This window comes from Echiichthys vipera, assembly GCF_963691815.1.
Source record: "Echiichthys vipera genome assembly, chromosome: 3".
NCBI classification, from domain to species: domain Eukaryota; kingdom Metazoa; phylum Chordata; class Actinopteri; order Perciformes; family Trachinidae; genus Echiichthys; species Echiichthys vipera.
In genome coordinates this window covers 12,616,145-12,687,860 of record NC_139828.1, presented here as the reverse complement: position 1 = coordinate 12,687,860, position 71,716 = coordinate 12,616,145, and the positions used below count along the sequence as shown (strand labels likewise).

General features: G+C 39.9%; 6 protein-coding genes across 8 annotated transcripts in view; 1 reads left to right on the top strand and 5 right to left on the bottom strand.

The window, feature by feature from the left end:
• The window catches only part of slc1a6 (solute carrier family 1 member 6), a gene marked incomplete at its 3' end in the record, with an annotated part of 5,948 nt that extends 2,831 nt beyond the window's left edge, over positions 1–3,117 (bottom strand). Inside the window, exons 1-5 of the mRNA XM_083940463.1 lie at positions 2,880–3,117; positions 2,628–2,765; positions 2,329–2,536; positions 534–576; positions 65–193 (exon numbers count right to left, since the gene is read on the bottom strand). Of these exons, the coding sequence (XP_083796589.1) occupies positions 65–193; positions 534–576; positions 2,329–2,536; positions 2,628–2,765; positions 2,880–3,102 (741 nt within the window). The 5' untranslated portion in view covers positions 3,103–3,117. The remainder of the gene's footprint in view (positions 1–64; positions 194–533; positions 577–2,328; positions 2,537–2,627; positions 2,766–2,879) is intronic.
• Positions 3,118–12,433: 9,316 nt separating this feature from the next.
• On the bottom strand, positions 12,434–20,761 carry tax1bp3 (Tax1 (human T-cell leukemia virus type I) binding protein 3). The gene is made up of 4 exons (XM_083940654.1): positions 20,623–20,761; positions 18,565–18,684; positions 16,421–16,498; positions 12,434–15,727 (listed from the first exon to the last, which is right to left on the bottom strand). The coding sequence occupies exons 1-4, from the start codon at positions 20,662–20,664 to the stop codon at positions 15,578–15,580; spliced, it is 390 nt and encodes a 129-aa protein (XP_083796780.1). The 5' UTR covers positions 20,665–20,761; the 3' UTR covers positions 12,434–15,577.
• Positions 20,762–25,091: 4,330 nt separating this feature from the next.
• hsh2d (hematopoietic SH2 domain containing) lies at positions 25,092–27,979 on the bottom strand (the record flags this gene model as incomplete). The annotated part of the gene is made up of 5 exons (XM_083911571.1): positions 25,092–25,567; positions 26,030–26,278; positions 26,499–26,664; positions 26,769–26,858; positions 27,852–27,979. 5 exons carry the CDS (start codon positions 27,977–27,979, stop codon positions 25,106–25,108), a joined length of 1,095 nt encoding a protein of 364 aa, XP_083767697.1. The 3' UTR covers positions 25,092–25,105.
• Positions 27,980–32,452: 4,473 nt separating this feature from the next.
• On the bottom strand, positions 32,453–38,757 carry LOC310966688 (ras-related protein Rab-8A). The gene is made up of 8 exons (XM_083940509.1): positions 38,607–38,757; positions 38,081–38,141; positions 36,518–36,578; positions 35,956–36,033; positions 35,650–35,739; positions 35,442–35,507; positions 34,957–35,007; positions 32,453–34,834 (listed from the first exon to the last, which is right to left on the bottom strand). Exons 1-8 carry the CDS (start codon positions 38,728–38,730, stop codon positions 34,745–34,747), a joined length of 621 nt encoding a protein of 206 aa, XP_083796635.1. The 5' UTR covers positions 38,731–38,757; the 3' UTR covers positions 32,453–34,744.
• A 3,568-nt stretch (positions 38,758–42,325) lies between these two features.
• On the top strand, positions 42,326–43,745 carry LOC310945327 (small ribosomal subunit protein eS27-like). Of its 2 annotated transcripts, none has more exons than XM_083911384.1 (4): positions 42,326–42,431; positions 42,797–42,905; positions 42,977–43,087; positions 43,269–43,745. In XM_083911384.1, exons 1-4 carry the CDS (start codon positions 42,426–42,428, stop codon positions 43,295–43,297), a joined length of 255 nt encoding a protein of 84 aa, XP_083767510.1. In that variant the 5' UTR covers positions 42,326–42,425; the 3' UTR covers positions 43,298–43,745. The 2 variants fall into 2 exon arrangements, with proteins under 2 accessions (XP_083767510.1, XP_083767511.1); XM_083911385.1 differs by having other exon boundaries at positions 42,363–42,431; positions 42,800–42,905.
• Positions 43,328–68,659, bottom strand: tpm4a (tropomyosin 4a). 2 transcript variants are annotated; one of them, XM_083911382.1, is made up of 9 exons: positions 68,367–68,659; positions 66,013–66,138; positions 49,764–49,897; positions 48,954–49,071; positions 48,750–48,820; positions 48,569–48,644; positions 47,426–47,488; positions 46,667–46,736; positions 43,328–45,004 (listed from the first exon to the last, which is right to left on the bottom strand). In XM_083911382.1, exons 1-9 carry the CDS (start codon positions 68,478–68,480, stop codon positions 44,922–44,924), a joined length of 855 nt encoding a protein of 284 aa, XP_083767508.1. In that variant the 5' UTR covers positions 68,481–68,659; the 3' UTR covers positions 43,328–44,921. The 2 variants fall into 2 exon arrangements, with proteins under 2 accessions (XP_083767508.1, XP_083767509.1); XM_083911383.1 differs by lacking the exons at positions 66,013–66,138; positions 68,367–68,659 and adding an exon at positions 60,345–60,901.
• Between the last annotated feature and the right edge of the window lie 3,057 nt (positions 68,660–71,716).

Below are 71,716 nucleotides of genomic sequence, written 5' to 3'. Positions count from 1 at the left end.
TAAGGACATGTTTTAACGATAGAACTGTCTTTCCTCTGGGGAGACGTCTGTCACCACCACTCACCTGTATGGTGTGCAGCACCCTGCTGAGGTTCACGCTCAGGTTAGATTCTGTCACATTGAGCGAGTCGGTGAGATTCAGGGTCACAGTCACGTTCCTTGTGTGCACAGTCTTCTTGTACACTGTTTTATACTGCAAGAGAGTGCATGGAAATAAAATAAAAGAAATGCATTATTTATGTTTGGATAATTTGTTTCTGTAATGTAATTACAGTAATGTAGCACTTGATGCCGTTTTTCCTATTTGACAATTTATATGTACTCACAGGATTTTTACACTTTTTGGGTGGTGTCTTCATTACACTTATTATAAGTCACTTTGGATAAAAGCGTCAGCTAAATTAATGTAATGTAATGTAATCTTTGTGGTTGGTGGAGATGGGTGATGGGAGTTATGTTGTTAATATGAAGTGTATGTGTTTGCTGTTTCTAAAAATGAATGAAATAATATTAATATTATATGACAATCTCACCTGCTTGAAACAAGCCTCTACCAGATTGGGGGGAAACATGTTCCTGAGATAAAAAACAAAAGATGTCAACAACAGGTTGTACATTTTGTAATACTACAAGATGTTCAATCAATAACAATGAGATCATCGTGGGTGGATAGATGTGTGCATTGCATGTCCATATTTCAATATGTTTGGAAAAACACTTGTTAATTTTTTTTTTAGAGTTAGATGAGAAGATTAATATCACTCTCACATCTGTCCATTAAATATGAAGCTACAGCAAGCAGCCAGTTAGCTTAGCTTAGCATAAAGACGCGTAAGACCCAGAAATGCTGACCAATCAGAGCAGAGTGGGCTTTTTGGGGAGGGGGGCTTAAAGAGACAGGTGCTGAAACGGAGGGTGAATACAGGTATTTTCAGACAGACAGTAAGAGAAAAAATAATGTGTTTTTTCGAACACGTAAACATGTTCTAATAGAAATCCAAAATCGCAATCTCTATATCCAGATTCTGCGTAGGAATGTAGAATTGGGGCAAGGGAAATGGGAAAATATTTTTTAAAGATTTTACAGGGTAAAACAAGGGGAAAAACTGTTGCATTAGATAAACGTAATAAAATAAAGAATACAGCAGACAGTCAAGGACAAGCCTGCGGATGTGAGAAAAAACAAATGTACAAAACACAAAGCAAAGACAGAGATACCTCCAAGCGAGGAAGAAGAGTAAAAGAAAGAAAGCCAAAACAAAACAGTACAAATAAAAAATAATAAGTTTGAGCATACTTTGCATGCAGGTAAATGTCCATGTGGAAAGCTCTCACTGAACCCACTGGTTATCGTCTGACAAGACCTAGCTTTTCATTAGCTTTCTGTTATAATTTATCTGCATTCATATGCAGCTATCTATTTATAGACACGCCATCTCTTAACTCCAACTCCATTCTCAAGTTGCTAATCTGACCATAAACAAAAACTGCTGCCCAGAAGAGGAAGTCTTGGCCCGGAGTACACCGGAAAGCCCAAAATATTAGCCATTGCCCCCTGAGGCTGGAAAATGCATAATATTGGTTATTTAAGGGTATATATGAGGGTGATATTTATTCATTTTATTTAGAAGATTTTTGAGCAGGAAAAATACATTGTACATGGTTTCATATAAAATTGATGCCATGCTTGCAGGTTTCTAGCATAGACTAGTCGAGACTAATTTGCAAAAACTGTCCCTTGTTAGGCCTTTACTAAAAGTTACACAAGCAAAGTTAAAAAACAATACACCCGTTAGAATATAGAACATCAATTACATCACACATAATGAATCAAGGACAACAAGTACATGCACACGTGTGTTTTGCCCTGTGTTACAGGGTCAATGTTCACAGGTGTTTTTCAGTTTCAACCATTGTTTTACTAGTGTGTTAAAAACCTTGAGCTCTGTCAATGTTTTGATGTCTGGTGGTAATGTACTCCACAGTTTGGTGCCTAACACTGTGAAGGGTGATTGTCCGAATGTTGTTCTGTATTCCACTTGTTGCACCCCTAGTTCTGATGCTACTGTTTTGTTTGTATACCAGTTGGTATTGGGAGTATTTCTGGAGCAAGGTTATTCACACACTTGAGGATTTGGCAATGGTGCCATCTAACAGGTGTCTAATCCATTATTTTATTATTATTATTATATTGATCTTCTCATCTGACTCTCAGCAATTCCCAAAATGTCAAACTATTACTTAGTGTGAAAGATGTAGAATTGTGACTCATACAGTAACAACATCAGTGTGTAACTTCACAAGTAAGTAGAGTTTCTCAGCTGTTACCTGATGAGATCCAGGAAAGCATCAGCAGCCTGAACTGGCTCTATGTTTCCACTGTTGGCCACCGGACTGTCCCTGCTGCCTTTCCCCGGCCGGATGATTACCACAATGACGATGCCGATGAACACGGCAATCAGGGTGGTCACCATGTAATAGACCACTGCACGCATACCCATCTTACCTGACGCTTTGCTGTCCAAGGAGGAAATACCTAAGACAGCGGAAGTTCGTTTGTAAATATAAATAGTTTGATGCAAGTTCATATTTTGTTATCAATGTGTTGTTGCTTGTTAAAATCCAACCTGTGACCAGACTGGAGACAATAAGAGGCAGCACCAGCATCTGTAGCATCCTCATTAGTAGCTCCCCCGGAAAGGCAAAGTACTTGATCTCCCTCAGGGACAGATTGTGGGGGCGTAGAGCAAAGCCCAGGATTACTCCTGGATACATTTGCACATACACACAAAAACACAAATGTACATGAAGTCAAATGAAGTCAAGTGACTGCAGAGAAAACAGGGTCAAACCTCCACGTGATCTCCCTCCTCACTCACCCATAGCCACAGCGGCGACAGTGAACAAAACAAACAGGTTCCTCTTGAGGAAGCCTTTGACGCTGCCCCGACTGATGGAGCTCATCCTCTCCTTCATGCTGCTGGCTTTCCTCTCCATGGCCCTGCGTAGACGTCTCCTCAAGTCTCCTCTCTCTGGAAGGGGGGGTTTGTCCGCGTCCTCGTTCAGGAAAAGACTAGCACTGGTAGGGGGCTTCTCGCTCATAATCAGCTCCAGCACCTGGTCCAGGAGGCAGGTCTCGTGGGAAACTGGGAGGGGAGAGAACGACGTAGGGAGAAAAAATCAGTCACATATTAGGTTTTTGTCATGCGCATATACATTATCTATTTTATATATTTTCTTTATATAATTTCTATTGGAATGTCAAAAAAACACAGTAACCGAACTGTTACAGCAACATTGACACCATTTGGAAGAAGCTTTACATCCTGATCATTGCACGTTATGTTCATTTTACACTAAAGATGTTCATGAAATCATTGTTCTCCAAGTATTTAATTCACACAGGAGTATGTGAAAATAGGTTATGTCATATAGACTATTTATTCATTGAACTACCAGAGAACATGCTGCATCGTGATGTATATCGTTATCCAGATATGAAATGACATATTTCAGGATAGAAGTTTTTGACCACATCCCCCCAGCCCTACTTCTTATATACCCAGAGAGGAGTTGTTTCTTTTTTATCATTTTATATTTAACATATAGGATTTGGACCAGATACTTTTCACAACTTATTTGATATGTTTGATCAATTAACTGAAACTCAGAAACGACTGCCATAAATGGAGAGAACATTATGAGTAACAACATAAACAGCACTTGATATAAGTAAAGTGAAAGTACTTATTCATGACGTCAATTGTATAATACTTTTGGCAATTTTGTCTCAGTTGTAAAGATTATGAATAAACACTTGATAAGACCATACACAATGAAAAAAACTAATCTCAAAACAGAATATACAGAGAGATTTGTTTTCTTGTTGGTCTTCTCCAACTGACAACGCTTGTGTAAACAGAGCACATGTTAAACTTTACGTTACACTGCATGACCTTGAATACAAGCAAGCTACACATGTATTTCTGGCTCCCTGATTACGCATTATTAACTGCCTTTTTGTACTACAGAGAGACAGTAAATAACAGGTATGTTTTTATATCTTTACTCATTTTCAGTTTTAATAGATATGAGCTGTAACAACACTAGGAAAGTTTAAAACGAGCGTCTGCAGTCTTACCGCGTTTCCCTCTGCTGAGCAACACAAAGCAGTCTGTGAGTAGCACGTGGCTGTTGGTCGAACTTCTCCTTATCTATCTAGGGTATTTATCTACGTTTCCTCAGAGTCACCCTCTGAAAACACTCCCGCACTCAAAGAACAATTTAGTATACAGCCAGCCTCTTCATCGGCTTCTCCTTCACAATAAAATCACTCCATCAGCTCCAACACCTTTGTATTTGTATTCTTCCCTGGGGAATAAACACTTACCATACGCTCTCCAAAGACTTCATCTATTCTGTTTGGTTATTGATTTTCTTTTGTTCATTGTTGTGAGGTTTATCTCAAAGACCCATTGTTGAGCAGGTTGTAGGATGACCCTGGATAATCCAGGCCCCTTATTTAGCTCAGTGTCAGAAACAGAATAATTAGCTCTCACACAGCACTGCCTCTTTGTGTGTGTGTGTGTGTGTGTGTGTGTGTGTGTGTGTGTGTGTTTGTGTGTGTGTGTGTGTGTGTGTAGCACACGAGGAAACATCTGGCAAAATGTGAAATGCAGCCAAAGTGTTTTACAACAAGTGTGAAGGACTCGAGAGAGTGCTGTTTCGCCATTTCAACAGAGTGCTGAATGGATGAAAAGGTGGATTCTCCATTAATGGTTTCTACAGTTCTACATTAGCACATTAGCACTGAAATGGACTACCACAAAATGTAATGTCATCCCCTGCGTATGTTCAGTGCTAGAAACTTAACACAGCTTTGAAATCATTCATTTAATCTACAGATTTGTTACATAAACATATTAGTGAATATCCAAGTGTCATCGACCCAAGGTCTAAGGGTTAAGGTAGCGACCATGAACTGCCACCAGGCCAACACCTGTGAGCTACATGTCATGTTAAAAAAGAGTTAAAGGTCCCATATTGAAAAAATGTCCATGTGTTTTTTTCTTTTATATTTTTTATCAGAAAGCAGGTCGATGTGCTATATAAATACTAGGGATGCACGATTTGATCCAGATTTCTATTAAAACTTTTTTTTTCAGCACTGAATGCTTTGCCACAATATGAAGTGCACCTGAATGCACCACGAAGTTCCATGGAAGCTCATTCACTTTATCATTTCTTTACATAAATCACAGGGAAGAAATAATTATTTCTATCTCTCTCTCTCTCTCTCTCTCTCTCTCTCTCTCTCTCTCTCTCTCTCTCTCTCTCTCTCTCTCTCTCTCTCTCTCTCTCTCTCTCTCTCTCTCTCTCTCTCTCTCTCTCTCTCTCTCTCTCTCTCTCCCCCGCCCATCGGACAAAGCAGATGGCGGCCCACCACAGAGCTGGATCTCGTTCCAGCCTGTTGATTTCGATTGTTGAAATTGAAAGCAAATTTCAGTCGATTTTTGATTTAAAATTGAAATTTTGATGCTGATCAATACTGAAATAAATGCACACAGTTCATATTCAGAAATTGTGCCTTTAAACGAGCCATCAAGACATAGGTACGATTGTGATTTCACAAATATACAAAGCTAGAAAGTGTCGCTACAGTGGGAAATGTTGACCAGAATATGACGTGTATACAGGTATATTCAAACAGACAGTATGAGAATGTAATAATGTGTTTTTTGAACATTAAAGCATGTAAACATGTTATAGTGTAAACCCAAAATACAAGTATGAACCTGAACATTTTGCATCTTATGGGACCTTTAATAACTTTTTAAAGTGCTCCTACTTTAAATGCTATATATTGAATTCACAGCCTGAGTAAACGGCCGGAGTTTTACCTGTCTACTAAAAGTACGACACTGTTTTATCATGTATGTCACTGAGTTTCACTTGAGCATTTGTGTCACCAGTGCCGTGCCAGAGCAGTAACCTGACTTCCAGTCTAAAGCCACCAACTCTGGCTGAAACTGCTCAGTTCAGGTCAGGCTACAGGCAACTGTAACCCAAACATCCACCAATAGACGAGGACGGACCAGTGATAAACATTAAGCTAACAGCAAAGAAACGAGGGTCTATAAATGTAATGGCAAGCGTTAATAATCCTCAGATGGTTATACGGATAACAACAACACATCTTAGCCGCTAAATCTATAAACTCTAAACATTTTAAAATTGAATTCAGTGTTATCAGTATTGTTGGTAGAGAGGCATTCAGCTTGTAAGGCAGCAAACATTTCACACCTCAACAGAAAGCCACTTCAGACTGCCATGTTAAAACATACCAAGGGACTTCATCTCAAGCGGTTACATACACATTTCTGATACCGTATTGTATTGTTCTTTAACTGCACTGCTTATTGTTCTGAGGAAAATCTCAGACCTAAATTAGAATTTGATTAATTTTATGCACAAAGCGTTTTGTCCCTGATTTCATAAAACAAGAAGTGTTCTTTCAAAACCAGAGACATAATATGCTGCCATAAAGGTATTACAATCTCAAAAAAGTTGAACATTTTCGTTTTTCACACAATCACACCAAATATAGAGGTAGAACAAGCGTCTCAGCTTAACAAACTTCAACGAACTGCCCACTGGCTACTCACCACTCATGGTGTTGAACAGTCCGAACAAAGTCAGGTAATAAAACACTCCGATTCTAAACTGTAGACAGAGTCAGGACGGTGCGTGAGCGTGTCCGGAGCTCAGCGGCACAGTGACAGGGAGTCCCACTGCTCTGCTCTCATAAGCAGACAGACATGAAAAGGCCTCTCACATGGCCTGACCTTATCACACCTCCACACACACACACACACACACACACACACACACACACACACACACACACACACACACACACACACACACACACACACACACACACACACACACACACACACACACACACACACACACACACACACACACACTGAACAGCCAACCTTTTGCAGTCCATGGTAAGTCCATCAAAGTCAAATCCAGCCATCTAGTTTCCATCGCCCTGATCCAACTCTGAACCCTCAACAAAGTTTCTTCACACTTTGTTTGTTTAACACATAAACAAACCAAAACAACCACAACAATACACTTACGCATACAATAAAAACACAAAATGAAAATAAATAGAGTGGTTTGACATGTGCCTCCTCAAAGAAAATGAACTACGCGTTGGGGCTATTGTGGCTACAGCAATACCACGCGACGACCACAACAACGGTGATTGGCTACTTGTGTTTTCCGATGATGATGGAGATTGTTGAGGATGAAGAAAGCTTTAAGGAAAAAGTCACAGAGTGGCATGACCATAGATTGCATATAAAGATAGAGGGATTGACACCACCCGATAAAGTTAAGCCAAAGTATCTTGATCGTCCCCTGGTGGCTGGCTGCATTAGGTTATAAATCCCGCCCCCTCCATGTGGGAAATTAAAGGTTGAATATGGAGAATGAGCAGAACAGCGCCATCTAGTGTCTCAAGATCATAGTCGCAACAACAAACTATAATTCCAGCAGTCGGGTTGCCAGGTTCGTTGCCGAGTGTGTCAAGCAATCAGCCATGTCAAGGGATGAATCATACAGGGTAACGACTAATTTTGACTAAAGTTACAGTTAGCTGTTACCGTTAGCCGTTACAGCTAAGTAAACATGAAAGTTAGCTTACCGATCAAGGAGCAAAGTAGGCATTTCGGCGTGTGTTTTAATACCGTTGAACTCCTTTATCTCAGACCATCAAGTGAATGCTTGGGCTATATTTACTCTCATTTTTGCCCGTCTCCGGTCACTCAGCTGCTGGGACAAATAAGCAGCTGCAGGATTGGCAAACTCCATTTCACCCAATGCCAGCCTACAGTAGCTGCACCCAACAACATACAAGCCTGGCAACCCGCAATGCCGGCTGCTATTGGCTGGTACAATGTAAACAGAACGTGACAGAAAGCCGTTGTCAAACCCCTCAAAAAAAAAAAAATATGAATTAAACACCCCTCAAAATGCCCCGTGGGTGAATTATTTATTTTTTTAAATATAGCTTTTAATACAGATTCTACATATTCAAACTTGAAGGTAGACCATTGCAGTAGAGTAGTTGTCCAATCAGACCTGAGTATGTAAATTACACCAATGTTAAACATACTCTCTGCTGCATTCATTTGGACCATTCATTTTTTAAAATCTCCATCTCACATTTGAAGTCCAACAACTTTATGGAAGTGCAATACTAAAATGGTGGGATGTCCCTAATTTGTAGTTAGTCACGCTGTAACCCAGTAAACATCAAAATGATCATACTTTCATGACATAAATAGATAGATAGATAGATAGATAGATAGATAGATAGATAGATAGATAGATAGATAGATATGCATGATTAGTTTGACAGCAAATGCAACAGCTACAATGAACTTGCTGCAAAAGAAAGCAAAGATAAAGTCAGTCACCCTGTTTTCTTCCTTTAGTTCTGTCCAGCCGTCATGAGGATCCTCCCGTCTTCACCTGGCTCTCCTCTCTGAAGACGCTGCAAAAACACGAATTCAAACTTTCAAATCCCCCACACAACTTTCACTCAAACCTTGTAAGACTGATTAAGAAAGTGATCTTTCAACACTGGGCTGCATAACATTTTAAAATTTTTTAACACTCAATCACAAATCAAATCTTAACACACCTCTTGTCTGTCCAAGACGCTCCTCACACAGTCACGCGGATGCCTCTCTCTGTATCTCTCCGTCTCCACGCAGGCGATAATGAACCAGTGTTGCCCACACACTGAATCTCCTCTCATCAATTTCACTGTTACAGTATCTCCCGATTTACTATCAAGCGGCTTGTGTTCATCCATGAAGCCTCCGGCGGTGAGGAGCGCCTGGGAGGTCTGCGTGGGAGGAGGAGAGGTTAAGGATCCTTCAGGAGGGAGAAAAATAAAGACAGATAAACCACCTGCTGCCCGACCACAACAACAAAGCCCTGCGTGAAATGCATATGATAAACTGCACCCTTAATGGGTTTCATAATTAGATAAATGTGAGGAAAGAAATAGCCACTTCATGATAACGCGGTTAATTGGCTACACATAGATAGCCCATCACCATTTTGCCCATCACCATTTTGCTTAAACGCTGACATGTGGGTCCTGAAGGAGCCTGCAGTATGCACACACAGTACTCACTGCTACGAAGCACTCCGGGGAACTTGTGTATTTGTAACCCTTTGGCACCTATCTGCCCAGCTCTCCACTCTTAACACCCACTCATGTTCACGTTCACAAATGTTGCATTGATATTCATGAAGCCTACAACAAACTGAAAAAAAGCTGCACCATATATGTGCTTTCTATCTTATTTCTTAACACACATTCAAGCGTCTATTATGAAGAGGAAATGAGACATGTGCAGGTACAGAAACTAGAGTAAATGTCCTTGTGCAGGGACACAGGGATAGGGGTTGCTGAAGGGGCAGCACTAAATTCAGTCATGATATAAAACATCAGTTGATAGAAGAATTTATGTTTTACCGTTTCTCACTGGGATATATGTGCAATACAGAATTATCCATTGCTTGGATTTGTTTGTTTATAAATAAATCAAATCAAATTAAAGCTTAAACATGAATATCACCAAACATTTAGTATTGCATCATTATCTAGAGTTTCTCTCAGCACCTCCAACTGGGACGGACTTCCAGCGTCTCTGTTGCAGATGTCCTCAAGAATTTTAACAGTTTGACATTTTGGAAATAAACAGTTACTGAATGAGTATAATTGTCCTACATTTGTATACATTGGGACAAAAATAACTTGTTAATATTGTGCATTTTCTTGTTCCAGAGCTTCGTTGGGATTTAGAAGCTGTTCCTGAGCTTTCCATCAAATCACAAGATCTTCCTCAGCACCGGAAGCTGCAGCAGTTGTCAGGAAGCTGCAGATGTTTCTGTTTCTTTTTGAGCACTAAGGACTTCTTATCCATACTGTCTTAAAAGAGAACTTGTTCAATTCCGGTGGCAGATGAAGACCACACGATAAGATCGAAAGCTCCAGGACAGCTACTCAACTCCAGATGCTGTGCTGACATTATAAACCACAATCTACAAGATAATCCTTAAATACTTCAGAAAGTTTTTTGTTTAAAAATCACCAATACCAGAGAAAACACTGTGTGCTGAAGAAGATAGTGTGATAGAAAGCTCCAGTGTTGCAGCCTGGTATCAACTAATGGCATATGATAATACACACAACACTTTTCACACCATTTAGTCAATACTGGCTGTGACAGTTTGTTTGAATTCACTTTAACCACATATTTAAAACTGACAAGTTGGGAATGAGAATGGGGGGCGTTAAATGACACGCGAAAAGCTGGAAATGTGTTGACGCGAACCAACAAAATGTCCATCAAAGTGAAGTGTTATTCATACGCTTTCCCACGAGATCACGTTGTGTTGGGATTGTTTAGTCGACTTCATTGCAGCTGATTGACTTTCAACACAATGTTTTGAGGGTTTTAGCAGCTAGATGACATGGAAACATTTTGCCATTGCAGCTGATTGACTTTCAACACAATGTTTTGAGGGTTTTAGCAGCTAGATGACATGGAAACATTTTGCCAAACATATTTGGTATCTTTGGACATGAACAGTTCTATGGGTGCTTGATCAATGAGAAGTAAGAGCATCACACTTCTCTGCCCTTTATTATACATTTTATATATATTAAAAAACACACAGATAACCTCTGCATGCTCATACATTCAGTGCAAACATTCAGCAAGCTGTTTATTGCACCTAACATGCCGACGAATCTGAGGCTGTGGACTTCCCTCTTGTTCCAATCTGGTGTACTACCAAAGTGATAGGAGCAGATTGCATCGCCATGGCAACACAATTACACTGCCATAATGTGGGAGGCAAGGATCATGTATGATCCCCGGTTAGATAGTGTAATTATTCACTCGCCTGCAGGAAGGAACATTTATATCTGCGTTGTCTTATAGCGTGCAGAAATTGCATTCTCCTGATAAAACATATCAACTATTTTCTTTTAGTTTGATGTGATTTTTGCAGTTGTAAGTTTATAAAAGTGTAAATTGAAAAACAAACGTGAAATGTATTTAAAGAGATTCAAGTCAAACAAATCATGAAGACTAACAATTATTGTGCTATGATTAAATCATAGCGCACAGTTCCCTCTGTAATGAAGTTGGGCGGCCATTGTTCCCACTTCTAGTTGTCCATTAGTTACCTAGCAACATGCAATATGCTAATGTGGTGTTGGCGTGCACCGGCTGAGATGTTTGTGCAACCACTTTATTGTCTCATAACATGGTATACCAGTATTATGAAGTCAGTGCAAGTGAAATGGAGCATGCTTCCCTCTGTCCCTGGAACAAAAATAACACACACACACGCACACACACACACACACGCGCACACACACACACACACACACACACACACACACACACACACACACACACACACACACACACACACACACACACACACACACACACACACACACACACACACACACACACACACACACACACACACACACACACACACACACACACACACACACACACACACACACACACAGTTTGCTCATCAATTATTTCTCAAAGGGGGATATTAGCTCAGCGTTTCTCTAAATCGACCCTCTCCCATGATGCGACACAGACCGGGTGTTATTTTAAGACTTAAAAAAACTCTCACAATTCCTCAGTAGTTTCTTACATTACACACCCCCTGCCATCACAAAGCTAATAACCAACTTCAGAACCAGTATCAGTACAATCACAAACTGCAGTAGCCTTTATTAAAGGTGGTGAAAAATGCAGGGTAACTTGTGAAACAACTTGAAATTTATTTAATTTGTTTGTTCTTTCAACCGCAGCTGCTTAGGAGAGAAAAAGGAGGAATACGTGCTTCTAAAAGGCAAATCAAAAAGAAATGGTACAGCCCATTAAGATCAAACTTTCTCACAAGCTTTTTAAAAATAAAAAGTGAGTCATTTTCTGGGAATTGTTTTTCTAATAATGCGGCATCAGAGTTTGTTACCCAGTCCTCAAAGGTGATTGGTTCCAGGCTCACATACTTAAGAGATGAAAGTAGAGAAAGCTCTCTGTGTCAAAATGCCTTGGTAAACACAGAAAGGTCAGGGAAACGATTCTTTGCTTTAAAATGTCAGGTGATTACTTTATAACAGGCCGCATGAAGCTATTTGAAGAGCTGTAAGATAAAAAAAGGAAAAAGAAAAAGGCTTTGCAGTGCAGAGAGGGTGGGTAAAAAACAGACTTACTTCAGATTGTAGTATGTCGGCGCTTTATCAATAAAAGGTAGAGGCATGTTTAGTTTTCAGTCTTTTTATATCTGAAACATTCATATAATAAACTGTGTACAATCAATGCAAAACGTTTGTGCTCTGCTGACAGTTTACATGTAAAAAATCTGACTTTATTCAATTAGAAAATACCGCTACTCTCATGAACACTCTGAATTTACATTTCTGAATGTACCACTGTGACAAGATTCTGTGAAGCGGCAGTTCCCAACATCGGGGTCAGAACTACCAAGGCCAAGGGGTCCTATAAGATGTCCGAAGGATACAAATATGTATTTCTAAAAATCATTTTACTGTCTTTTCCCAACAACACATTAGATACTTTCACTTTGTTAGGCCTCTAGAGACAATTTAAAGGGAACATATTATGCTAATTTTCAGATTTGAATATTAAGTTTCTTCTAGCATGTTTGATGTTAAAAACATATTATTTTCTCTCATATTGTCTGTCTGAAGATACCTGTATTCGCCCTCTGTGTCTCTTTAAGACCCCCTCCTGAAACAGCCCAGTCGGCCCTGATTGGCTTGCAAGAAAAACATAGTCCACCAAAAACAGACTGGGTTGTCTTATGTCACAGTTTGTGGGTTGGTATCATAGACGCCTCGCCTCCTCTTCCTCCCACTATGTAAAAGGAAATCCAAAATATCCTGTACATGGGTGCTGCCATGCTGTAATTTTCAATTCAATTCAATTTTATTTATAGTGCCAAATCATAACAAAAGTTATCTCAGGAAACTTTACAGACTAGGTAAAGACCACACTCAATGACTTATTTATGATTTACATAGACCCAACAATTCCTCCGTTGAGTACGGTGTCAATTTTGCAACCAGAGTCTGCGCAGTAGGTATCGGGTAATGGAGCCAGGGCATTTTTATTGCATCAAATAACTGATTCAAACCAAACGTATCAGAAAAATGAACACTTTAACAAACATCAGTATAATAAAAAACGATCTAACTAAATAATTTGACTTTTGAGTTTGGCTCATCCGCTAACACGGAGGCCAGCTATGATACCTTATATTATTATTTGCACATTATAACTGTTTGATTGGGATCAAAGCAGTTGTAGACAAATATAAACTGGGGGATACAGCTGTAACAGGCTGTGAACACTCCTGCAGATGATGTATCAAAGCTAAATAAGAAGTGAGCCAGCCACCAGGGGGCTACATACACTCTATGGTTGGTAAGCAGTCCAGATGCACAAATGTGCACTCGGAGCGAAAAAGTGAGTTTTTCATAATGTGTCCCCTTTAAATTAAATGATCTGAGGATAGAAAAAATTATTTAACGGTTCATCATATAAGTGGATACTGAGGTAAGAAGATATGGATTCATTTAAAGAACGCCAAAACGTTGGGAACCAGCGCTGTTCAGTGTCAGAAGGTTTCATTCCAAAATGGTTTATTGTAAAATTTCAATACTAACTTCATACGTTATGAAACATCTTTTAGACAGACTGTACCTTTAACATTGGTTTATTGCCAGCAGCATAATACTGCATTATAACTGTTTTTTAACAGTTCATTCATTTTGGAATGAAGACTTACATTACACACTTCATTATTAGGTAAGAATATTATTAGATTTATTACACAAATTAAATGGTTGAATTAAACTTATACAAAATATATCATATAAACCACTAGCATAAGGAAATAAAGAGCCAATAAGATCACCCAAGGATATAAGATAAGCATTGTAATTTTCTCTTTTTTTTCAGTACTGTAACATTTCAAAGCCAAACTTGTTTATTAGTAGTACTAAATCACTCATCTGCGATATCAATTCAGTACGTACTTCAGTATATCAGAGGCAGTAAATCATTGTTGTGTTGCAGAAGAAAAGAAAAGGCATCATTAAAGTTAGTGGTATTGAGTATTCATTTAAGGCTGCTGTGCATATCAATCAACATTCACTCCTGCTTGGTTCTGATTTACACTTTTGACTTTTTTAACACTGACAATAAACAACTTTGAAACATTTTGAGACAGTTTTCTGAATGTAGCTGATTCCAGTGTGAAACTAGTGGCTTTGCAAAACAGCAAATTACCAACTTTTCTTCGCTGAACCTGATGAGGGAGATATTTGAGAGTTCATTTTTTGAAAAATGATATAGCAGGTGTTTTCCGAGACTGGGTCCAGCTTGTGGAATGTTGTTTGTATGAGAGTTGATTAGTGTAAACTGGAAGAAAAACACGGATTTTAAGCTGTGTTGTTACTTACAGACGCAAACACGCAAAGAGAGAAGATGTTACTTTGTGATAGACATAAAAAAGAAAAAGAAAATCAAGATTAAGAGAAGAGAAAGAACAGTTACTGTAGTGAAAAGAGTATGCATTAAAACACTGTGCGCACATGTATATCATTTGTCGTACAGACTTTGTACAGAAAGCTGTACCATTATAATGAAAAGAAAAGAAAATGATTCCAAACACTGTTTTACATATTTTGATAACTCTACATTGCCTTGGCTTTTACTTTGGCTTTTGATGCTGTAATCTTTTCAATTGAAATGAGATGATTATCAATGACACAATAAACACAGATGAACATCCTTGATGTATCCAAAACATCAGGGCCAACTTTGGTCAGCTGTAGGCAAAAAGGATCAAATACTACGATTGCTCCCAAAGAATGTGTATCAAGCGTGGACTCAGGACATTTGGTAAATATCTGGGAATGAATCGAGAACGTTGTGCTATAATCACATTAAAATTGATGTGTAATAGAAAGATATGGAAGTGTTATTTTATAAATGGTCTTCAAAAAACTCACTCTGTTATTCAAAAATCAAAACAAGCCAACAGTAATCATTATTATGCCAAAAGTGGATCTAAAGACTCATTGCTGAAAATCAAATGTAATGATCATATTCTCACAGTGAATTGTTCATTAGATTCAAGAACAGATCTGGATTAAATGTATTTGAGTCAAGAAGTTAACTTTGAGTTGAGTGAGAAAGGAAGAGCACCATCTCTTTGTACAGAATTAGTTGACTTGTGCAGATTGTACAAGTCACCTCGATATAAAACAATCTGATGTGGTCTGCTTAACATTTTTGCATTGACGTAGTTATAAAGGCCACAGTGACACCATCATCTGAATTTGTGGGGTCTCAGTATAGTGTTGGGTCCTTGGCTATTGCATCAGTCTGTGGTTGTAGGTAGTGTCACTACATTACTGTCTGGGGTAACCGCCCATAGATTGTTTGACAGCCTCCTCCAACGACTTCCTGGTTACCAGTAGCCGCACCACATCCTCATTCTTCTTTGTTAGTCTTTTACGAGCCTGGTCGTGGGTCACCATGGTCATATCCCAGCCGTTCACCTAGGAGACAGAAAATTATTTTGCTTGACATTTTTTCTAACTTAAGTTGAACAGTGATTACTGCTCCTGATGCACAGCTCATATCTGACTCGAGTGTACACTTGGTGCCATCTTGTGGATCTAGATCAGGGCTTGTCAATTAGTTTGGAATTGGGGCCGGTTGATGAAATGATCCAAAATGAAGGGCCGGAAAATATGAGCATCACATGAATGGATATTGTAAAACAATGCAGCGACATAGAGTACATATAGTCTTTATTTTATCAATGTAAATATTAGTCATAGGCCTCAAAGTGCAACAAGCTTGTCAAAAAACAATCCTTGTTAAATGAACAAACCTGTGAACCAGAGGTTTAAGCTTAATTATTAGACTAAAGGACAAGTTTGAGGCTCTTGTCCTTTACTTAAGTATTTTATTGACATGCTCCTTTATACTTCTGCTCCAATACAAATCAGTGGAAATATTCTACTTTTTACTCCACTACATTTATCGGATTACTTCAGTTACCAGTATATATGAAACATTAGTTTATTCATCAAAAATGGACTGACAAAATTAACATTTCATAAACAGAAAGTAGCATGATTTTGGCTTCTACTCAAAGGGCCAGGAAATATTCCCTTGCGGGCCGGATCCCTGGGCCGCCAATTGAATAACCTTGATCTAGACCAAAGCTCTGTTTCACTACACACCTGCATTATTTTGTCTCCCATCCTCAGGCCTGCCTCGTCTGCTGGTCCTCCGGCTGATATCCTGGTCACGTAGATGCCCTATGGACAGCACAAATGCATTCACTATTTCATGTGATCACATGTGAAGTACAGACAGATTAAAATCTAAAACCCTTAAACACAATAAGAACATACTGTAGTTTATTACACGGCTTCGTTGAATACCTGATTCTGATTGGCCAATCACGGCATTCTCCAGTCTGTTATTTCTAAAAAAGTAGATTGCCAGTATGAATAATACAATGATCATAGACTCTTTTAAATCAACATTTTGTATAAAATATTTGATTTATTTACAAAGCGGCAAAATGCGAGTGAGGGGGCCATTACTGCAAATTAAATCCTACTTTTTGGGGTTCTAATTCGCAATATGACCCGCTCGCTCTACATTATCCCTCACATAATGTAGACTCTCTGGTTTGATAATAATTGTTGGACTCTTACTTCACTGTTAAGAATATTACTGATTAATTCTGTTTAATTCGATTGAGAGGACAAGCAAGGTGAGTTTATTGGCAAAACCTTCAAAATTCTGGGGAAATCATCAATATTATAAACATTTTGAAAGTCACTTAATTATCTTTATTTAAATACCTTTTTTCTGATACAAATACAAAACAAATAAGCAAATTGTGACGATAATAAGAAGGTTGACAGTTTAAGCTGCAACGACTCAATGTGTTGAGCAAATACAAGAGTCTAACGCTGATTAATATTCATGATAATAATACAAGGGGCTTATAATATCCACCACATAAACAAATAATAACTCCATAACTATTGCTGCAACTAACCGTTATTTCAATCAATCTGCCATAATTCTTGATCAATCATTTTGTCTAGAAAATGTCAGAAAATACTGAACAGGGCCCAGTGGTTAGAGCCGGCGTCCCACATAGAGAGGCTGAAAGTCATCGCCGCAGCGGCCCGGGTTCGACTGATCCTCTCTCTCATTTCCTGTCAACCTCAAACTGTACTATCATTAAAAATGGCATGAAAAAGCCAAAAACAATCTTTACAAAATAGTTAATAGTGTCTGTGACAAATTGCTGGTTTTGCTCAACAAACAGTCCAAAGTCAACTCTGAGCCGGGCGTCTTGGCTCACACTGTATACGCAGTCGTCAGGTAAGACACAACTTTGTATAAACCTGCAGTATTTCTTTCTATGACATCAGTGAGGTGAGTCTGATATGTTCCCACCTCAGGCTGCATGTAATGTGTTCAGGCCTGTCTGTCCCTCATTTATAGCTCACTGGAGTACTGCTCTAGTACCACTCAACAGGTCAGGGACAGGATCAGGAACAGAAGAAAAGTCAGGTAGAGAGTTATACCACATTATAAGTCAATCCATTGCTTTGTGTTTCAAAAAAAGACCCTGCAATCTAGGAAAATGACAGAGTCTCCTTAACTGTTGTCTCTGCCAGGTGACAGGTGTCATGGTTTGCTGTACTTTGGGCATCATGTCACCATTACCATTTATCATCTTTGTCAATGTCCTGATGAATAAATAAATAGTAGTTTTGTTGCTATCAGCCAGATCTAATTGGACCCTTCAATGCATACAATTGCAGTACAATCTTTCAAGTACTTTCACATATTTTAAAGATTATAAGTTTCGCCTGTATGTTCCTTCCAGCTGAATCAATTGGATGGTGAAACATAACAGACATGTGTGTTGTTTATTTATGTTTTACGCTTGGCTACTTCTTGACTTTTCAAGGAATGATTATGGATATTTACAGTACGCTGTTTATAAAGTAGACAGTAGACAAGTAGTATAGAGAGACAGTGAGAAAAATCTATTTTGACGCATCAAGATGGTAATCGTTTTATAACACACACACACACACACACACACACACACACACACACACACACACACACACACACACACACACACACACACACACACACACACACACACACACACACACACACACACACACACACACACACACACACACACACACACACACACACACACACACACACACACACACACACACACACACACACACACACACACACACACACACACACACACACACACACACACACACACACACACACACACACACACACACACACACACACACACACTTACTTTGTCAGTCTTGTCATCAGAGAAGGGGTTCTGTCCAGGGTCTTGGTCTATTCCTCCTCCGATGCTGAAGCCCAGGATCAGATTTTCTCCATGCCGCAACTTCTGGATCTCAATTCGTTGCTATTCCACAGAAAAAAAATACCATTACCGTTAAACCTTAACACAAAAACATTGCATTCAGTAGTTTATAACTAATGTTATATACTGATAAGTCCCTGATCAAGAAAACAGTGGGCATTGGATACTGGCTTACTAGCATTAAACCATCACACCAAACTGAAATGATTTGTCTCAAAATAAATAAAATGATAATCTGGTAACTGTCATTACCCAAAACTGCAGCATTCATTTAACTGTTTGTGATAAATGAACATGTTCATGTGTGCTCATTTGTAGAACAGATTGTGTTTGGAGTGCATTAGTTTTAAACTGTGCAAATGCAAAAGAAGTGGAGGAAAATGTCTTCATACAGCCACGTTACAATCCAGCGAGGCACTAATTCATCCACCACAGACAAATTTCAACACATGACAAATGGTGGATTTCAGAAGCCGTTCCCTAGTGATTGAAGTCCACACACAGAGCAGAGACTTCATTAGTGCAGCCCGGCCCTTGACACTGACAAGCAGCTGCAGGCTCGCCAACCAGATGGATGGATGACTCTGACAGTAGCACTCCTCACTACACTCCTCAACACAAAGACTGCCTGTGTGCGTGGTGATGAATAACCAGACATTCACTGAGTGGCTGATAAAATAGGGTCTGAGGATGTCTGGAACTTTGTTAATAATACTCAGTCAGACAGTCAGTGCTTGCCAGCACTACAACACACTCTTCTCTCACAGTGAAATGAGCTTTTTAAGACTGACTGGTAGACCAAAACTTAGTCAATCTATAAATAGGACACTAACTTGTATACCAAAAGGCGAATTCCTATATGTGGGCCAAGAACGGAGAGTATTTAATTAAATCCTTAATAGGTAGAAATGTACATTTTACCTTTAAAATGGGCAGGTCCTTATTTTGGGTGATATATCACCCTATTGCAGATATATCACTATTTTTGCACGTCCGCACACAAGTCACAAAAATATGTAGTAAGTAGTGAAGTAATTTAGAGAGTCCCCAGTGTCAACCAGTGTTTGTTTCAATTGTAAAGTGTCCCACTCGGTGGACATCTTGGTCACACAACACTTTATTAACTAAATATAAGATATCCGTATTGTAATAAGATGGCTGATATAGCTCTTAAATATCTGCTTCAAAAATACAGCATTAGTCAGGCTATAATAAAAAAAGCATTGTTTTCACAGTAAAGTGTCTTTGAATGGAGGTATTACTGATTTTTTTACCAAAATTTAACAAAGTGTTTATCCACTTGCCAACTATAAAGTTAAACATCCATGATAAACAAACTTAATGGTGCTTGCATTGAGATTGAGCGCCACACCATGACAAACAATGAGGGAGTTAACCTGCATGTTTACCTGCTACCCACTCATCACATGACATCTTTGCAACTCTGACTTGCCTAAATGCCTCCCTACCCCAGTCATATCTACCGCCTTTTTATCTTAATAATAAAGATCTATTTAGGATTGTCACAATCCGTAATTTAATTGAATCAAAGTGCACTTCATATTCTTGTAACTTTGCATGAAAGCCAACCAGGAAGCCGGAGACACAGAGGCGGTGACGCCCATCTGTAAGAATGCAGTTACCGTAAAGGTCAGAATACGGGTGCACCCCGGCAGAATTAAAAAATAAATTCAGCTAGCTCGCTTGCAATGCAGTTACCGTAAAGGTCAGAAAACGGGTGCACCGCAACTTTAAGGGGTGGTTAGTTTGACCCACCACGAAGATGCGAGTGACGGCTAGCTTTGTTGTTTTGGTAACAAGGAAAGTAATATTACAGTTGATACAGCTAAACGTTAATGAGCGCATTAGTCAGTCAATTCCCAGTTTTGTACTAACACTCTCACGTTAACGTCGGACCAGAAGCCGAACAATAGGGACCCGTTGAATGGACACAGCCCTTATTTTACTCCCAAAACTTACCACAACGGCAGTCAACGGCTGTCCCGGGATGAAATTAGACATAGTGTCGCTACGATGTTTTAAAAAAAATGTAGAAACTTGCAACAACTGTTGTTGAAGTGACAGAAAAAAGAGAGTGTCGACAGTGGGGGCAACTTCCCAGATCACTACATGAGTAACAGCAGGCTGATCCCTGGCTGCGGACCAACGGCTTCCCAGATGACGTCACCACCCCTCCAGTGCGCGCGTTTTGCTGCACGGGGCAGTCAGGGAGGGCGGTGTTTAACGGGTGGCCGTCGCCCCCCGTTGACTCTGTAAAAACACGCGTTACAAATCAAACTCTCCCACCAACACCATCCGCCTCGCCCCAAGAACCGAGACAAGGCGTGTTTTCCTTAAAAGGAAGTGGTTTATTGTGACCTCCTTTGTGATCCTGCACAGTCCATCCATCTAATTTACTAAATATTATCAAATTTACTAAATATTATCAAAGATAAACAGCCACAACAGCCTTGAAGCAGAAGAAGAATTACTTTATTTATCCCGCACGGGGAAATTGAAAATTTTCACTCTTATTATTATACATGTTACAAACACAAAGGCCCGAAATACACACACGCACAACCAGGACCTGTAAATGCATAGTATTAGAGCGAGCGCGCCCCTTGCACAAGGGTACCTCAGCAGTGCCGAGTAGATGAACTGGCATTTCTCCAGCCACCAGTCCACGCGCCTGACCCAGGGACTTGAGCCAGCGACTCAACGGTTCCCAGCCGAGTCTCCTATGGACTGAACTACAACCACTTCAAAGAGTGCGCCGCCCGGGAATCGAACCCGGGTCGCAAGAATGGGAATCTTGCATGATACCATTACACCAGCGGCACTTTTTCACCATGCCGACATAGGTTATTTCATCTCAATATATATAATAGTATATATCATGATATAGCATGCTTTTGTTATAGCATTTTTTGGGTAAATAAATAAATAAATGGTCTATAATTGGTTCTCAAACTTTGTACATGACGCACCACCTCAGTAAATATCAGACTTTCTCAAGTACCATCACTAAGACCATTGTTAAAATACAGCAGCGTAGGCCGACACTATTCAGCTACAGCCAGAAAGGTTTATTCCTAATCAGAAGATTATTTTTTTGTTGACAGCCACGCTGCAGGAAGAACATCATAACTGACATGTCAGTGTTTTCAAACCAATCATTTTACCTCTGCTCACAACAAACAATAACAACAATAATGGAAATGCTAAACATATTTTAAATTCCATTTCACAGATCTTAAAAGTGTTTTCTTGGTATTATATTAATTTAGTTATTAATGTTTCCTTTCTAAGTACCACTAGAGAGAGCTTACCACAGTTTTAGAACCAGTGCTCTTTATCAAATGACCACATGGTAAAGAATAATTTGTACGCCTGTGTGAATGAAATGCCGTAGGCCTACTGTGTATTTTCTCATTTAATGAAGATCTTTAGTGCAAAATGAACATAATGTGCAAAGATAGGATCGTAAAGCGTTGTTCAAATGGCCATGAATGGATTACTGAACAAGCCTACCGGGCACAGGCCCAAGGGCCCATAAAGTCAGGGGCCCACAAAATGATCACAAAGAGATGCTAAATGACCACTATAAACAAAATGACCACAAACGACCCAAAATGACTACAAAGAGACAAAAAAAAATACCATAGGGTTGCAAAACATCCCCAAATAGATGCAAAATGACTGGAGATTAATATGAATATATATATATATATATATATATATATATATAAAATATGATTAAGACACACAAAATTATTAAAAATGGATGTAAACTTACCACAGCGAGAAACAAAACGACGACATAAAACACAAAAACAGATGCAAAACCACCACAAAAAGATGCAAAACAATCACAGAGATGCAAAACAATTACAAAGACAGACAAAGCAACTAAAAACTGATGTAAAATGACCACAAAGAAAACAGTCTAAGTGCACAATGACCCCAAAATTACTACAAAACAACTAAAAGTAGTTTGGGTGTCTTGTTCTTACGAGTGGGGGGCATCTTATGTCTGTGTCCAGGGGCCCATTGTCTCATAATATAATACAAAATTTTGCTGTAACACAGTTGAGACACTGTTTGTTCAACATAGTGATATAAACTCTATGTAAAATATATACAATAGACATTTTTGTTTTTTTGTCTCAATATATTATTTAATCTCATAACTATTCCATTAAAAGACGATCATTTGTGAATTATCGCCCTCCCCTACTTGAAGCCTGTCTTCACTTTATGAGTCAAAAACAATTAATCAAACAAACAAAATAGTTAAATAATAATAAAAAATAAACATTCATAATTATGACACAATATTGAGTTAGTAACTCATTATACTGATTCTGATTTCCCAAACACAGTGAGAGATTCATGGAAAGTGATTTATTTTTACAATTCTTTTTTGTGTACTTCTAAAATATCAGATGAATTTCTTCTAGTGTAGTGTACAGTAGTAGGACGCAACTAAGGATATTTACCACATTTAACTAATTTGGGGTACTCTACTTGAGTCCTTTTAGTCTTAATATTGAAGCAAATGTTGGATTTTTATCTCCACTTCCATTGTTAACATTACAATAATATGCATATCAAACATTTTATGTATTCAGAATATGGTATTTTCTCAAAAGCAGACTTTAAATTGTATATGTTTACACTGTTTTATTTCATAAAGCATCTGAATGCCACCACTATCCTCTCTGAGCATCTGATGTGGTTTGCTGCCACTAGATGGAAGTCTACAATGAGACAACGGAGGGCTCTGAACTGTTTTGACTACCATAACCATTGACAACCTTTAATATGGTCAAAAATAATCAAAGCTACACTAAATAATTCATCTAATTATTGAAAACAACAAGTGAGTGACAACGGCAAGTCATTAAATATACAACATTTACAGAAAACTCAGATAGAAATGAGTCTGGGATAGAAAGGGGCTGCCATGTTAGACGCGTCCCTGGCCAAATTAGTTAATTTCACCACCACAGCACGCTTCATCACAGCAGCCATAACATTCAAAGACCAATGGAAAAAGTGTGAGATAGACATCAGGTTAACACAAGAATAAGTGCTAAAAATCATTATGTAATGGCAAAAGTAAAAACCTTTCATTTTCACAACTGTCAAATGATTGAATTCATTACAATAACTCATTCAATGGCATCAGGATTTTCGACTGTATAGATTGTGAATGTTATCAGCACACTTTTGTATTGTAAGTAGTTTGAATATTATTTCTGTATGCAGGCACATGTGGATGAATATGTGTGTATATATGCAGTATATGTGCAAATATTGTATGCACATATGTATGTATGTATGTTTGTATGTTTGTATGTTTGTATATGATATGTGGGAATAATTTTAAGTTGATTTGTTTAGCAGATGTCGTTCATATGTTTTTAATGTGTCTCTTGGAAGAGAAGCCAATGGGCTGAAAGAGATCCACATTCTGAAAAATGCAAATAAAGCAGTGAAACAATGGAAAGGGGGGAGGGGGGAGGAGACAGGAGGAACCGCAAAGCATAAATAGAAATTATGCAAAAGTACAGTATGGGTGAATATAATGATGTGTCCATGATGTCACAGTCTAAATCACAGACGTCTCTTGTTTTACACTGCAGACAGAAACAAAGGACAGCCGAACACATGTAACAGACATTTTTCAAAGGTGATTTATTGGCTCAATCAGGCTACAATATTCAATGTTTTGTACAGATATATTAACTTATTGTAGACAGAAATGTAAAATATTGAGATTACATGGATGCTTCATTATTATAATAACATGTGACACAGGCATTTCCAGTAAAAATTAAATGTTTCTCCTTTCCATGTCCATGTACATGTGAATGTGACTTACCTGTATGTTGCTACCTGTAAAACTAGTTTGACCCTTTTCCTCCAGCTTCCCGGTCGTGTTGCCGATAACAGATCTGCATCTGATGTTACAGTATGTCTTTATTCAAAGCAACTTACATAAACCATGTAATTTCTTATTTACATACGCTGCATCAAACTTCCTCCTGCTGCCCTTACATACAACACATTATCAAAAAGGCATACACAAGCATCAAACCTGAATATAAAATCCAGGGAAGAGGGTAACTTCTGTGAGATGCCTGTATAGATTACATTGTTGCATTACTTCTCCTTATGTAACAAGGTCTATCTGTATTGTCTTTGTTGAATAAACTAGCAAATAAATAAAAGATGAAGAACTCAAAAGTCAGTGGCACTAATTACAGTCACATGTGACCGTAGTTTAAGCTCCTTTATTATTTCATACCTACTTGAAGGTTGAAATGATGCATTATTAAGCTTTTGTATTGTTTCATTAATCAATGTGCAAACTAACGCTACTTTTTTATTTGTATGTTGCTTTTGTCCTACACCTGCACCCACTTCGGGTTTGATCCGTCTGTACATTATTTCGTCAGTAGCCTGGAGCAAAAGGTGGAGGTGGAAGGTACTCGTGAGGTATCCTTCCATCAGTCAGTCTCAAATCAGTGGAGGAAAACGGCGGAGCATTGAAGGTCTGCTGCTCTGTGATCTCCTGGTACTCATTCTCATCGCTTCCTCTCCTTTCAGTCGTCTCCAAATTAATCTCTGCATTAGCAAACTCCTGTGAAAGGCTTCTCTTCTTGTGGAATTTCTTTTTGAGGTTCTTCAGGTTGGAGACGGCTGAGGGTTTTGCCTCCTGGTTCTTTGCAAACTGGATGTTGACGCTGTGGGGTCGTTCAGCGGCTGGGGGTGCGGGGGGATTCTCAGGTGCAGAGACGGTTCTGACGCAAGCCTGGTTCTGCTTTAGTGGAGGGAGACAGGTCCGGGCAGGGACCTCAGGAGGCTGGTTGGGAGGAGGGTTGTCAGCTGTGTATCTCGTCTTGGCCACAGGAGGCTGGAGATCATAAACATGAAGCGTACAGAAATGTAGAAATGTGTTAGAAAACTAAAGCCTAACATTTAAATGTTAAAGTCAGTGAAAACTTGCCTTTAATTCTTAAGTATATCTCTAAAATACTGAGTAATCATGACTAAATAAGCAACATACAAAGATGAAGTTTGGAGTTCAACATTCAGAAACTCAGCTAATCTGCTTCATCAGGACTGTGTGTGTGTTTTGATCAGATTTGATTGATAATGCCCTGGTTATGTAAGCAAAAAGCCCCTACAATTGCCGTCAGATTGAAAGTTTGATTTGTATTGTTATTTTCCCACTGAGCTCAATTCAAACAAGTGAAAGAAGCAACAACAGGAACACAGAAATTTCTCATGGGGAACAACCAAAAGAAAAAAAATCATCTGTTTATATAGAACTGATCAGAAAACATTTGGATATCTTTTATTTTAAGAACATTACCGTGGCTGGGAGAGGGGTGGCGACTCGTAGAAACTCTTCTTCCAAACTAGGGTAAAGTCTGTTTGGAGACAGGACTGTGGAGTTCTTCAGGTTATTTGGTCGATAAGGAAGAGCAGGTGGGATATCTTCTTGTGGTGTTGGGTGACTTATGCTGGGATGCAGGGAGTTGCTTGGTAACCAACTTGTGTTAGGATTCAGATGTCTTTGGGGGAACAGCAGCTCTGCATAGTCAGTCTTGTCATTCGAGGTCTACGGTGAGATCAGAGAGAGAGAGAGACAAACCGAACAAGTTGTGTGTCTTTTTGCATGGTGCAGAGAGCAAATAAACAAATACAGCACCATTAGATTTTGTTCATTTCACATCATACACTCGTGCTCACAATGAAAAGGCTAAAATAACCTACAAACCATACAAATCTGTAATGTCGAGGCACCTGTATTCATGTAGGATAACAAAACAATCCCTTACCTGTCCACAAGCGACAGTCAGCACCTCACTGAAAGGCATGATGGGAGTCCTACGGTGAAAGTCCACCAAGCCCTGCAGACACCTGTGACACCTGCTCTCCCCGACTATGATGTAATGGCCGTCCTCTAACGCATTGATCATGAAATGTCTGCAGCGGTCGGCTGCACTGAGGGTCACAGAAACAGAGAGGAAATGAATAAGAGGAGCAAACGGCAGAGTGTGTGAGTGTAAACTGTAAAATAAAACTCATTTAACCCTTCAAACACTCACCGGTATGAGAGTGTGTAGCCAATCCGGCTTTCACTGACTCTGATAAGGAAGTAGCCAGGAGGCTTGGACATCAGGAGTTCTTCTGTTTTCCTGCACAAGTGATTAAAACCCAAATTACCGGAGCATTACCGAACAAAAGCCCCTTTCACACATGCACTTTAATCTATAAATAATCATTATAGATCTTATAATTTTCTGAGGTGGCATTGCATGTCAACTGGAGCTGGAATCAGTCCCCCTGGGAATATACAGGAAACAGCTTAGCTTTCAACACGTAAAATGTTCTTACCATGCATGGACTCAATTAAAAACACAGGTCTAATAAATACAGGGTATTATGGTCATTTCAGTGAATATATAATCTACTATAAATATATCATCCATTGTACAAAGTTGTGAATGTGTACACTGGGCGTGGAGGAAGCAAAAAGTCAAAAGTAGAATTCTGTAGTTTTACAAGGGTAAAGTCTACCATTGAACTGTGACCAAAAACACATACAACCAATGTTTTGTCCTCTGTACCTAATGGAGCAAACCTGTACATAAAAGATGCAGTGGTCTAGTTTGGGAGGATAGTAAGATACATCTGTTGACACACAAAATGCTTTTTACTCCAGTTAAGTGTTTGAGGTTTGTGCATGTGATGGCTGAGAATCATTCTGACCATTGTGTTTATGTGGTTGCAGAGAACTTCCTGAAAAATTTGTATTACTTCCTTAAAATTTGAGATTTTGGACATTCAAGATTTTTCTATTTAGATGTATTCTTTACTCATTACTTTTATATTGTCGCTGTATTTTATGTCTTGCTTTTGTTATGCTGAACACTTGCTCTAGAAAGATAGTACACAAATAAAGTATTACTTTAACAATTTAGCTTTTTAACCTGACATTAATAACCCCTAAACATACAGCAGAGTGAAAAAAACATGATGTGCAATTCACTAAAAACAATCACTGCATGCTGGAACACAACACTGACATCTTTATCGTGTACAATGTTTAAAACATGGCTCTCCACATTCCTCCCTGCCGGCCGTCCACTTCTACAGATGGCGCACAGTGATAGACTTTTAGAACTTACTTCCTGGAAATGATGCCATGAAACCACTCTGGGACGATACCCTCTCTGATCACAGTTCGGACCTGGGTCTCTGTGAACCAGATGAAAGCATCACGCTGTCCTTGTGATGACTGACTCCGCTCCATCATCCTGGGAAGCAGCTCATTTAATCCTCTGTTGGGTCTGTTGGAGAATTCACTGATGTGGTGGAAACCTGAGCAAATAAAGATAATAAAGAGAGAACGTTGTCTTTTGTCTGGTTTATTAAAGCTTTTGCAAAAGGGACAAACAAATACAGAGCCTCGTAGATTCTGCATTGGTCTGACAATAGAGACAGAGTTAACAGAGAACAGTCACTTAAATAGGCAACGCATGTGAAGAGTATTTGTCTACTCATAGCAATAATGAAAGTGTCTTGCCCATAGCGACCCCAGAAAAACCCTGTACTTCCCATTAACATTTCAACCGTTGAGTAGAAATCAGTTTACATCTGTAGTGACCTCATCTGTAATGAAATGATGGTACTGTATGCATCTACGGTGAATTGGTTATATTGTATACATCCTGTGTCCCCATACAACAGATCAACAGATCCGTAAAAATCCTCCTCTTAATTCGTCTAAATCATCAAAGCAACATATTGGCACATTCATGGGCAGCACAGTTACACTGAGGTCAGACAGAGTTTCATTTAGTCAGCTGCAGTTCTCTGCTTCTTGCCTTCTTCAATTATAAACGTAGAGTACATACATACAAACCACAGACAGATATATGAGCTGTCAGTAAACAAAGATTACTGCATTTAGGCCAATGCGCCATAGCTACCTACCTATGTTCATTGTTCCTCTTTCAATAAAACATAATCTCACTAAATCCACGGTGTGATAAACTGTGAACATTAGTTAAACTTTTCCATCAAGAGAAACCCCATAATGTATTTAATCATCTTTTTAAAGATGATTTCCAGCGCAAAATGTAGCTTAGACAAAATATTGTAGGCTACTACTATCACAATTTTTTACCAGTTTAACTTCTTATGCCGTTTAATTATTTAAGAAACCAGACCTGCCTGATTTTGGTCTATTCCATAAATTTTAAACATGTCATGTGAAACTCAGATTATTAAAAATGACGCTGCTCTTGTGAAAAAAGCTCAGGGATTTCTAAATTAAACATCGCACACAGCAGTGGTTACTTACCTCCTCTGGCAGCTCCGTGATAAAAATGACACAGCAGATCTCACTCACCTGACTACACCTGTCAGGGGGCGGAGGAGGAGCTCCCATCACTGTGAGGAGCTGTTTAACAATCCCATTTAGAGCATAACAAAAGAACAAACACATCGTCTTAAAACAAATTATCCAACGGTCCTTTAAGTGTTCAGACAGAAGGTAAACGATACCTGTAACTGTGACTTTGGGCATTTGGATTTTATGCCCAATCTATCAGAATGTAACCATCAGCGTTACGCAACTCTCTGTTTACACTGTATTTGTCCCTATTAAATAAACATTCAATGGAATGAGAGGCTTCAGTCCTGCTCTCTTCAGCCGTTGCATAACGTTACGTTTGCTCAAGTATCAGTTTATAGTGGTGGGACGCCACATGACGGATTAGGATTCAATAAGATCAGTTAACTTTATTATTGTTGTGCAGCTTTATTCCAGTGCCAGGGGTATATTATAATGTAGACGTTACACGTATAAAGAGAAATGATCTCAACCTCTGAAAACAGAGAACAAAGAACTCATTCTTGAGTTATTCTGTTATTCATTGTTCAGTTTTCAGAATTTGATAGAATATCGGCTGTGGCTATAACACTGCTGTATTAGCATATATATATATATATATATATATATATATATACATCTTTTTTTTTAAATGACCTAGGCACTTCAACAAAAACCTTGCAACAAATATGCCTTCTTTGTGAAGTTTACTTTGTATCATTTGAGGGGCATTTTGTGACTGTGTTGATTTCTTAAAACCTTTGTTTAATCGGGGAAGTTTCACTGAGGCTCCCTTTTAAAGAAAATAAGAGAGCGGCTGCTCGTCTGGTGATTTAATAACATGCTAATGATGGACACGTGTGCATGTGCAAAAACGTCTCTGACTTCCATCTGCTGTTCAAGCCAGAGAGGAAGCTCGAACAGGAACTACGTTGACAATAAAGTTCATGGTCTTTTGTGTTTTGTTGGCGACATGTTAACTGTTTAATGAAAATGAAAAATCCCGTGAAGGCTGGAGAGCTGCTGTAGGGAAAGTAAAAGAACCAATTTGGGAAATTTTCCTCCCACACAACGATTGTCTAAATGAAAAAGAACTCAACTAAAGGTTAAAAATAATGCCTTTATTTTGCTGTGCAGCGTTGTGCAAAGCAGAAATAATCAGTTCCAGTGTAAATGTTTTGGAGAGGCCCTTCTCCATCTAGCCGAGGCACTAAACCACCTTCTCCATCATATGAAAAAATGTTAAAAAAAATTGTAAGCAAGTTCCTGTTGAGATGCAAACAGTTTCATGAGTACATTAACACTTTTTGCTCATATTCCATCTCCTCAAGCATAAAAAGGAGAATACAGCAGGCCTACCATGTAGCTTCTTAGTTAATTTGTTTATCAAATTATATACACAGAACCAGAATTACTGCCTTGTGGTTGTATACCTCTGCCAACCAGTCAAGTTACAGTTTACATTAAATCTGTCCACACTTACATGTCTCTCTGAAGGGATTTAATACAAAGTATTAAGTGTATTTTTTGATGCTTTACACACATTCAGTTTTCAATTTTCAATTCAATTTTATTTATAGTGTCGAATCATAACAAAAGTTATCTCAGGACACTTTACAGAGTAGGTAAAGACCACACTCAATGACTTATTTATGATTTACATAGACCCAACAATTCCTCTGTAGAGTACAGTGGCAACGAAAACCTTCACTATAACAGGCAGGAATGTCAGATAGACCCAGCTCTGTGCAGGACGGCCATCTGTCTGCACCGGTTGGGGAGGAAGAAAAGGAGAGAGAAAAGAACAAAGAGAAAAGACAGACAGATGGACAGAGAGAGACAGACAGACACACTTCCAGAGATGCAAGCAAAGCCTAACAGTAACTATAATATTTATAGTAATGTGAATATAACGTATATGTTAAGGCAGTTAATACAACAGAATAGTAGAAACAAGCACAGCTAAGGTGACAGAATATGAAAATGATAATGACACACATCTTCAACCCAGCAGCACAGAAGAGCTATACATTCACTAATTTCAAGATTAGTGTCACCAATTCAGTATCTGACCAAATGTCTCCATTTCTGTTCCTGAGTCATGGTGTTGAATAATGGACAGAAATGCATTTTTGCAGAACACCATGATATTACAATGAAGTTGACCTTTTGGATATAAAATGTTATTACTTCATCATTTTATCCTATTAGAAATTTTGTGAAATGTTAGAATTAGCGTAGGAATTCTGGAGTCATAAGCCTTTTAGCGTTAGGGTTAGGACATTTGTGCTAAATTTGAAGGATATTCTTCTCCTTATATATCGCATTCACAAGAATGGGACAGACGGACAACCCGAAAACAACGCCTCCAGTCAGTGATGCTGACGCGGAGGAATAAAAACCAAAGTTGCAATGGCAGTGCTTCCCTAAAATAACCCTACTGCAGGTTCAGGAAGCAGTGGAAAATGGGCTTATTGACAGTGTTCTGAAGCTGGCTGGTTAGGTCTTTACTCCAGCTGTAACACTGTAGAGGGAGGCGTGTCAGGAACCTTTATTAAGTGAGATGACATGACTTTACCTGAGCAGTCATCACCATGTGAGGCGACTGTGGCTCAGTGACAAAGTGGGTCATCCTCCATTCGAAAGATTGGCGGTTCGATCCCCACCTCATCCACTGCCATCAGTGTGAATGGGTGAATATGACAAACACTGTGAAAGCGCCTTGAGTAGTCAGAAGACTAGAAAGGCGCCATATAAGTACAAGTCCATTTACCATGCCCACTGCTCCAGCGTGCTGAACGCTTGCATATTACAGAGCACTGCTCTGCACAGAGTAGCAGATTCATTTGTAAAAGAAGACTTCAGACATGTAGAACCAAACATGACTCCTTAGGTATCAATTCATTTGTAGAAATCGGTCTTGTGAAATGAAATATAAATGTCCTAAACATAAACAATTCCCCTTATAGGGACAGCCTTTCAGTGCTCTCAGTGGTCACAGAATCATGACCAATCCGTCATCGCATCCAGTTTGATTGCTGATGTTCAGAGCTTTTATATTAGATAAAAAAATTCCCAAATAAAAGTAAAACGTTTGAATAATGTAGATTAATTTCTTACATAAAACTGTAATGTTCTGCTTTATTTATGTGAACATTTCATAACTTCCATTGTTCACATTCAATAATTATTTTATCAACTTCACAAGAAACTTCAAATAAGATTTTTTTTCAGGTGCTCATTAAACACAAGATGAAGTGTCAATTACATTTGCTGTTTAGAAGTTCAATAACATTTCAAATTATTATCATTTTACATATTTAACCATCTAAATACATTTCCAAACAAAATGGAAAAAAGGTGCAAATAAGTCGATGAAACATGTTTTTTAAGAATCTCATTTTTAATAAATCATCAAAACACATATCTACAAAATGTGTAGATCAATAAGATTTATGAACCTTCAGTACAATCATTGCAGATCTTATTTACAATTGCTGAATTATTTAACCGATTCCCCATGAAATCCAATAATCAGCGATGAAATCTAGATTCAGTGAAGGAATGCTGAAGATATGTTAACAAAGACCTGGCAAATTTATAGTTGGCGAGAATTACAAATGACTCCAATCAAGAGAACTGAGCTCCTTTTACAGATGAAATTTAGCCAAACTCAAGTCAAAAAACTGCATTTTTATCAAGCCATCGCTTGACTTAATCTGTAGGAGCCAGTTCAACCAAAACTGTGCCAAAAGTCCAAACCACGTTAACAATGATTCAAATCCACAGGTTAACACCTACGCAGTTACCTCAGCACTGCTAGAAAAGATTTGCTCTGAAAACATCAGCGGTGATGTTCACTTAATTTCAATTAATTTCCTATTCTTACGCCTGAACAGCCCAACAGGGCAAATGCAATAGAATTTGGAGACAGCAGAAAATAAAATAGCTAGGGTCCTTTGCACATTTCTAATCTCAAATAAAGCTTGTCAAGTCAAATGTGCAAAGCTTTTTGAAGATTTCTACTCACCCAGAATGCATAGTTCAGACGGCCAAGACACTGAGCCAAAACAAGACACAGAGAGAGGAGGAAGAGGGGGGGAAAGACGAGGGAGACTAGGAGGGTGAGCGGTGAGAGGTGAGGGGTGAGGAGCGAGTGCATCTGGGGTTCCCAAAAACAAAAACAGGGATGGGATTGCATAAAAAGCTGGAAAAAGTGAAATATCAGCCATATAATAATAGGAATGTTGTAATGTAATGGGGAAATTGCTCTAAATCAAAGTCTGCATATTTTCATAACTAACCAAAAGATGAGGTGTCAGTGCTCAGATGGTTTTAGGAAGCCCAGATAGGGTGCGTGGAAAAACATTGTGCAGGAATATTCTTTGCTTCAGTTAAGACTTTCAACAAACACAGTCAACAAATGTTAAGAACTCTTTTTTTGTTGTTTTTACAGAAAGAACAAAAGGAAAAGTGCATAATAATCAATAAGAACATAAAAGGGCACTTTGTCATTTTGGTGCTATGTTTTGTTTCACTCCATAAATACTGCTACAGCACGGCCCCTATCCTCGGCCCAGAGAGCAATCTGTGTACATGTTCCCCCATCGGAACTGACAACAGGAAGAAGTATGAATACATTAAACAATGATGTCATCATAACCGTGATTCCTTCTGTGCCACTGTATTGCCTCCAGGTGTCAGAGTTAGGTATTGCTGGTCCACAGGCTGAAGTGCATCAAATAAACGTCTCCCTCCCACCAATCACATCTTTATCTCATCCGTAGAAATTGCAATACCTAAAATGATGAGGCAAGCGACTACAAAAGGAATCTGTGCGCCCTTACAACAAGCATACTTTGTCAAGAACCCAGTCTTACCGCGACCATGTGAATACTTAAGATAGGATTCATCTGGGCCCCACATACACGTTACATTGCACATTAAAGTGTTCAAAAGAGGAATGTTTCAGGCTAAGAAACCAATGAAAAGACACAAGTAAAAGAGGTGAACGTAGAGGACGTGTAAACCCTCATGTTGATATGAGTTAAATGCGCTGGTATAACTGTTTCATATGGTGCGTCATTATTAATTATATATATTTACATGTTGCGTTTACCTAATGTGGATATATAAAAGTCTAGGCCACCCAGTCAGTACACAAATGTGCTATAAGAGTTTGGATTGTACTCCTGGATACATCGCATTATTCGACAGATGGAGTAAATTCAAAATTAGGGAGGTCATTGGACTAGTGAGCCTTTTCTAGAAGTACAATTGGGGCTATTTAAGTGATAAGGATCAAATAAACAAGACTTCAAGTGACACAGAGAAGAGGTGAAAGAAAGCGTCTAGGAATCTGACATTATTGTGAGCGTTAAAGTTTGTTTGATCGATTGTACTCTTTAAAAGTCAATAAAATCTAAGGAATCATGTCAGAATCTAGTAAGCAACCGTAAAAAAAAAGAAGAAATCAGAGAAAGCATCTAACAGAGGCCACAGTAGTTAGATTCACAGTTGTCAAGGGAACCAAGAGAGTGATTAACCGTTGTTTTTTCTTTTAGAGACAGAGAGGAGGAAGACAGGTGATGAAAAATAAGAGAGAGATCAGAGTGTGCTCTGTCCAGTTCTGTCCAGTGGGGGGACACAGTTAAGGCAATGGTGGATACTGATACTCCCGTCTGCTCACAGGAGCGTGCAGCGGAAGAAACTGCTCTTCTTGGGTTGTTCTGTAATCTTTACTCCTTGACTGCTGCCCTGTGGGTTGTTGCCCTCCTAAAATACACACAGAGGAGAAAGCGCATTCAAATATGAGAACAGACACAGATACCACACGCTTGAACAGTTTTTTTTTTATTTTTTATAACAACTAAGTTTCCACTCTTCTACATTCTTACCAGCTTCTTGTCCATTTTTGCTTTGATGTCTCTGGCAAGGGTTAAGAAGGCCTGCAGACAAAAACAGGTAAACTAATTAAATAATTCAAATAATATTTAATTAAACCGCATTAATGGCAGTACTTTGTGACTATTAGTCATCAATAATTGTACAAAAGAAGCAAAGCAATACATAATATGCACTCAATCCTTTGTGATACATGGCTGGCTGATTAGCTGATGGGAGTTCAACTAATGGGGATCTTTCAAAAAAAAAAAAATCTGATAGTGTATTAAGGTCTCCTATGTTGTTCTGGTGTTATGGTCTACAACCACTATGCATTATGTACTTGACACTATGAGTAAATAGATACATATGTTGTCTAATCCCTTCTGTGCAGTCAATTCCTCAAACTATGACATGGACAACAATGACTAAAGGTCCAACGCTTGGTAACAATACTTTCAGCTGTGAATGAACAATCGCAGAACACGTGTGAACTCACATTCTCAACATTGATGTTGGCCTTTGCACTGGTCTCCATGAACTTGATTCCGTACTCCAGTGCCAGCTGGAGAAAAGAGACAGAATCGGTGTCAGTGCTGAGGTGGGATGAGCCATGAGGATAAATATGAACCCCAAGAGAGCGAGGATCAAATGGACTTTTTAAATCAAGTTCTCAGTGCATCCATTTGTCAACTTTAACAACCCACCTTCTCTCCTCTTTCTTTGGAAACCTGTCGCTTGTCATTGACATCACATTTGTTCCCAAGGACCATCCTTTCCACATCTGCTGAGGCATGCTGTGGAAGACAACGTTGCATAGTGAACAGCCAGGAAATTGATAAGTAACAGGATGCATTAGATTTATGCATGTACTCTTTAGCACTTTTGACAAATAAATGGAAAAAAAACACTCCAACATACACACAGAATGGATGGATACCACTAATTGTACAGACAGAGGAGGGCAAGCACACAAACACACACACACACACATCGGCACATTTAAAAATTACCTCTTCTATATTTCGTATCCAATTCTTGATGTTGTCAAAGGACTTCTCATTGGTAATGTCAAACACTAACATGATGCCCTGGAGAGGGAAATGCATAAAATAATTGAGCAGTCAGACAACAATGAAACATTCCTCACCAATTATCATAAGACCACAGAGACAGACTTGGATATTAAGTGTCTAATGTCATTTTCTGCTGTCCATTTCAACCCTTATTAGTGATGGATCACATGATTTTGCAGCCTCGAGAAAAAGCACTGCACTTGAATACCAAAGGCAACAAGCATTAACTACTTTCCTGAAGTAAAACATGCAACCATTGGCATCCAGTTAAACTCGAACTAAAGGAGAGGCAAACAAAAATACCATTACAATACACTGAGTGCACCTCTGATTTCCAAGGTGTGTACAAAATTAACAACAATAACAACAATGATGGGTGTAGTTCTGGTGAAGGTTGAAGCCGCAATACTCACATCTGAGATAGCCACAATTCACCCATTCAGATCACAAGGACAATCCATACTATTACAGGAGTTGTTAAGATGACAAGACAACTTACCATGGCTCCTCTGTAGTAGGCTGTCGTGATGGTCCTGAAGCGCTCTTGTCCTGCTGTATCCCTAAATAGAAAATGTTTCTGTTTATTAAAACTTTGCCTTGCAGAAGCTACATTTTCATCTGTGGTTTAAGTAAAGAGCCTGGAACCGAGGAAAAGCTAACCTGTCAATTTAAAAAGAAAACACATTATTTTCCTACTGTTGCTATACTGCAAACTTTTTACCATTACAGCCAAGAGTCAGCTGGATTTTGTTGACAACTGCAAAGCCAGCAACTCTGAGGACACTATGGGCAGCACTAGTGAGATGCCTCATGCAGCCAAAGTCCATAACTGTTGTTCATCATGACATATCTCACGCATACAAAGTGTAGATCATGTCAGCTATGAGTGCTGTATTACACATTTGACAGTACTAGGTTAGATGTTTCGTCCTGGTTCCAGTGTCTTTGTGCAAAAGTGAAATATCCCAAGCTACCACTGTATTGAAGCATTGAAATAAAGCAGATATTGGTCTTGTCATCTAGCATATTCCCCCCAAATATCCTTTTGATATACCAGTATTTGTTGAGGAAATATTGGTACAAATGTTGTCTCATCCCTTCTCGGTGGACACAGCTATCTAAACTTTTAAATTTACCATGAGTTGGTATTTATTCTATATCAAACACACGGAAAATCATGAAGTCGATACTGTTATCAAGAGAGGAACGATAGGAAATCTAACCTGTGTCTCGTCTAATAAAAGGTGTTTAGATTATAATAGAACAATATATCCATGGTTATAGTTATTTATTGTGAATATGTTATATTTACTAGACTTCTTACAGGCTCCCATTCTAATGAATAATCAACTATCACATCACCATAACTTCTTATAAAAACTAGCCACATTACTTTATGATGTGCTCCCACAAAGGACCTCAGTTGACAATTTATTAGATACACAAAGCTAAAACTAACACAATCTATTACAGTATGCAATAACCCCTATTCCGGATATGGCATTCATTTTTAGTGAGATGTCCCTAAAGAACTAGCAACTTGGTCTAATTATCATCCATTGCCTATGTACATACACATATACAGTATGTTGGACTTATGTTTGAAAGTTCAATCTTTTCTGTGCAATAAGAATGTCCACATGCTCTACTTAATGACTGCTGATTATTTTTTGTGGCATAAATATTTTATTTGTATTTTTTAACTGTTGCATTTTTTTGACTGCGGTTTTACCACACACCATGCTCTCAATTTAAAAATGTCCAAATATTATCCCACTGTGATGGTGCAGTTAATCCATCAGTGCAGTATTTCTCTTGAACACATGCTCTCTTGTGCACTTTTTTAAATTTTTTTTTACATTTGCTGGAGATTTGTGTACTGGTTGTACTTCTGTATTGTGTGCTTTTCTCTGTTTTATTATGGCATCTCAGGTTTGCTCCAAACTAAGACAATGAAGTATCTATCCATCCATCTATCTATCTATCTAGCATGATTTTTTTCTTCTTCACATACAAGTCAAGATGAAAAGTGAAAGCATTTACTGTAGTGTGACTATCTTACCATATCTGTAGCTTGATCTTCTTTCCATCTAATTCTATTGTCCTGATCTTGAAATCAATACCTGAGGGAAAAACAAAGGTCAATTTAATCAGCTGACTAAGCACCCCATTGACAATAACAATACTGTATGGATTTATAAGCAGAGTGGTTGTTGAGTTTGTTAATAGTTTCTGCAACGTAGGCTACGACAGTGCGGAGTACAGGCAGAAAAATGACACTGCCAACTACACTAGCTCCCTGACAGCTTTATAGCTTGTTAGTTCGTCTCGCCATAATAATAATATGTGTCTAACGCTACTGTTACACCTGTGGTGCCGTAGCCACCCTTACAGTTCATACACACAGGGGCTTTCCAAGTATAGAAACTGGTTAAAATAGCACTGTCGTTTCTGAAAAGCCCCTCTAACAAGCTGGCTGGGTTGCTTCCTGACTAAAAAAGTTAGCATCAAATTAGCATGACGGGATGGGCTGCTCTCCTGTACCACTTTTCTTCAAAGACAACACAGATAATACGACTTTTACCCACCTATAGTGGAGATAAACGTTGAGTTGAAGGCATCTTCTGAAAATCTGAATAGCACACAGGTCTTCCCGACGCCTGAATCGCCGATCAAAAGTAGTTTAAACAAGTAATCGTAAGTCTTCGCCATGTTATTAGCTAGCTTACTAATGCGGATATCCCGCCCGTTGTAGAAGCAGAGACGTCACTCGCTCCTGAGCTTTTCTATTGGTCGAGTCAACTGTCACTCTCCTCTGTCGTCGTGGCTCCGGAAGTCCGCTGCTTTCCTGTTGGGTGTATCATTTTTCTCCTCATAAAACATTAATTTGGGTTAAAGAGTTTATTACTAAAGGAAATAAATCCATCTATTGTCAAAACTAGGTTAAAAAAACGTAATACTAAGATCGTTTTTTAACAACAAAGGTCATATAATGTCATATTCAAAGGTGCATTAATGCAAAGGCTGGCCTATGCTGCAGCCTAGGGGCCCCAAGTGTGCAGGGGCAGGGGCCATTAAAAACATTTAATTAAGTCGCTGATCAGATAGATATTGGACACACTGGGAGCCAAAATGCGTGTTAAAGTGCCCCCTGGGCACCAATATGCGCACTTAAGTGCCCTCTAGGTGCCAAACCGTGTGTTAAGGTGCCCTTTAGAAGCCGAAACGCGTGCTACAGTGTCCTCGTGGAGCCAAAACGGGTGCTTAAATGTCATCTAGGAGCCAAAACGTGTATCACCATTTGGAAATATTTACTAAAACTACAGTTAGGTATCACTTTGATGAGAAAATTATTAATTTTGGATCCTTCTCTCACAATAATAAATGTAACATTATGAATCTCTTCGTGTTACTAAGTAAATTCCATAAAGTCAAAATGTCCAAGGCAATCCCTTCATTCCCATTATTTCCTGTTGGGTGTATCATTTTTCTCCACATTAAACATTAATTTGGATTAATGAGTTTATTACTAAAGGAAATAACGCCATCTATTGTCAAAACTAGGTTAAAAACCGTGATACTAGGATCTTTTTTTAACAACAAAGGTCATATAATGTCATATACAAAGGTGCATTAATGCAAAGGCTGGCCTATGCTGCAGCCTAGGGGCCTCAAGTGTGCAGGGGCAAGGGCCCTTAGAAACATTTTTAAAAATTAAGTCTTTGATCAGATAGATATTGGACACACTGGGAGACAAAATGCACGCTTCAGTGCCCTCTAGGTGCCAAACCATGTGTTAAGGTGCCCTTTAGAAGCCAAAACGGGTGCTTTACTGTCATCTAGGAGCCAAAACATGTATCACCTTTTGGTATATATTTGCTAAAAAAAACAACAGTTAGGTATCACTTTGATGAGAAAATTATTATTTATTATTATTTTTCTAGTTTCTTCTCTCACAATAATAAATGTAACATTATGAATCTCTTCGCGTTACTAGGTAAATTCCATAAAGTCAAAATGTCCAAGGCAACCCCTTCATTCCCATTATTTTGAATTTAATTAAAAATATATTTTGAGTCTCTGTCATATGTTGAATCCAATGAAAAATATTTATGAGCTATTGAATTTTATTCAAATTACATTCAGTGAACATGCCTTTATAAGGTGCCCCATGTGCGCCCTTGTGATGTCTTGGAAAGTCTGTCACTTTGTTTTTTGTTCCTTTTTCAATTGTTCAAACTGTTTGATGATAAATAAAGTTTTTAAAAAAGGAGAATTAAAAAAATCCTGTTGGGTGTGCTCGTTTTGGTGTCTACGGTCACCCGGATTAAATTATTTGTGTTTTTTGTTGTTGTTTTTTTTCTCCAAAACTTTATTTAAAACAATTCAGTACATTACAACTTCTCGTAGGATTATTGAATTTGCATTTCTCAAAAACGTTATAAACATATTCAAAGCGGCATTGTTCTAAAAAATAAATTACATAGTACATGCATAATAAAGTAAAAATACTTAAGGCAAGGCATTATCCCCTAAAAGTCCTCAAATAAAAAAAAAAAATGTATCACACGTTACCCTTTCAATAAATCACAGACATTTTAGGGAAAAAAAATGTTTTATTCAAAACACCAAAGAATCTCATTTTTTGGAATAGCTGGTTTGCATCAGGTAATGTTTGCAAAAAAAAAGTATACTTTTTAAACCGGGGTAGTGGAGGTTTCTAAATTTTACATGAATGACCACATTTCCCCATAATAATTATTATAATGTGGTCAGATACTTCATTAGAAAGGATATCGTTTATTCTTATATTAGAATTTGGTTTTACATTTAGAAGAAGAATTACTTTATTAATCCCACACGGGGAAATTGGATTTTTTCACTCTTATTATTATACATGTTACACACACACAGACCCGAAATACACACATGCACAAACAGGGCCTATACATGCAATTAAGGAGAGATGTCAGAGCGAGGGGGCTGCCAGTGACCAGCGCCCCGAGCAGTTGGGGGTTCGGTGCCTTGCTCAAAAGCACCGAGGAAGTGCCCAGGAGATGAACTGGCACCTCTCCAGCCACCAGTCCACGCTCCATACATGGTCCACACGGGGACTTGACCCAGCGACCGTACGGTTCCCAGCCAAGTCACCTATGGACTGAGCTACTTCCACCCTTTATTTAGACCCCAGAGCAGGAAAGTCAAAGTCAAATACATCAGAGGGCCAAAAAAAACAAATCTGCTACAAGCCGAGGGCCGGACTGGTTCAATGTTTATTAAAACATATTAAAATGATGCATATAACCTGTTGAACCAAGACCTAACACAGTGTACCGTGTTTTATTTAATGATTAAATGAATAATCCAATATTTTTGTACGCCTGTCAGTAATTTCAAGTGAAAACATTCTTCAACAGGCTCACAGACAAAAAACAACTTTTCCTGTACATTTAATGAATAAAGCAATATTTTCTTATGACTTTAGTTATTTCAAGGAAAACATTTTCAACAGGCAAACAGCAAAAAATAAAATAAAATGTATTCCTTAATATCAAGATAAAGACACACAGCTTTGTGAACATGTGTTTGAAACAACCTGTTCTCATCGTCCACCTTCCGTTTAGCCGTTATTGGGGAGTGTGTGTGTGTGTGTGTGTGTGTGTGTGTGTGTGGGGTTGCGTTGCCCAGAATGCTGAGGCGGCGCTGCAGTGAGTTTTTTGGCTACCGTTGCATTGTGGGTAATGTAGTTTTGGTGCGTGAAAAACCACCAGCAGGCGGCTGTGGCGTGTGGGCCGGTACTAATACTAATCATATATCATCCCGGGGGCCAAGATAAGGCCGAATCTGGCCCCCAGGCCTTGACTTTGACACCCATGCCCAAGAGGGACTGTCCCACTTCTGCAATGCTCGAAGTGTCTTCTGTGGAAAACAAAGGCTGATATTTTCTGTCAGTTACGCATATTTTTGCAATAACCAATATTTAGTTTTACACCACTAAAAATGTTAGACAGGGATTTGATACTAAATATCCTATAAAATGCCTAAAGACAGTTTAAAAGTCTGTTTGTTTCAGTTCGACTGCATAGAAAAACAGCTCTAGTTAGAGTTAGTTACTGTAACAGTCTATGAGTTAGAAACTGCTATTTAACCATTCATTTTGGTTTTGACTCTTGTTTTGTACAGTTTATAAAAGTAATTCTTGAAGTTACATTATTGTGTTATAAACATGGACCTCAGTTCATCCACTAGCATCTGCTGCGCCTCCCCCAAAGAGAGAGCCCCCGCCCGCTCGGTCTCTTCCGGTAAACGTCAGAACAACAACACTGGAGTTGAGAGAGGCGCACTTGAAATCACACTTTCTGCATCGTGTTTGCATTGGAGGATAAATCTGAGTGATTTGAAGAAAAATGTCTGTAAGTGAAAATCTTATTGTTGTTAAACATGTTTTATGGTTAGAAACATTAGAGCAGTATCAGAGAGACAAAGTGCAACGCCTGCTATTGTTATTATCAGTAAACATAACACTGTATGGAAACAGATTGTATAATATTTATAAATCAGCTGATACATTGTAGAATATACCTAAATGTGTTTAAAAAAATCATCATCTGTATTCAAGGCTACAGGTGTAGCTGCTCAGACATGGGCATGCCTGGGCATGTCTGTGTTGTCTGCCACTTGCTCTTAATAGCTCATGCATCTCACTGTAGGGGGCATTACAGTAAAATCAAAACATGACAAAGTGACACCTGTAATCAGGCTCTGCTCTCGGTTGCAGCAGGATAAGGATCTGTTGTACCCCAGTCTTGTTAAAGAGAGGAGTAGACACAAAAAGAAGCGGCTGGTGCAGAGTCCCAACTCCTATTTCATGGATGTTAAATGCACAGGTGAGGCCTCACTCATTTTCTGATGTGTTTTTGAATGAAGTACTAATTTACCTTTTCTCTCAACAACTCAGGCTGTTACAAGATCACCACCATCTTCAGCCATGCCCAGACAGTGGTACCTTGTGCAGGCTGCTCTTTAATCCTCTGCCAGCCAGCAGGAGGGAAATGCAGACTTACTGAAGGTAAAATATATATATATATATAGAGAGGGATGTTTTTATGTTGCTTATCTTATTTCTCCCAGGTGTTAAAGTCAGTGGATATATGACCAAAAGATGAGTGACATTTATGAAAGGTGTCCATCCTTTCTTTACGGTTTTGCCTGTGATGAGATATTGAAATGTTTGATTTTTGTCTGTCCAGGCTGTGCATTCAGAAAGAAATACTCCTGAGCAGAAAAGTGCAAGCAGAATGGACCACGGGGGGAAAAGGAGTCTGAGCCTTACAGAAGAGAAATATACCGTATCTGTGTGTATACTGAGAATGTGGAGTGAAACGTTATCCACTCAGCTTGAGAAACTTATACGTGCAGATGTTCCCGTATGCTCAGAGTGAAGTGTATGTATATCAGATTGATATGATGAAGCATTTTATGTAGTTTTGACTACTTCTATTAAATGAGTTAAAATGATTTTCTATTGAAATTTTCAAAATGACCCAAAAAGTCCAATGAGCCACGATTTCTGTAAAACATTTATTAGGTTGACAGAGGGGGGTTGGTGAATGAAATATTTCAAAATGGTCTCCATCATGTGTGAGGCGCTTTTTCACGGCCCTGGCGTGATGTGAAACCATGATGACCATCACAAACAAAAAAATAAAACATTTTTTAAGATTTTATTGTCCGTGTTATGTGGTTTCTTTGGTCTTGAGAGTTCCCCTGGCAAAAAAAAGAAGTGGTGTAAATGAAACAAAAACCAGAAATAATCAAAAGCAATACAATTTCTCAAATACCTAACATTATTCTACTATATACAATATGTATCCATGGTTGATAAAACTTGACTTGAGCTTCCAGTGGTTTGGGGTTTAGCTCGCTCATGTAATACAATATATTGTAACTCTAGTAAATATTGGCTACATTATGGCATATAGTTGGCAATGATGAAGAACGTGTCAACAGCCAGGTCAAGCTTAGGGAAAGGTACATCAATGCACGTCACTGCTAGATACTGTACATGCACAGCTCTCAGTTTCTGCAGATTCCTGCATTAAATATAGAGAAGTAAACATTTGATGAACAGAAATACTGCATTTTCAACATGTACTGTAGGCCTCGGGATATATGGGGATTGGCAAAAGAGGCGTTACTTTTTAATGACATGTAAAGGAGTCTAGAGTGAGTGAGTGAGCAGCATGTGCCTTAACGTGTTTATGTATGACGCCTTTCCATAAGGTCACCCGTCCAACTTGATCATGCTGTTTAAACACAGATTTAGGAGAACACTGCTAAGACAGGCACACATAAACCATATGTCTGTTAACTTCTAGCCTCTCTAGGTGGTACAGCATGATCAGAAGAAGAAGACTGTTGACTATCACCACTAGGTGGCACTTCAGAGCCATATTAACAAAGACTGAGCGAAACCCAACGCCATCTGTAGCATATGCATTAAAATAATCAGACAGAGGCTTAATGTATGTGCACATAAAATGTAAAAATGTAGCCAGTTTAAGTGGATCTGTGACCTAATCTGAGCTTTCTTTGGGTGTGTAAGTTGCCAGTTCTTCCTAGATAAGTGGTCAAAAATCATGTATGGGGAGAATTTCTGCGATCACAGCTGGAGATAAAAAAGAAAAAAAGAAGCAGTGGGGTTAAAATGACATCCCATCTTAAAAAAAAAAAAGAGAAAAAGAACAGTTGTGCCTCAGAAAAAAACATCAAGGGACAAGCATTAAGTTAATCCCCCTTCACACGGGGAATAAAGATTTTACAGCTCGAAATGTGGAATGGAGTCGAACATTAAAGGAATGTTACATGACGATCTCATCCTCTCCAGCTTCCTCTCTGTGTGTTTATAAGCTGTTCAGTTCCTGCAGGGTTTGGTCCAGGACTTGATGCATGCCAAGATTCTCCTCTTTGGCTTGTGATAATTTCTCTGGAGAGAAGAAGAAAAAGTGGCATGGTGAAGTCTCAACCAGCATAAAACAATACTGCTCGTGTCATGGCAATTTATTCTCCTTTATAGGTCTGTCAAACAGCATCCCTTGCAAAACAGCAGAGCGCAGTGTTTTACTGAACAGATGTTTTGCATAATTATTTTGGGTAAAGTTGTGCCACATGCAAAAACCTCAACCACACCGCTGTGCGTTTCATGCATGAACTGCTGACTGTCATTCTCTGACAGAAGACTGTTAGTAGATTACAATATGGACTTCTTAAGAGGACTTGCGTGCTACATTTTTTGGATTAGATGCTACCTTGTGTAAATACTTTATGTACACACGTGAATATCAGAAATCATCAACGAGGAGTTAGATTTTTAACCAATGCAAGCTGCATTAATTCACACAAAAACCAAAGTAAATCTCACCTTGTCTCACATAAACTTGCTGATAATTAGACGTACAATATACATTAACCAGCAGTGTCACAAGATCAAAACTGTTGGTTACTTATTTACAGAAATCACAGAGGCAATGTAGACTATGTAGCTGAGGTTATGCATCAAATATTTTACTAAGATTTTAAAACGTGTATGAATAGTGAAGAACAGAGAGACAAAAGCAATAAAGTAGGAAAGAACAATATTTTTAATTCATTATTTCCTGCATAGTAAGATGGGAAGAAGGCACGTACAGCATGATCCACAGAGAGAAGATGAATTTAAGGCCGGCACAAGATAGAAAAGGGAGAGGCAGCAAAAGAGAGAAAGAGAGAGAGCGAGAGAGCGAGAGAGCGAGAGAGAGCGAGAGAGCGAGAGAGCGAGAGAGAGAGAGAGAGAGAGAGATCTGAGCATCTACAGAGATGTCATGTCATTGAGGGCATGGTCCAGCTCCTCACTAATGGCCTTGTATTTAAGCTTCTGAGCATACAGTTCATCTGGAGGTCAGAGGTCGACAGGAAGTACAGGCAGGTGTCAGGGACAGAAGGGACACAAACGAGCCAAAAGCAGGATAAGAATGAGAAGAAGATGGGAGGCACAGAGCAGAGGGAGAAGGGAGAAGACAAAAAAAATAGGTCAGGCTTTTTAAAGTTGCAGAAATGCTTGGAAGAAAGACTGACGCATATCTAATTACGCTTGCAGCCCTAAAGCTTTGAGCATTTAAGCCTGCTATGAATGTCTTCTAAAACGGCTCCAATAACTCTTTAAACTCGGCTGCCTGTGGTTCAACAACTAAATAATGCTGACTTAAAACATCTGGGCACATTCTGTCCTCTCTGTGGTGTTGCTGATATGAAGAAGCTGTCCTTCAGAAACAAAGGTCTTCCATTACTTTAGGAGTTTCCATACATTTGGCAGGGAATCCTTTTTTCCCCACAGAAGATACTTCAAGCATTGCCGAAGTAAGATAGTTTTACATAGACCCCAGAGGGACTATGTGTGCATTAAGATAGATCAGGCTTAGACTTGGCCCCTGACCTGCAGGAAACTCAACTGAACTATCTGCTTGTGGTTCATCGACAAACATGTTTCCTAATTTACTGAAGCCGAATGGACCCTTAAGTCCAAACGATGTCTTCATTTAATGCCAGTCATGAATTCCCTTTTGTTGTTTATGTGTGTTGAACAAACGTGTGCGTGGTACTGATCTCATACCTTCAAGGTCATCAATGGACTTTTCCAGTTTGGCCACTGTCCTTTCTGCAAACTCTGCGCGGGTTTCAGCCTGACGGAAACACAGACACAGTACGTTACAAGACACACAAGACTGTAATACTGCATATTCTTCAACAGCCTATTTGTATCGTCCAGGGAAATCGCAGAAACAACTTTTACATCTAGATTTTCAGTGCATGCAGATATTAAAGATGGAGTCTGTGATTCTAATCTGATACACTTTTTGTCAAAATTGGCGAATATCTCCCGCTGTCCGTTCTGTTCGGACAGGAGGGGTGCATTTGTTTGGGTGTTGTGTTAAGAAAAACAATCTTTCTCAAGAATCGTGGACCACCTTTAAGATGATGACTTGAATAATGACCAGCTTAAATCAATTTAACATCTTAAAATTAACTTTGTTAGCAAAAATAACTGATCTAAAATGTGCAATGAAAATTTGATGAATAAGTTAATTATTTTTTTGCTATTTCCGCCTTTTTTAAAGGTGTGTACATTAGATGAAGATAAGTAATGTAGGAAGAAAGAACAGGGGATCACAACAAAGCTCCCTGGTCAGATTTGAGCTAGAGGTGCCGGGGTCACGGCATACATGTCGTAGACCACTACCAAACTGTGATGCCTCTCCTGGTGTTTTTTAACACATATCTATCAACATTTACATAGCACATTACTGATCTGTTTCACTCATGACATACAGTATACTCTTAATTAGTGTGATCGCTTGAATCTGGATCTCACCTCCTTCAGTTTGTCAGTCAGAACTTTGATCTCCTCCTCGTACTTGTCTTCTTTTTCTGAGTACTGTTGACATACAGAGAAACATCATCAGTGGCAGAAATCCGAACACATGCACACAAATTCTTTCACCTACAAATGTGAACACACAATCTCTTTCTTCCAAGTTTTCTAATTGCTCCAACAGACACTGCACCGCTCCCTATGGAAAGGAGGGTGGTAGTGACACGAAGGAGGCGTTGGCCTGGCCTGACCTGGGAACAAGTTGTGTTGTGATGCCAATGATAGCAGACCTGACTGAACAAAGCAGCAGCATGTATTGCTAAAGGAGAGTCGTCATGTGGTTAGCCTGGCATGTCATCACACTGCCTGTCTGTGCCTGGGGAGGAATTTAAGGTAACGAACAGTAAGAATGTGCTGCAGGTCTCTACTGGCTGCTGGTTGACGTATGCGGAAACACCTTAAGATGCTATTAACCCTGCATATGCAAAAGCAGCGGCTAATTTGTCAACACAGCTAACAGCTACATCACAAAGATTTCGGGTCTTGCACTCTTGATACGTTCAAAACAACCTGAGGGGAAATTAAATGGTTGCGTTGTAAGTAGGGCCTGATGATACACAATCACAACGGGGGTAGAATGAAACAATACTTTTGTGAGGTGGCATCCCTCCCTGCTCGCTCAAATTACTGTCCACTGAGCCCAAATGACAGGATACAGGGGAAGTGGAGATGAGTATGTGTTGGTGCAAGACCGGGTGTTCAGTATAAACCGTTGGCTATATTTAGGTTGTGTATTTGTGAAAGAGAACGAAAGCAGCTCCATAAAACCAGTCAGTCAGCTTCATAACTATTTTCCAATATGATTAGACATACCATTGTCTGTCAGTCAATGAATGCATCCTATCTTGGTCAACAATTGGTTTTTACTCACACTTTGTAGCGAGCCTTTCACACAGGTTTGACCTTGTGCTTGAACATTACTGGATAAAAAAAGATGCATTTGCTGCAATGTATGGAAAAACACCACTTATCTGGCACCTCAGGAGGCCAAAAGAAGAAGTATTACTTAAATAAACGTGTATTTCTGCTGCAGCCAGGGTCCAGTCATCGCCGTGCGTCTCCCTAACGCTGCATGACACTCACCTTCTCAGACTGGGCTTCTAAGGACTTCAGGTTGTTGGTCACATTTTTCAACTCCTCTTCCAGGTCACCAGCTTTACTGTGGAGAGAGACCGACATGTGCTTGGTGGAGGATGGAAGAACAACAGGTGAGAGGGCAAGTGTGCATTTGCGCTCCATGTTTCGCGCGTTTGCTGTGTTTTACCATTCTGAGAGTTCGGCCCTCTCCTCAGCTCTCTCCAGCTCTCCCTCCAGGATCACCAGCTTACGGGCCACCTGGGATGAAAAACATTAAAACGTTTTGGACTTGAAGCAAAATTACATATAAGACAAGAGTAGGTCAGATCAAAGACTAAAAATGTCTGAAAAATGTAGTGCAGACGATTTTTGCTCTTGCTCCAAGTCTCACCTCCTCGTATTTACGGTCGGCCTCCTCTGCGATGTGTTTAGCCTCCTTCAGCTGCATCTCCTGAATCTCCATCTTCTCCTCATCCTTCATCGCTCGGTTCTCGATCACCTTCATCCCTCTGATAGAATAGAATAGAAAATAATAGAATAGAAATAGAAGATTATGAGAAAAACATAAACTGCTTGCGATTGTATTGTTTATGATGCAGTGAAAACACATGTTCTGTTCTCACACACGGGTAAATGCAGGCATGAACCCACATAAACTAAATGTGTACAGGTTTTTTTCTATTGTATCTCACCAAAAATGGAACTATTCACAAAATTCTGACAAACTTGAAGCTTTTGTTTCAACAGCTAAACAAACTATAAGCACAATTTAATTTTCATTTTGAGCAGAATGGCATCATTCTGCAGACTTTGTTTACCAGGAAAACATTGGCCCTTAAAATGCCACGCCTCTAATTACCAAACGATCTCACTCACGTCTCACCTGTTCAAACTCAACTGGCAACTTCAACTTCGCTATGAGCCTCAGGCCTCTTACTGTGTCGTACGTAACAAATACATATTTGCTTTTTGCATTTGTGCACTGATTACATCATGACATCCCCAGAAAGACAGCCTGAACACTTTCTTACTGTCTCTTATTTTACTTATCAGTGCACTTACTGTGAGTTTTGCCAAAATGGTTAACTGAACTCTGACACTGTTAATGTACTGAGCAGCATTAAGTTTACAGTATGACTCTGGTAGTTTCAGGAAACGTGTTCAAACTATTTGGCAAAACTGTAATAGGACTTAAACTGACCTCTCGCTCTCATCTGCGGCCTTCTCAGCCTCCTCCAGCTTCTGCAGTGCCGTGGCCAGCCTCTCCTGGGCTCGGTCCAACTCCTCCTCCACCAGCTGGATCCTACGGTTCAGAGCTGCTACATCACCCTCCGCCTGAGAGGAGGAAAAAAAAGAGAGGAGAGATATTTAGCCATTCATTCATTCATTCAACTTTAAATCATCCAAGATGGTTTACCCCCCCCCCCCCCCCCCCACACCCTTCTCCCCACCATAAAACAGGAAGAGAAGGGAAAGGCACAAAGAAGGCAGTGGGGGAAGAGAAAAGTCAGCAGCTACAAAAAAAGATGGACAGCAACCTGTAGCTTCTTTTTTTTAGCAGGTCCACTCTAAAATAAGTGTATTTATGGTTATATATTAGCTGAGATGAGTTAAATAACTTCATGCTTGTTTATTTGTAGTAGTTTTATAGCTTGTAAATATATTTGAAGGGCCATGTTGAAAATATAATAAAAGAAAGATAATAAGAAGAAGTATAGTTTCCAGGAAACCTGTCCTGTCTTTTCCTGACCACTGCCACTATATGGAGGTTTTAAGTCAGGCATTCAACAGTGAGTGAGTGTCACTGACTGAAACATAACCACTGAGAGAAATGCACTGCTTCTAAAGATGATTATGTATTTTGTAAATACTGAATAATAACTTTCGCTAATTTTCCAAGACTCTTTGTACAATAGACACTTTCCATCTTCACTTGCTGTATGTGGGCGACCGTTTCTTTGTGTTTATGTTCAAAAAAACTAAACATAAGTGTTATTATTATAGGACAGGGCAGTAACATAACAGTATCACCAGTGCACAGAAACGGCATCTCTTTTTGAAAGCTGATACCAGTGGAGTGAGACAGCTACACAAACATTTCAGTTCAATGCTTCTTCAACGACTTTTATTCTGAAAATAAATACAGATAAAAAATCATGGTATCATGACCATAGGGCAATTTTCTGCCTCATCACTCAGCACTGTGTTCTGTGCACTCATACCAAAACCACATCCACACTAATATGTTTTCATATTAAAACAGCGTTTTAGTCCAGATTAACTGAAACGTTTCCAAAAGTCTCAGTTTGGGGGCTCAGAAATGCCAAAAGAGAAGCGTGTGAACACTAGACGTAAAAGACGCAAACGTTTTGTTCTTTACAACTAAAACATATTAGTGCGGATGGACTGAATCCACATGAAGAATTCTGAAATAAATGAACTAAAAAAAAATTTAATTCCATCTGTAAGTGAGATAGTGTATTCAATTTCTCTCTGGGGTCGCTCAAGTTTCACAAATCAATAGTTGTCTAGCTGATGAATAATAAGTGAAATGAAGACAGCTGGAGGTCCTTGGAGGATCTTATATTGGAGCAGGGCCTACCTGCATTAAACATAACCACTAACTGCTGAGCCCGGCTGGAAAAGTATAATCCTTTTTAATATCTGAAAGTCGCAGGACTTTGGATATGAATGAAACATTTACAAAAAAAACCAAAAAAACATAATTTCCGGTGACTGTGAATGCAGAAGTGAGCCAAGTAGGGTGGACAAATGGGCTTCTTCTCATCTGGCCTTAGTAAACAAAGGCATAGAGAGGAAAAAGAAAGCAAACAGACAACTAAACAGGCATTTCCTCTCCGCTGGACAGGAGGTTTATCCAACCATCAACTCCCAGGGAGCCGCTTTTCGAACTGGAAACCAACCTGATTCAGTTTTCATACAAAGGTTAGCACAAAGAGCTGTCCACTGTTAAAAGTTTACAACAGGCAGCTCAAACAGCTCAACATAACTGCACTTGTGAACTGCTGCAACACTGAATTATTCATTCAAACCCAGAGCAGTTTACTCCCTGTTACTTAAATGAGGCAGCCGGGGATTTCTTAGACAAACAGATGTTATTCTGCGCTCTGTTGCAGGGCAGCAGTTAGTAGGTCAGTGACTCATTAGCTAGTCATTCAGTCCAGAAGTCAGGTTGCCAGTCAGATCAACAGTCAAAGTGTCTGCAAGTAAGCTTACAGGTATAGGTGAGTCATTCTGACACACATTTGGCCAGATTGATTAAGAGAGACAAAATAGAAAAGATTGGCAATGAGGAAGAAGTAAGGTAGGGCAGAGAGAGGAAGCACAAGCTCAATGGAAAATAGTTATTCTGTCCGTTTGTGCAGAGAATAAATAGACCTCCAGTTTATTCTTCCATTCTGTCATAGACTCAATATTTCAGGAAATGAAAGCATGGTTTCCTGCTTGTTGGCAGCTGGCACAGGTCTCTTTTTTAATGTTTTAAGATTTTCTTCCTCTCGTCTCCATGTCATCCTAGACTGCTGAGTAGCCAGTCAGTCTTTCCACCTCTCTTTCTCTCTCTTTCTCTTTTCTCTCTCTCAGGTCCTGCCCTACTGCACCCAGAGCTGCCAGGGGAGGCCGCTGATATGAGACAGGAAACGTCTGTCAGACGAGCGTTGACGTGCCTTAAAACAGCCAGCTCTTGATAAGAGGAAAATCTAACAGAACACTGAATGAATGAAAAGTCATAAATCGGTCAGACATCTTGAAATCTCATCAGCAATGTCCTTCACACAGGTCTGCGTCTGTCAACACTACATCTGGCTGGTGAGAAACGCTGAACAGAATTGAACCAGAGCCTGAAATAACAGATATTGTTTCTCCCTTAGTCCTGAGTGAAGCAATGTGCTGGGAAGAACGCCCTCTACTCTAAACACAAACAAACATGCTATTCATGAGCTTTAAGTCAGCCACGCACTCACATCAGACGCCGTTATGCCCTTCCAGACGCATGCACACTCTGCAAACACGCATGCAAACAAACACTCATTCTGTCAATCTCTGCCTCTCTAAAACAAACTTCACCAGCTAGCAACCGGCTAGTCCCCTACTCAGTAAAATGATGTCGTCAAGCAACACAAACACAAAAAGTCTTAAATCTATGTCACAAATGTGTGCAACTTGGTGTGTTATCTGTCATCAGATTTTCACCATCACAGGAGGGGAATCCCTTTATAGACAGAGACATCCTTGTGTCAAGTTAAAAAGCTTACGTGCATACAGTACATACTCTCATGCCTCCAATTCACTCAGCCATGACCAGAGAAGAGAAGAGCATTTCCTGAAAGTCCTGAATGTAATGTTGAAAATGCATTCTCTTCTGCAGCTTAATAGAATAATATAACCAATGCTTAAAGCACAGCAACATGCACTCTTTCAGTATTCAGAGCTTGTGCACAAAAGTAACAAATGTGACTGCTTCAGGTAAAGGTCACAAGAAGTGAGAACCACTGAGTCGAAAGACAAACCTTTACGCTAAGAATAGACACCAGTGTAACTTTACAAATGAGGATCTTGAAAAAAGTGACAGGAAGTCAGCTGCCCAACATCCTTTCATATCCTCCCTTTGATTGTTCTTTCTTTCAGAGCTGGTATTCTCTCTGGCCATGCCCCTTCCTTTAGCAACCACTTTGCATTCTCTGGCTGCCAGGGACGCACACCGCCTTATATGGTAAAACAAACTATGGGGAATGTTTGTGGTGGAGTATCAGGAAGATTGTGACAGCGAGCATGCACGCACACATGCACGCACACACAGTATATGTAAAAGATACTGGACGACAAGTAGCTGCTCTGTTATCAAGTTAGCTTAATATGTAACACTGCTTTCTCAGAGGTGAGTGGTATATCAGTAACTGCTGGCTACTTCACAGCTCCTCTCAGACAGTTAGTGCCTTGCTTAAGGACATTCACAAAAGGAATTCTTTAAGCAATAGTTTGACATTTTGGGATAGAAAGAAAGCATTCAAATCTGTTATCACATTACACACACATGCCCAAAATATGCACATGCACAGGACCTTTACACTTGTATTAAATGGAGAGATGTCAGACCATGGAAAAGCACCCAGAGCAGTCGGCAAAATGTGGTCCTGCAGACACCTGCTGGAGCGGAAACTAGCACAGAGGCGCTTTTGAGTGTTTTGATATGTGTATGATGTATGATATGTCTGTATGTCTGTCCGTCTGTCTGTGGACAGATTTTCCCCCACAATAGTGTTACGGTCGTGCAAGTACAGTCACAGAATGTTACAGTTGTGTAGTTGAGATGAAGGCAGAGTTTGCAGAAATAGGTGTTATCTGAGCAAGGGGGTCAGAAATAGGGGCTGTCATATGAAGCCATAGTGCAGTAACAAGGAAATAATTAAAACAATAAAAAATGGCTTTAACATTTGTTTACTGTCCAAACAAATTACTAGTTTGCACATCAATGACAGATGCTGATTTACTGGTTTGCCATGGTATGTTTTTTATCCAAATCCAACCTAACCACCATATTTCCAGACTTACAACTGACAAGGTGGTCCCATCACAAGGTGGGCTCTGGTTTTATATCTTGTTGTTTTTTTGAAATCATGGCAAAACAAAACTGTAAAAACAAAACCTTTTGGTTTTAAAGGGGGTTACGTGTCAGACGTATTCTTGGCTGGCTGCAGTCTCCGCTGGTCGCCAGGCAACCACAGTGACAACCGTCCATAAAACCACCTTTACACTTTCTTTTTTTGTATGGAATAAACAAAACAAGATATGCCGTGATGATAAGTAAGCTTTAAAGGTGCTGGTAGGCAGATTTGATTACTTCTTGACACTGTTTCCAGTCTTTATGCTAAGGTAACCAGCTGCTGTATGTAGCTTCATATTAGTGGACAGACATGAGAGTGCTATTCTTCTAATCTAACTCCTTTCCCAAAATGTCAAACTATGCCTTTAACTGTCAGTACTGCCTGGTTATTCTGAGCAGCATTAATTAAGCCCTGTTTCCACCGTGCAGTCTGGCCCAGTTCAGTCCAGTTTGACACACAATGTAACAGGAATTTCCATTGTCAGAAGTTGTGGATGGCACCAATAGAAACCCCCTGTTGAAGTACCAAGCACACTGATCCGATCCTAAAAGCTGCAGCCAGAAACAGTTCAGTCCACTGATTTGTGCGGACGTTCCTCTTCATCATCGGTGAAGAGGAAATACAGTGAGAGCTAAATGATGCAGTGAGGAATGAAAAGGTTTTTCACCTCGTTCCTCAGCGCCCGGCTGAAGAAAATAAAAACCCCACATACATTTAAGAGTATTGTCTGCAGTGGACACGCAAAACAGATCTATTGTTTAGGTATGTGTCCCTACGGGTTATGTACAGGTTCTACAGGTGTTTGATGGAAACACGGCTAAAGTACCACCCTGGTATATTCTACCTCTATGTTCGAAGATCTGGGTGTTGAATTTTGACATAGGAGGCCGCTGTTGACACAAACTACAACATGTTGGAGTACAGGACTCTAATTTGCCCTGGTCTCTACTTAGTAAACAGTCCACCGCCTGACTTGAAGATACAGCACAGTTCTACTGGGAGTGACTTAAGAAATACCTGAGTGCATTAGGGAGGAGATCGAGGACAAGTGAAAGACGAATCTAATTATTGGCTGATTCCAGGGCAGTGGGCTAATGAGTTGCACAAAGCTGTTGGGGTTCAGGGTAAGTTATTCCTGACACCGCTGCTCTCTACTCCCAATGTGAATGTGTGTCTGTGAGTGTGTAATCTTTTTCCCATAAAGATCTGGCATGCAAAGAGAGCTACATACAATGTATAAGGCAGCCTGTCATGAGGTGTGATATGTAAAAGATGCTCGTTAAACTTCCAGACAAGCGTCACAATGAGATCTCTCTTTGGAAAAGTCACTTTCACACACATCTTGAGCACGTCTGAGTCTTTCGTTCAGGCTCTGTCTCATAACACCGAAGTGTCTAATCCTGACAGGAGATTCATCGCAAACCATTTGTAAAAAGGCCCTTCGGGAATCCAGTAAGTATAACGGGAATCAAACTTTTTAGACAGCTGTCCTTGTTTTTGGTGGAATTTAAATTAAACGTAATGACATTTTTGTAATACAGCATAGGTCTTTAATAATGTGGTCTCTGAACAAATAGAGTGCTGTGATTTAACTACTGGCAATAAAACCTTTTATACAGTTCTTTCAGGCTAAATGAATACCATCTCCATTCTGCAGTACTAGCACCAACAAGCTAACAGATACACAGATCCTGCTTTGACAAAAACATTACTGAAAACGCTGCAAGTAGGCTATCACACTGAGTCTTGCATGCACCATAAAGGAAAAGGCCGGCATCATTTCCACTCTCTAAATGCCACTTAATGTCATTATAGCAAATTTAGCTTTGCTAGCACCAACCCGCAACCTTGGCCGGCATAATCAGCTAAGCCACAAGCCACTAACATGGGAGTTTTCTCCAGAATGCCAGCGACTGCCAAAACGTATCAACATGTGGCAGTTATATTTGGAAAGTTGAGCTATTCCCAGGGAGAAGGTCCAAAGAAAACAGTGAAACCAGGAAGTAAATCTTTCCACAGAATCCGCTAGAGCCTGCTAGAGGCTGAGCAGAAAACCATCATCCACACCAGGCAGCAAACAGATTCCTCAAATTCATTTTTACAAACTGATGAGCTGAGGGAAGTGTGTCGAAATTACATCCTGCAGTTAGCTTTTAATAGGAGATGTAAGTGGTGTAAAATAAGCACAGTTGTCATGTATGACACTATTACATCACTGGCAATATGAAAACTAACTTCAAGTGAACTGGCAAGAGCTGATGTGGACATTTAAAGGTCCCATATAGAAAGTGACATTTCTATGTGTTCGAGGATCTATAAAAAAAATACTGTGAAAGTATCAAGACCAATTTCAATCCACAGGGACATGCACACTGTATTCAGAAACTGTGACTTTACACGAGCCGTCAGGACTTCAATACAGTTGTGATGTCACAACTATACTTTATAAAGGTAGAAAGTGCAGCTAAAGTGCAGTCACTCACCGGCTGCAATGATGGTGCAGTGACCAATCAGAGCAGACTTTTTAGGGAGGGGCGCATAGAGAGACAGGCGAGACAGAGGGTGAAAACAGGTATATTCAGACAGATAATATAAGAAAAAGAATGCGTTTTGTGAACATTAAAGCATGTAAACATGTTCTAGCAGAAACCCGAAATACCGGAAACCTGAGCTTCAATGAACCCGAAAATGTGCAGAATATGGGGCCTTAAAGATGTGTTCAAGTATTAAACTTTCTTATACACCACCGACTGAAAACACTCCACCATACACACTAATCTTACTGATGATCAGGGCTGGAGCTCAGGGACAGGAAGTGTTGGGACCAGAAGCACAGGAAGTGCTGGACCAGAGTCGGCAGACGACATCCTGGGCGGGGCGGGGTTATTGGCGGAAGATCTGGTTCCCAACACTTATAGTCTACTTCAGTGGAGGTTTTGAGTCCCACTTCCCTTTTTAGCAGGTTGTAGATATGAATCAGTGTGCCACGTACTGTATTTCTGCATTCTACACCAATTATCATAGCAACCAATGAACACAGCAAACAAAAACACCAACTTCAAAATGGGAAAGAGATACTTTTAAAAGCATTTAATTCTGTGTTTTTATGTATTTTGTTGTCGTTTTGTATCATTTGATTGCTTTGTGATCAACCGAGAAGTCATATTTTTGTCTCACAAATATACAAAATAATGAAATACGTCTATCACAGAAGCAAAAACATAAATGTACTTCCTTAAAAAAAAGCAGCCAATGTTTTTCTGCTGTGTTGCTCACACAGCTCTCTGTGCCACAAAGTCCAAATCATCCTCTTTGGCCTGACTCTGAACCTGCAAACAAGTAGCTGCTGTGAACACTATGAAGCATGAACAGCTCATTGAGAATAACGGCCGTAAATAAAACACATCCAAGCAGGTTAAATGAGCGTTTCCAGACTATGTCACGTCTCTGTAATTTGACGGAGCTTTAACGCATTATTGAGCGGTAGAGAAACGTCTCTAGAGGCGTCAAAACCACACTATAAATAACACAAAGCAACTACTTTCATTTTTTAATTAGATATGCGGCCAAGTGTTTGTATTCTTCTGATGCCTCCACATTTTCAAACAATGATTCATTACCTTTACACACTCAGCGAGGTTCCTGTTTTGATCTCCCCGTGCTGCAATGAAAAGAGTTTTTGTGCCAAGGAATAACTGCAGGTTGCCCTAATTATTCACACATGGGACCACACCAACGTCGCCACACAAATGCACTGCTCTGTTTGACTATGAATGCACATGGTGTGGGCTGTGTGTGACAGCTGAAACTGCTTTTAACACATTAAGGCTGACAGGGAAGAAATTGTTCAAAAAACATAAAGGACATTTTCAACCCCCTTATTAAGCAGCATTAACACTTTAAATAAGTCGTTTACACATATTATAATGTAGTTGTAAGTCTATGGGGTCTTTTTTAAGTGTTTAGTGATATATTTGTCAACACCTTTAACTTCGTCTCTGAAGCATCCATAACTAGGTGCTGGTACATACACACACATGTATGTTGCATGTGTTATTAATTGCCGAACATATTTTAAAATGTCCTTATATCTGCTCATAACTACATTATGTGTTACAAACAGTCTGCTAGGCTTTTAAATGGCGCTCATAAATAGTAATAATAATATCTAAAATGCTCATTTCTACCACCAGGTTCTGAAAATGAATGTTATCCTCAAAAAAGATTTTGTAATTTTTTAAAGGTTGGATCGGTTATTTCAAGAGTAAAAATCTCAGTTGTTAAATTATATGTGTGGCTCTTAAGCAGTTACTGTGCTCTTACGCACAGTAGCCTTGTTTAACATCAGAAATCAATAAGCGGTGTGTGTGTCTTACTGTCCTAGAGGATGAAATGTTAATATGAACTACCAGAAATCTTATACAGTACATGTCATCTATCCGTTTACTACACAAACTTCAGTGCTTTTGATTTAAAGCATGCCTGAGGGTTGGATCACTTCCCTAAAGAAAACTTTTATAGGCCACTACATGAGCGAATAAGAACAGAAATGATCCACCAGAAACAATCACAGCATCACAGTCCTTAATGTTGAAGTCAATCTACTTTACATGGCCCAAAAAAACAGCTCTGACCTCAACCTTATAAATACTAATCGTTTTATGATCACTGACGTCACTGATGTGAATATACAAGTTCATAGTCAGAACGATTAACCACAAGCTGACAAAACGCCACCCGATTGTCAAATTGTCCTGTTACCTAATAGTCAGTCTGTAACAAAGGGGTAAGTCCTACAGCACGCCAGCTCCTTTCATCATCTCAGCTCCCATATCTTTACAGCCACACCTTCCCCTCCCACTCTCCTTCAATCTTTCTGCTTGTCCTGTCATTAACCAGCTCCTATGCAAGAGGATATGGCACCGAATGCCATAAAGCAGCACGTGAAACAAGTCAAGACTGTTACCTAACTGTGCTGCTAAGCATTTTTTTCACTCACCATTTCAATCTCTACAACTGTACTGCGTGAAGCTACACAACTCGGATGTGGGCAGAGTCAAGAGACAGGCAGGTGACAGACACGGGCGAATATTCAGAAGAGAAGAATGTGTGCGTCACTTTGAACACATCCATGCGTCTAGTTTAAGAAATCACACGTTTGTTGAACTTCAAAAATGTCTTGTGCTGATAAGAGCAGAAATTGTGCAACTGCTGCTGGTACTGTACGTTCAACTCAAAACACAAGAATAGCTGTATCTAATTATAATTGTATTGTTTGATTAATCTAATGACTAACAGTTTGGTCTGTGGGATGTCAGAGCCTAAAGTGACATCTTCAAAGGTCTCGTTTAGTCTGGCCAACAGTCCAAAACCCAAATATATTCAGTTTATTATCATGGAAGATTAATAAACCAGAATATATTCACATTTGCGAAGCTGCAACCAGTACAAAAAAAAAATCCTTAAGGATGATCTACAGATCAAAATAGCTGCTGATTCAATTTCTGTTGATTGACTAATCGATTAAGCGAGTAATACTTTCCACTCCAGTTAAAACAGGGCACATTTTCCAGACCATTCCTTTGAATCCCTAATAACAGAGTAGGCTTACTTTTAAGTATATACCCTTTATTTTCCTAGCATCAGTGAAGGGAAGGATGGTATGGTGGTCGGGCATTCGACCAGGCAGCTGACACACATCCACCCTGCTGAAGTACCAGTGAGCCCATTATCCCCTCATTAATCTAAATGTCTAAAAGCTGCTAAGACCTCATTAACAAGAAGTACGATATGATTTGTAATTATAAGGAGGAGCCTGTTCTGTGCACAATGGGTCCAATGCTGTCTACGTGGTCTACATTATTCACAGTAGTTCTCAGAGGCCTGTGGCCCAGACGCCACTGCGCATGCGCACAAACCTGCAGGAATCCAAACTTTTTTTTTTTTTTTTCTCATTACAGACCAACGCCTTGCATTGTGGCACAATCACGCCCGCCGAATGAATCAATGACATGAACTAACTTGACTTGTGAAGGTGAATATGTTGACGTTAACGTGGCTGAATCGGTGTGACAGGTGAAAGCAGAGCGGAGCGGGGTTAGAAGAGGCAGAAAAGACCTGTGAAAGTAGGGGAAAAGTCGAGGATTTGGTTGTCTCACTTTCTCTCGGAGCTCCCGTTCACTGTCCAGCTCTCTCTGTAGGACTTGAGCCCGGTCCTCTGCGTCGTCGGCCTGCTGCTGCAAACACTGGATCTTCCTCTTGACCGCATCCAGAGAGTTCAAACCTGCCATTCTTGACTGTTTTCTTACTTGATTTAAGACTTCACGCGGAGTAAAATGCGCACTTAAGACTATTTTTGGGTTGCGCAAAAAATAAAATGAGCTCCTGCTTATTTGGTCTATTCAGAATAATATAATAAGAAGGAAAAACAAGACTTTGATGGTTGGTTTAAAGATTAAGAAAACGTTGTAGGTCCGAGATGCCAAAGTCTTTGGAATGTAAAAAAAAAAAAGGAGTTCTTCAAGTGCAACAAAAGTTATATAACCAGGAAGTGACAATGTGTCCAGGTGTTCTCCAAATGTATCTTCTTCTGGTTTGTAGGGATGATAGGTTCATGAGCAGTACAGAAAGTTGTCCTCAGGAATGTTGCAGTTTTTTGGTCCGGACACTTTTTGAGGAGGAGGATTAGAAAAGCTGCGCGGTGAGGAGAGCGGAGAGCGCCAGACTGTGCCGGAGGAGGAGAGAGATGATTGGGATGATGAGGTCAGAGAGGGCGGGGCGTGTGTGTGTGTGTGTGTGTGTGTGTGTGTGTGTGTGTGTGTGTGTGTGTGTGTGTGTGTGTGTGTGTGTGTGTGTGTGTGTGTGTGTGTGTGTGTGTGTGTGTGTGTGTGTGTGTGTGTGTGTGTGTGTGTGTGTGTGTGTGTGTGTGTGTGTGTGTGTGTGTGTGTGTGTGTGTAAAAGCTGATCCCTGTGACTGATGTGATCATTGAGACTTTCAAAAGAAAAGGCAGGATGAATTACCTTCAGTTGAAAAAAAAAAGGTGCAGTGCCCATTTAGATGTCACACACAAACTTGATTCGACAGTGAAATTTCCCTTCAACAGAAACTTTACATCCTGCTTGAAAACATATGATATACACCAGGGAGCTTCAATGTTTTTTAGGCCAAGGACCCCTTAGCTGAAAGAGAGACAAAGCAGGGACCCCCAATGTTGTATTGAACTGAGTTGCATATTAAATTGGGCCTAACAGCTAGGGCGACCTAACTTAAGTGCCTAACAAGTGCTAAAGTGCCCTCTAGGAGCCAAAACGTGAGCTAAAGTACCCTCTAGGAGCTAAAATGTCAGCTAAAGTGCCCTCTAGGAGCCAAAACGTGTGCTAAAGTGCTCTTTAAGAGCCAAAACCTGTGCTAAAGTGCCCTCTTCAGTGGTGAGGACGCGCTGTAGGTGACCTTTTATCATTTTCGCCCCTGCCCTTCAAAAAGTCTGTGTATGCCACTGGCCGGGTTCATAGGGTCAGTTCTGTTGTCAAATGATACGTCACTCACTGTTACTGGACAGTATAGCGGCAAAATGTCAGAAAGGGAGCGTGATTGTGGAGCACGAAAAAGAAAAGCCCAATGATTGAAAGAACAGCAAAAAATCCTAAATTGACAGGATTTTTCAAGGTTGCGGACTCTTCTTCTGTTCTAGCGGGTTTTTCTGATAAAGCATGATTAATAATGTGGGGGGCCCAAACAAACAGTAGCCCAGGGGCCCATAACCACCTTAATCCGCCACTGCCTATACACACAGCTTTTAATAGAGCATACAATACTAAGATATTACAATGATCATTATTAACATAATCATCTATTCATACGTTAACGTTAAACATACATTTGGAAGACACATCGAACCCTTCAGCTCAGAATCAGTATTGGGAGAGGAAAATGTTGGATCGGTCCATTCTTACCCGAGGGGCTGCAATATGCTGCTACAGACCTTTTAATTACTTTTGTCATGCGGACGCACAGGAGGGGACGTCTCTAGCTCTTCTTCATGAAAAGGGAACATGACTCAGCATTTAGATACAGTGTCCCTTAGTTTGAGTACCTGAGAGCTTTGAACAGGTTTAGGTTAAGTGTAAAATGTCCCTCGGTATATCTCTGTACTACCTTATCCTTGTTCTTTAATGACCAAATGTTTACGGGTTTGGTGCTGACTGCAAAAATCCAACATCAGACAGACTATAAAATAATTTGATCATCCATCAAAATGTCATGTGATGCTTACATTCAGTGAAATATTAAACCCAAAGTGCTTAGTTTTATGGGCTGAAATATTGATTATTATTTAACTGTATTTTGTTGTTTTTAACAAAGGTTAAGTTTGTTTGCAGATGTCACTAAAAAACATTTTTAAAACTTTATGGCTGCACCAGTACATTGTTTGAGTTCTACTCTTGTTCATCACTTTTACAATTAAGCCTGTCGATTTCAGGAATCGTTTGGAACTTTCTGATCTTCACTGTTTCGAAAGAGAAATAAACAACAAATATATAATATCTAAACCAAAGCTGCAGTCACTGATGTCTGACACACACATACACACACACGCATGCACACACGTACACGCATGCAAACACACACACACACGTACACACATTTAGAGGAACAGATACACATAAATGCACTCATACAGACTACATGCATGCATGCACACGGACACACCCATAAAATGATGCACATACACACATACTGCCACGAATTAGGGAACATTCACACATGCAACAGATTTTATCTGATGTAAATTAAATTTTTACATAAGCATGTCACACGTATGAGAATGTCACTGTTTATCATATGCTGAATTCAACTTAGGTGCTTTTGGTGATATGATCCTTTTAGACAGAAAGGCCTAGCTAGATTGCAAATGAGCCTTGGGTGGAAATCCTATGTGCAACACACCTGTGTCATGTAACCTGTTACACAATATTGTGTCAGTAAACCAGAGTTTAAGGCATACTTTTAACATTTGGTAAGTGAATGGATGGAACATTAGATGCTGCAAACTAACCACATGGGTTATATATAAATTCATAAATTACAAAGTCAATCTTGCATAAACAGATATGCATCATAAATGTTTCTATTTTTGAGGAACCAACTGTTTGTCCTGAAGAGGTAAACAAACACCATCCACCACCTGTCTGCTCGTATAGACCATGTTCCCTGTGTGTGTGTTTGCATCAGATGTATGCTTCATTCTTCATGCTTCTGTGCCCGCCCTGCCTGTGTTTACCCTTTCAGTTTCCTATTCACACGATGGGCCTTGTGAGCAATCACGCCGGCTGGACGAGCAACTAGGCCGGCTCAGTTCGCTTCAGTTCAGGTTCAGCTCAAATTCAGTCCTGCTGTTCGCTGCGAGGAAGAAAATCCCTCACAATCAATCTCATCTGTTGATCGAGCCTCTCTGTCTGATTTGCCCCTCTTGCACCGGAAAAGCTGGAAGCATTGATTTCATTAGACACAGGAGTGTGGGGCTTTCTGTTTGCCTTAGCTGCATTCCTCACATACCAGAGCCCCCCTGCCTGCTCTCTGCTTTCTCTGCCCTGCCGCCCCCACAGTCCCCTAAAACAGTAACTGTTGCTGCTGTGACTGCTGTTATCAATACCTGTATTAACACAACATGGAGCCACCCTCTCCGACGCCAACAATTTAGCTTTCTGCATCCTTCACGCTAATATTGGGATCATTCCTAAAGACAGACTCTTTGTCTGCTTGAGCTGATAGAGAGCTGTGATGACCTAAATATCAGCATGAACAGTTGATGGTGCAGGGACTATTTTTCTTGCTTGTTGGGGTCTTTGGGTGCACTGTTCTGCTTTCCCAGCCCCCTCCAGGTTTCCAATCTGGCCGTGCTCTCTGTGTGAATTGAGATGTGTAATGACTTGACTGCTGCCTCTAATAAGTGACATGTGGAGGGGGATTCATGGAAGTAGAGTGGAGCAGCCTTTCTAGCTGGAAATGTTGGTGTGAGTGTGTAGGACTTCACTGTGAATATACTAAACATCTATTTTTAACAAAACTGTAGTGGGCAGCTACACCTAAGTCAGACTCAAACCACAACTTCAACAACTTTTACCAGGGGCCCACTTGACCCACTTTTCATGTGAGGCTTCCCAGAACTGTCCAGAGTTTATTTAATCACTGCGTGAGGATAATCCAGCGTGTCTTAGCCTCAGTCTCTGTGTTTGTATGTCAGACACTTCCTTTCTCTTTGTGTGTACTACAACACTGCATTTCCCTGGGATATCCTCCACAAGGCTCAAACAATACCACATCTTGGTGGCAGCTGGTAGAGGTTTGTTTTCATGGTGCTTCTCCATGCACGGTTTGCTTAGTAATCTTGTTGGAATGACTGGATCCTTAGCTGTTGTTATTAAAGTGGCTGTTCACTGGTATGATCAGCATTTTATCCTTATCTGCCACATAAATGACTCCCTAATAAAGCTTCTCTCTCTCTCTCTCTCTCTCTCTCTCTCTCTCTCTCTCTCTCTCTCTCTCTCTCTCTCTCTCTCTCACTCTCTCTCTCTCAAACACACACACACACACACACACATACACACACACGCACACACACACACACACACACACACACACACACACACACACACACACAAGGAACCACCACTGACAGATATACAGCCCTGTGGTTTGCGGTGTTGCCAACAATCTAAAATATGATCTTGCTTCCCAGATTGGAGCTGATTAGCCACAGGACAACTGACATGTCCAATGTTCTGGTACATTTACTGAAATGATTTCTGTTTACAAAAACTTTCTCACAAATTTGAGAGCCAGTTTGGGTCTGATGTAGAGGACACAGTCTTCCCATTATGGAATTATTCTATAAATTGCATATATGATATACTGTAGGATTATTTGTTGGTGAAAGAAGTATTCAGAGTTTTTAATTACAGTAAGTAAAAGCAGCAATAATACAGTTTACAAGTACTCTTTTACAATTAAGGTCCTGCATTAAAAAGTGTACCTAAAGGGGAACTCTTAACTCTTGTCTGTTTACAGGTGTTGGGGAGTGCTATAGGTGGGGGGAAAGTTGTATGAAGCTCCAGAGAGCTGCTAGAGATGTGATTAATGGCCTTAAATGTCACTTGAGGCGACGTCGGTTCAGGCAGAAAACTACAGTTTAAAAATGAGTTAGAAAGAAGTGAGAATACCAGACTTCTGTAGCCTCCTCATATCTGCTTCAGGCTAGTGGCTCAAGGCCACATGAGCCATACCAGCACAACAACACCCAGAATCATGCACTAACAGGCACGCACGGCTGGACTGTCTATCACAACAAACAGCGATGATGGTGAACAACAGTGCAGTTTGTCTGTTCCTTTGCTGCTCCGGATTGCTGTGTGGTTGAGTGAGAGGGTTACAGTTTATCCATGTGCTCATCTTTCAGGAGTGGCTGCACAGGAATGTAACAGTGTCTGAAGTGCTCCAAACCGTTCATTGTGGATCAAAGTAAACCGCAGCTGGTGCTGGCTTATAACCATCCAGCTGTGGATTAATGGGCTCTGGTTTTCAGTAGTGCCATGGTAACTTGAGTGTGTGTCAAAGTCGGAAAAAGCAAGTAATTAACGACGAGAGCAGAGGCCTCTTGTCAATATTCAAACTCTTGCTAAGGATTCAGTAGGAAACACACTGCATGATGATTACTGTTTCATTTCACATTTTCACTCAAGTGTGTGTGTGTGTGTGTGTGTGTGTGTGTGTGTGTGTGTGTGTGTGTGTGTGTGTGTGTGTGTGTGTGTGTGTGACCCTTCACTCACGTCTGCAGCTTTCTTCTCAGACAGCTCCAGTTTCTCCTGAGCGTCTTTCAGGCCCTCGGAGAACTTGTCCAGTTCATCCTCCGTCTGCTTCATCTTTTTCTGGAGGTCCATCAGCTCCTCCTCGAGCTACAACAGGAAATACTATTAGTCCAGTTCATCTACGCCGTCTCTGGTTAGTTTGTCTTTTATCCAAATTCTATAAGTTTCATCATTTTTTACTCAACCATTGTCCTCAAATTTTCTGTGCAATGCTGCCCTTACTGCCCTATTCCACCGTTGACCGTAGGGAGTAAAATTGTATTATATTCTGCTTTATTCTGTTCAATTATCCTTTATTTTAGACTACCATCAATCTTTCATTATATTCTTTTCTGTTTTATTTTGTTTCTTGAATAAACAAACCTCACTCCAAAAGAGTTTAAATGAATGCAAAGAACCGTTGATCAGTTGGTTTTATCCTCTAAGTGTTCAGCGACGTAACACTTTGAACCCTGAAATGTTTCAAACCCCTAAAATCTGTACAGCCTGAGCTAAAAGGTAATGTAAATCATTACACCATAATAATAAATAAAAGTATTAAAATTGGGTCGTGAATGAAATACATTTTAAAAATTGTGATGTCTTTTCATCAAATTTCATCAAATAAACACACATGTTGGTCCAAATATAGACACACGAACAAACTATTTCTTGATGCTCTATAAGTTATACGTTTTGAGATATGGTTATTTTTATGAGCAGAGTTTAAAGGTGTTATGAAACCGAGGTTTAGCACCAGATGTCACATAGCAAGCCTTATCTTTCTGCTTTGCAAAAAGAATGAATGCTCTAGATATTATGCTTTTTATTTGAGATCATTTTAAACAGGACCATGTAAATGTGGGCGGTCAAAAAAAACTGTTAATATGAGCGCAATGACAGATCAAATCCATTATTTTTAATGTGTTTGCACTGTGCTTAAATAATGATTCAGTCTGATGGGGCGTCGTTAAAGCCAAGGTGTTTGAATTCAGACTAGCGATAAAGCAGCAGCAGTCGACGACGATTTGGGAGTCTAATTGTGTTTATGATGTTTGGGAACATTTAAATGGTAATGGTTTACTATCAGTCTCTCATGACATGAACCCTGGTATGCAGAGCCTAATCCTCTCTTTCTCACCCCCCCCCCACCCCCCACCCCCCCCCCCACACACACTCACACACATGCACACACGCACACACACTCACAGGGTTAAGTGCCCCCCCCCCAGCCCATGAAGTACTTCTGATAATCCTACTGAATTCCACACTGTCATTCGCTCCTAGTGCCTAAAAATACAACTGTTATCAGTGAGAACACACAGACGCCTGAGACCATGGGCCTAGTGTGTGTGTGTGTGTGTGTGTGTGTGTGTGTGTGTGTGTGTGTGTGTGTGTGTGTGTGTGTGTGCGTTTAATCTCTCATTTGTGCGTCCGCATGTACCCATTTGCATGCTTCTTATGTGTGTGTGTTGTCTCCTGTGTTGGATACACCTGTCAAATAGCCTCTATGACAGTCAGACAGACACTCCATTAACTCTCTTCAAACTGGTCCTGGAGGGAGAGTTGAACCACTTTTTTCTCCCCCAGAGACTAATTCCCGATCCTGGGTGGTCTCATCACTTGAAGTGGCCAAACAACCTTTCAACAGCATTAATACTGAACTATTGTTACTACATTTAGCTCCTAGATTTCTTTCAGTATTTGTTGTTTTCCTTTTCTCAGGCGGCGTCAAATGATTTTTTTTTTCTCCTGTTACAGTTTTGTGAAGCCGTAAACCACGGTGAAAAGTTGGTGTTTACATTTTGTGAAGCTGTAATTGAAGTTTGTGGAGAACATGGAGACTATATAGTCTCCTGAGTTTATCCTCAGAGCGCTGCCTGGCCTTTTAAGGAGGTGTTTGTGCTTCACTGCCACAAACATTTGTTTAATTTACCAGTCAAGTCTCGCCTTGATAAAAAAGAAAAAGTATCAAATATTTATTTTTAGCTGTGATACGGCCAAGTAAAACAGTCAATTTACTGTGAAGAATGTAAATGTGAAACGTGTTTACAGACAGTTTCCTTAAAGGTATGTCCGGTATGATGATTATCTTAATAACTGGATAAAGAGAAAAGTCTTAAAGGGACAACTTAAATATGCCTTATGCTGTGTCTGGAGGAACTTTAAAAAAAAAAAAAAACTTTTCAGTTTGTTTGACAGTTATCTCACTCCATAACCTTAATGTTATTATTTTAACTGATTGAAAACAGCACCTCTGAACTCTTTAACACTCTGACACTGTGACATGACAACTGACCCTTCCATCCTTTTCTGCTCTCCTCTTTCACTCCCACCTGCTTGCATTTGTCCTCTGCTGCCTTCTTGTCCGTCTCTGCCTGCTCTGCGCGGTCAATGGCGTTCTCCTTGTCCAGTTTCAGCATCTGCATCTTCTTCTTGATGGCCTCCATGGTGGTGGCTGATGGGTTGGATTTCCGCCCTCTGAGATGTGAGAAGGCAGCTTCAAAAAACAAAGTCTGCTGTTGTGTTGAGATGGAGATTTGGTCTGACGCGCACAGTGCCGAAGAGAGCTGGAGTCCAACAAGGCTGCAGAGAAATGAAGAAAGAGAGAGAGAGAGAGAGAGAAAGGGAGTGAAAGTTGGAAGGAGACAGACAGAGCTGTGAACAGAGATGGAGAGTTGAGCCCTATATGGGTAGTTATTTAAACAGCAACAGAACCTGCCTTCAGTCTCTGATCACCCCCTCCTCCTCCTCCTCCTCCTCCTCCTATGCTCTCACCCCTCCCACCCTCTTTCCATCTTTTCTCTCCATCCTCTACCTCTCCATCCATTGCTCCTTCACTCACCACTCTGCCTCCACTCCATCCTGACTCCCTGACTATCACGCTCTCAGACACGTACTCTCCCCTATCAAACCACCCGTCCGGGGCCTTTTCTAAGGATTGGTCTGGCTTCTCCACTCCACTCACCCCCTCTTCAAACGTGGCTGATCTCCTTATTTGGGTTGTTGTGTTTTCAGCGAGAGCCACAGATCAGGCAGGAGAGAGAGAGAGAGAGGAGAGAGAGAAACGCAGGTCTTGTTTCCACATTTAACCTCCTGTCAGTGGATAAAGAGTCCCGCTGGTGCACAACATCTCACACTCAGGGCCTTCAAGAGTGTGTATATTAGAGGATGAGAGAGGGAGGGAGTAACATGCAAAGTAGAGGGAGGGAGGGAGAGAGAAAGGATAAAAGAGTTCATAAGCTTTCATATTATTTGGACATTAGAGCCGAAGGTGTTGCCATGCCAAAGTCCACTGTTATATCATGGTGACTTAAACTAGCCAAACAATGTCTAGATACAGTACATTTGTAAGAAAAACAACAGAGTAAGCTGTTATGGGCAACAGATACAAACAGAGGTTAGGGATTCAATGAACAGGCCAATGTTCTTTTTCAAGGCTTAGTCAGTTGCAATAGTCTACTCTGCCAGGTGCTGTGATGGTACGACCTTCACATCCTGCAAATTAGTGCCTCTATCATGGTACCATTGATCTGTTTTGTTTTTATGACTGTGATGTAATTCAGACAGCTTCTATGGTTATTTCAAATGTGATCATCAGCGACAGCAGGAAAAAAAAAACATGTCTGAAGCAGGGCTCGACTGTAACCATTCTGAGAAATTGGCAACCAACGCTTGGACTTTTTTGTCGAATAAAAAAAGGGACAGCAAACAGCAACATGATGTCCAAATAATAATAAATACAGTAATCTTGAATTTTTAACGTCTCTTCTTGCATTGCTGTCATTAAAACAATGCATTTAAAGTCAAAACCGAAACCAGAAAACGCTCAATGTGCAGACGTGTACACAGAGGCATCGGTTTTAGAGACAATGGTGCAGCAAATTAAGTTGTTTAACTGTAGGGGGAAAAGTTTGACCAACCCAACAACATCACAAACAAATGTGAAATTGATTCAACTGAACCTGAATGAAGAACAAAAATGGCATTTGAGAAGTCTTGGGAAGCGAAGGGTGGGTGAACACCTGATGACACCTAAGATTCAAGTTCTGTAATGTATTAGATAAAACACAAACGACAGAGAATTTTGTTTGATTGCTGTAATAAACCTTTCATTTTGTTTTGTCCCATTTCATTATTATGCGGATGCATGCATGTTCTCCCCGTGTCTGCGTAGGTTTTCTCCGGGTACTCCAGTTTCCTCCCACAATCCAAAGACATGCACGTGTTAGGTTAAATGATTACTCTAAATTGCCCTTAGGTCTGAATGGTTGTCTGTCTCTGTTCGTCTCTACGTGCCCTGTGATAGACTGGCAACCTGTCCAGGGTGTACCTCGCCTCACGCCCGATGTCAACTGGGATCGGCTCCAGTCCCCCACCCCCCACCCCCCGCGACCCCGACCCCGGGATAAGCGGATGGAGATGAATGAATGAATGAATAATATCTCATTACTCAAAATATAAGGAAACTAAAAATGGCAACCCCTAACTTTTAAAAGTTTGTGTTGAGCCCTGGTGCCAAGTTATGAGAAGTTCGACAAAAGCTGTCTGAAATGTGAGCCCTGAGCTCTGTGCACCTGATACGAGTCTGGTGAGTGAGGGATGAAAGCAAACTGAGAATCAGAGTTTCTGTGAACAATGGAGACCAGTGTCCATAGTTGCTCATAGAGAGAGGGATATGGAGAAAGATGGCCCCTAAAGGAGGAGCTCCATGATATGAATGTATGCAAACAAGGACGAAGACACACTTATAGTCCAGGACTGGGTTGCACCAGCTACTGTAATCATTACACTAAGTTTTCTACTAGTTCATTTCAAACTAGATAGTTTATTAATCAGGTTTCACCATCAAAACTTAAGAAATGTCAAAATAGTCAAGACTTAGTAATATGTAATGTTAAATCTAATAAGCTCCATATAGCATCAAAACTAGCATAACTTAAAATTAGATACATTTTTCAGGGCTAAAAACTAAATGAAAATCCTTAGTAAATGTAGGCAGCCTGTATTTACATATGCAGGCTACGGGAAAATGTGTGTTTTGGAGTTAATAGGAGTAAGCGACGTTACAGCGTGACGACACGTAGTTGCTGGCGGGCAAAACACAGACCCAGCCAACAACAGTACTGTTTGAAACAGAGGCCTGTACTATGAAGCAGGACTTTTTAAGCGGTTTGATAGCAAACTGTCTCTTGCAGATTGTTGCGTTAATGAGAATATGGCTATTGGAAGCTAATATATGAGGTAGAGGCTGACTCTGTGACAGCTAAAGGGAGTGTACCTATGTTCCCCGGGTCCTTTACATTAGGCCTTTTTTATAAAAAGGTCCGATGTTCCCCGCTTTTCACAGAAAGGGTCCTATGTTCCCCAGTCCGTTATTTTTTCCACAATCAGTGCCAAATTCCATTGCATATAGGCCTATGTAGCCTCTAACACTGCCCCCTGACCCTCACCCTAACCGTAACCCCTAATCCTAACAAAATGCTAAATTAAATCATCAGAAGCAGAAGCTTATGCGACCAGGAAACACAGGGATGACCCCCAGCTAAAGGGATTTACTGTGGGTAAAAACACAGCGTATGGAGAATCATGACGTTAGCGAGGCAAACCTTGTTAACAAAGTGTTTTGTCAAAATCTTCCCAGTTTACATTATTATTAAACATATTGATCGAGTATAAGGTCAGA

Coding starts and splice junctions, on each gene's coding strand:
- LOC310966688 (XM_083940509.1), bottom strand. CDS start 38,730: ATGGCGAAGACTTACGATTACTTGTTTAAACTACTTTTGATCGGCGAT. Junction 36,579..38,080: donor AAGATCAAGCTACAGATATG/GTAAGATAGTCA, acceptor TTTTCTATTTAG/GGATACAGCAGGACAAGAGC. Junction 35,008..35,441: donor CCAACATCAATGTTGAGAAT/GTGAGTTCACAC, acceptor TTTTGTCTGCAG/GCCTTCTTAACCCTTGCCAG.
- tax1bp3 (XM_083940654.1), bottom strand. CDS start 20,664: ATGTCTAATTTCATCCCGGGACAGCCGTTGACTGCCGTTGTG. Junction 16,499..18,564: donor CTGATGACAAGACTGACAAA/GTAAGTGTGTGT, acceptor TGCTGTCCATAG/GGCATCTACGTGACCAGGAT. Junction 15,728..16,420: donor TGGGAGACAAAATAATGCAG/GTGTGTAGTGAA, acceptor TCTGTCTCCTAG/GTGAACGGCTGGGATATGAC.
- tpm4a (XM_083911382.1), bottom strand. CDS start 68,480: ATGGAGGCCATCAAGAAGAAGATGCAGATGCTGAAACTGGACAAGGAG. Junction 49,072..49,763: donor GCCGCAGATGAGAGCGAGAG/GTCAGTTTAAGT, acceptor CTATTCTATCAG/AGGGATGAAGGTGATCGAGA. Junction 48,645..48,749: donor AGGGCCGAACTCTCAGAATG/GTAAAACACAGC, acceptor CTCTCTCCACAG/TAAAGCTGGTGACCTGGAAG.
- LOC310945327 (XM_083911384.1), top strand. Junction 42,906..42,976: donor CATGGATGTTAAATGCACAG/GTGAGGCCTCAC, acceptor TCAACAACTCAG/GCTGTTACAAGATCACCACC. Junction 43,088..43,268: donor GAAATGCAGACTTACTGAAG/GTAAAATATATA, acceptor TTGTCTGTCCAG/GCTGTGCATTCAGAAAGAAA.